Source organism: Leucopleurus acutus (genome assembly GCF_964270905.1).
Source record: "Leucopleurus acutus genome assembly, chromosome: 10".
Lineage (NCBI taxonomy): Eukaryota > Metazoa > Chordata > Mammalia > Artiodactyla > Delphinidae > Leucopleurus > Leucopleurus acutus.
In genome coordinates, this window is record NC_139153.1 from 41,661,815 (window position 1) to 41,732,658 (window position 70,844).

The 70,844-nt window shown below is 47.7% G+C and overlaps 2 protein-coding genes across 2 annotated transcripts; one reads left to right on the forward strand and one right to left on the reverse strand.

Moving 5' to 3' along the window:
• Nucleotides 1–12,783: 12,783 nt before the first annotated feature.
• Nucleotides 12,784–41,281, forward strand: LTF (lactotransferrin). The gene is made up of 17 exons (XM_082847149.1): nucleotides 12,784–12,858; nucleotides 16,502–16,665; nucleotides 18,027–18,135; nucleotides 18,435–18,617; nucleotides 18,958–19,105; nucleotides 20,050–20,105; nucleotides 23,757–23,935; nucleotides 24,391–24,565; nucleotides 25,523–25,677; nucleotides 26,794–26,884; nucleotides 29,037–29,084; nucleotides 30,020–30,175; nucleotides 31,903–32,044; nucleotides 35,898–35,965; nucleotides 37,973–38,157; nucleotides 39,273–39,462; nucleotides 41,091–41,281. The coding sequence occupies exons 1-17, from the start codon at nucleotides 12,816–12,818 to the stop codon at nucleotides 41,129–41,131; spliced, it is 2,133 nt and encodes a 710-aa protein (XP_082703275.1). The 5' UTR covers nucleotides 12,784–12,815; the 3' UTR covers nucleotides 41,132–41,281.
• A 10,509-nt stretch (nucleotides 41,282–51,790) lies between these two features.
• Nucleotides 51,791–53,527, reverse strand: CCRL2 (C-C motif chemokine receptor like 2). Its single transcript, XM_082847384.1, has 2 exons — nucleotides 53,423–53,527; nucleotides 51,791–52,866 (listed from the first exon to the last, which is right to left on the reverse strand). The coding sequence occupies exon 2, from the start codon at nucleotides 52,852–52,854 to the stop codon at nucleotides 51,808–51,810; it is 1,047 nt and encodes a 348-aa protein (XP_082703510.1). The 5' UTR covers nucleotides 52,855–52,866; nucleotides 53,423–53,527; the 3' UTR covers nucleotides 51,791–51,807.
• Nucleotides 53,528–70,844: the final 17,317 nt, after the last annotated feature.

Below are 70,844 nucleotides of genomic sequence, written 5' to 3' on the forward strand. Positions count from 1 at the left end.
CTAGATGTGGACCATACAGAGAAACACTCCAGCCCTTCTGGGTCCCTGTGCAAGGAAGGAACCGACATGCATGGAACAGTGCCGATAAGCTGAAGGCTTGAATGGGAGACTGTCTGCACTCCACTGCTGCAGGCGTGGGTAGGGCAGGGGCAGAAGGGTCAGAGTGGGACTTGAGGGGGCCATTAGGAAAGTTGTCCCAGGCTCCTAACATGTAAGAATGATCCATCAGCATGATACAGAGTGTTTCATGAGGCCCTGGAGTTGGACAGTGTTTTGGGTAATTAGACATCAGCATTATCCTGGGGAGAAAATGGATCCATGGCCCCCAAAATAATTTTAAATAAAGCTCCAGACCTCTGCCTTTGACTTCTGCAGTACCAGTGCATTCTGAGTGGTGGTGAGTCAGGGAGCTTCCTCTCTCACAATCCGTCTGGAGGTCCAGGGGTCTGTGAGTCCGATGGTGTCCAGAATGGAACTTTTGGTCCACCCCCTCCCGATCTGTTCCATCCAGAGTCTTCCAAATCTCAGTTAATGGAAGTCCATCCTTGAGCTTCTCAGGCCAAGCACCTTGGAGTCGTCTTCCACTCCTGACCTTCACACCCCGTATCCCCCGGTAATGTAAGCAAATCCCATGGTGTCCACCTATCAAGTGTGCCTAGAATTCAACCTGTCTTTCCACTTCCCCGCGGCTGCACCCCAGGCGAAGCTGTCTCGTCTCTGTCCCTGATTATTGCCGAGCCCCCGCAATTGCCTCTCTGCTCCCTCTCAGTCTATTTTTAGCCCCCACCCCGCCGTGGCTCCTACCTTCCCAGAGTAAAAGAGGGAGTTCCTCCAGTTACCCACAAGGCCCCACAATTCCTCGTGCCTATACTCTCTCTCAGTCACTTGGTTCCAGCAAGGCCACCTTGTGGAGGTTGCTGGAAGATGCCAGAGTGAGGGTGTGTGGGGACTTTCCCTGCCCCTTTCAGAGCTGCCGCAGGTGGGAGGCAGACTCCCTCTCCCATTTACAGGGCACTGAGCACAGGCATGGTCTTCCATGCCTTTTCCTGGACATTCTCATCTCCCATCATGGTAACTGCCTGCTCACTTGTTTGTTGCTGTTGGGGGCAGGGACCAGGTCTGGTTCATTTTGGTGACACAGCTCTTGACAAGTGCCTGGACCAGAATAAATGCTCAATGAGGATGTTTTCAACTGAAAGGAACCCCACTCCTCCCCTAGTGCAAGGAGTCAGGAAGCCAGATTCTACCTAGCCCTCCCTGGGCGAGTCTGGGCAGGCCACATGCCCGCCTCTGGGCTTAGAGACCCTACTTGTAAAATAGCATCAAAGGAAACATTCAACTCTGAGAGTGTCTGATTTTTTTTTGTTCAAGTTATTTCATAGGAACAACCTCAAGCCAGAATATTTCCAAATATCCTGGAAATTGCTCACTTCTCTCTTTCCTCCATTTGCAAATAGTCATCGGGCTCTGCTTCATCTAGCACGTCCCCAGGCTTTGCTACCAGTTCCTCATTCTATGAGTCCTCTTCTGCCTTTAAACCCTCGTCTTGGCCATCTGGCATCCATGTTGCATCCTGCTGCTGCTTCCTCAACAAGGTGAACCATTCCCGATGACTAGGGAATGATGGGCTCAGAACAAGCTAGTCCTGGACTCACCCCTCAGTCCGTGGCACTCTCTGCGGCCCCTGCAAAGCACATCACCTGTCCTTAGTCACCAACATAATGACCCTCAGCTCTTGAGGAAGTGGCAAGTGACCACATGGGCTCTGGGAAATCTTTCCTTGTAGCCCAGAGAATTTTGGAGGTAGGAGCAGAGGTAAGACCTAAGAGTCAGGAGGCAGCTGACTGGAAGATGGATTAGAAAATGCCAAGATGAGCCAGTGAGGCTGCTAGGAGGGGCCTTAGAATTAATAAGTGAATTTAATGAGGTTGCCAGATAATAAGGATAATATCCAAAAATAGATTGTATTTGTAATACTAGCAATTATTGGGAAACAAAATAAAAATCAGAAAATGAAAAAAAAAAAAGGATGATCTCACTAACATAATGTTCAATGAAAGGAACCAGATACAAGAAAATACATATTGTATGATTCAATTTACATAAAGTTCAAACAGAGGCAAAAGTAAACTATAGTGTTAAAAATTAGAATAGTAGTTAACTTTGGGGACAGAGAGAGGGGTGTTGGTTTGAGTGGAGGTATAAAGAGGCTTCTGAAAATTGGCAATGTTTTCTTTTTAGACCTGAGTGGTAGTTACGTAAGTGTTCTTTTTGGGATAATTTATTGAGCTGTACACTTACATTTTTACACTTTTCTGTATGACAGTCATTTTTTTAAAAGTTCAAAAAAGACTCCATGGCCAGCTTGAGTAGGTGATCCACAATTTAAGCCAGTTGGCTATAGCCAGATCAGAAGAGCCATGGGATTCAAGAATAGCCCTTTGCAGGACAGTATGGGAGGGGAAGAGGGAGATGTGGGGGAGGAGAGAGCCAGAAGAAAGTGATCTCATTTCACAGAGGGCTTCTGCAAAGAATAATGGGTTCTCATTCTCTCTCTACGTCTCTGTCTCTGTGTGTGTGTCTCCCCCATATCTGAACATTCACACCTGCGTTTCTCAAAATGTTGGCTTGGTTGCTTGTTTTAAACCTACCTAGGTTCTTATTCAAGGTTATGACTTTGTTGTCTTTTGGGAGGAACTCAAGCTCCCCATTGCTGACTCTTTGACCCATTGATTATTTAGAAGTGTGAAGCTTAGTTTCTGAGTGTTTGGAGGTGTTCCTATCTCTGTTCTTGATTTCTAGTTTGATTTAAATGTGATCAAACACATTTTGTACGATTTAAATTCTTTTAAATTTGTTGAAGTTTGTTTTATGTCCCAGGATGTGGTCTATCTTGGTAAATGTTCTGTGGACACTTGAGGACAATGTGTATTCTGCTGTTGTTGGACAGTGTTCCGTAAATGTTGATTAGATCTTCGTTGGTGGTGGTGTTGGAGTGGTCCTTACCCTTGCTGATTTGCTGTCTCCCTGTTCTATCAGTTGTTGAGAGAGGAGTTTGATGCTTCCAACTATAATTATAAATTTATCTATTTCTCCTTTTAGTTCTATCAGCTCTGTTTTTTGGTGCATACCCATTTAGGATGTTATGATCTCTTGGTGTGTTGACTCTTACCATTATGTAATATTCCAAGCTGCCCCTAATAATTTTCTTTGCTCTGAATTTGACTTTATCTGATATTAATACAGCCACTCCTACTTTCTTTTTAATTAACATTTACATGGTATATATATTTCCATTCTTTTACTTTCAATCTAGATATGTTGTTACATATTTTAGTGAGTTTCTTGTAGACAGCCAATGCAGGGTTGTTTTTTTAAAACACTCTGCTAATCCCAGTCTTTTAATTGGAATAGTTAGACTATTTATAGTTGATATAATTATTGATATATTAGGGTTAAGTCTGTCATTTTAATTTTTGTTTGTTTTCCCTATTTTTACATTTTCACTGTTTTCTTTTACCTACTGTCTTGTGGGTTACTTAAACATTTTTTAGAATTCCATTTTGATTTATCTATAGTGTTTTTTGGTTTTTTTTTTTTTTTTGATGTGGACCATTTTTAAACTCTTTATTGAATTTGTTACATCATTGCTTCTGTTTTATGTTTTGGTTTTTTGGCTGCAAGGATGCGTGATCTTAGCTCCCCAACTGGGGATCAAACCCTCATCCCCTGCATTGTAAGGCAAAGTCTTAACCACTGGGCCACCAGAGAAGGCCCTGTCTATAGTGTTTTTGAGTGTATCTCCTTGTATAATTTACGTAGTGGTTGCTCTAGGTATTACTTCGCACACACAATTTATCACAATATACTGGCCTGTTAGGTTGAATATGGACCCCAGAGGTGTACATGTCCTGATTCCTTGAACCTATAAGTATGTTACCTCACGTGGCAAAAGGGACTTTGCAGATATGATTGAATTACAGATCTTGAGATGGGGAGATTATCCTGGTGGGCCCAATGTAACCACAAGGGTTTTTATAAGAAGGAGGCAGGAGAGTCAGTGTGAGAGACTGAGATACGATGATGGAAACAGAAGTGGGAGTGAGGTGGGGCCAAGATGCAAGGAATATGGTGGGCCTCTAGACGATGGAAAAGGCCAGGAAGTGGGCTCCTCTGGAGTCTCCAGAAGGAGCACAGCCTGGTGTTCTTTAGCCCACTGAGGATAACTTGAACCTCTACCTTTACAACTTTAAGATGATTCATTCATATTGTTTACACCACAATATCTATCATCTCCAGGGTTTAAGCTGTACTTAGCAGGAGGAACAGGGAGAGATGTGTCTACTCAATCTTTGTCCAGCACTGGAAGTTGGGTGTGCTGCTTTGGGGTGCTGGTGGGATTTCAGGATGAGTTGTCTGGTTCACGGCTGAGCGCACCTCCAAGTAGGCATGAGATCTGGGTGGGCAATACAGTTCTGGGGGTTTTCGGCACAGAGTGGGTTTAATCCGAAGGGGGAAGGGGGGTGAGATTCCTTAGGGACAGGGTGTAGCGGTGGTGGCGGGGCAAGGGCAGATGACTTGGAACCACTGTTAGCTCTGTGGTTCTGAAAGATTCCCTCGGGGACGGACTGCAGTGGGGGAGCCGAGAGGCAAGGGAGTGGTCAGGAGCCCAGGCAGGAGCCCAGGGCCATCTTGTGACCATGGAAGAGAAAGGAACATGTGGACATAAGGGCAGAATGAAGAAGGACTCGGTACATTTGGGCCCTGGATCACACACAGTGGGTGAAGGAGAAAGGGAATCAGAAAGACACACAAGTATCAACCCGGAGAGACTGAGAACATGGGCCCAGCCCTACCAGACTGGAGTGAAGAGAAGACCACAAGGAAGGGCAGGGGTTCTGGGGTACAAGGAGAAAGGGCAGGAAGGAGAAAGGGCAGGAAGGACAAGCAGAGAAGTCTTGATTGCTGAGTTTCCTTTACAAATGGGGCAACATTGGGCAACACCGCTATTGGTTCAGAGCCCTTGCTCTCCTGTCCCCCAGCCCCCTCCCCTCAGATTCCTCAGAGTCCCCCACAAACACCACAGCTCCAGGGGGTCAGCTGTCTTTTCAAGAGGGACAACCAGGTGGCTGAGCTTTAAGAGTCTTTTCCTGAATGGATTTTTGGAAATTAATTCTCGCTGCAGGAAGGTTTTGCTCAGGGTCAAGATTGGCTTGGTGGATCAAGAAAAGGGGCCTCCTGCTACCCCCATACCCCTCCTCTCACTCTCAGTGTGAACACACAGGAGGTTAAGGATGAGTGGACAGGATGCCTGGAGGGAGCCCTGGGCTAGTGCCTGCTGAGCAACCTTGGGAGAGTGTCATTTCTGGGATAAGACACACTTGTAGGATAAATGCCACAGCTCACGGGCAAGCACCTCCTGAAGGGCCCTGGGTCTGTGCTATTTTCACTTCTGGTTGCAGCTGAATAGAAGATGCATAGGAACAGAAGGAGGACCGAGGAGGCTAGAGTCTAGAGCTGGGAGGGAAGGAAGGGAAGGGAATGGAAAGGGCGTGTCCCCACGGGAGACCCCCCTGGCAGGTGCTAGTGAGAGGCCCTAGGCTGCCAGGGACCCCTCTGGAGATTCCAACAAGCCTTTGACTGCAAACTAACCCACTAAGTTGAAAGCACCTCTGGCCTTGAAAGGGAGGCACAGGAGGGTTTGGGGGTGTCTGGAACCCTGCCTCCACGGTTCTCCCAGCTCATCACTGGCGTTTCCATGGTGCTCTCTTGCTGCCCTCTCATTTTGTCTTTGGAAGCTGATGTGGGGAGGAAAGAGGCCTTTTGCTAGAAGTAGGTCCTAGCTTCCCTGTAGGAGAGTGCTGGGTGCCGGGGTTGATGGAGGAATCTCCTCTTCAGCCTTTCGCATCCGCTCCCTGCTGCCATGCTCTTACCGACCCTCCTCGGGACACCAGGCAGGCAGGTGCTGCACAGCACAGGGTGGGACACTTCTCGACTCTCCTGCGCTTTTGTGCAGGGCCCCTCCTCCTCTGTTCCATCAGATAAGGCCTTGGGTTCTCTCAGCTCTGATGTTCCTGCTCCCTCCCGAGGTCCGAGGCAGGACCAGAATGTCCCCCCTGCTGGGAGGCCTCTGCAGGGCACAGGGTAGGGAGGAGGAAGGATGGGTGCAGCCACCCCCCACCACACTGTGCTGGGGCTTCTTCCCACTTCCGGGGGGATGAGAAGGGTGCCATCAATTAGAATTGTAACCAAAGGATTTGGTGCGGGGGGTTGCTTGGCTTCTCGCCCCAGCTTTCTCCACACTCACTCAGTCAACAAGCCCTCAGTGAGGCTCTTCCTGGGCCCGAGATGGGTCAGCCACAGACCCTTCCCCCTGGAGCTCAGCGCTGGGGGCTCTGGGTGCTGGAGATGGGCCAGTAATTGCAATGACTGTGGTAGAAGGAGGCTGAGTCAGGCTCAGTGCAGGCTCCCAGAGGAGGGGCACCCAGGACAACTGCAGACACATGTTTAAGAAGGAGGGAGGGAGAGACAGAGCTAGAGATGGAGAAAGAAACCAAGGAGAGAGAGACAGAAAGTGAGAAGGAGAGGGGAGGAGGCCGGGATTAGAGACAGAGATACGGAGAAGGGGCCGGAGAGCAGGACAGGGTAAGACTGAACACTTTAGAACATGGGGGCACCTGGGGCAACCATGTGTTCTGTGATAAGGAGGGGCATGTGGGGAAACTACCTCTGCCATTGTCTCCACCCCAGGTGCGCTGTTCCCTTCGCTGTCAAAGCTCCCTGCGACACCTCTGTCTGTAAATCTGCACACTGGAAGGCAGCTCTCAGCACACACAGCCCTTCCCGCTGGACCAGGTGCCTCCAGAGGCCATTTCTGCTCCCCTTGTACCCTTGTGACCAGCTGAGCCCCACACGGTGAGGACTCATGAGTGTCTGCAAATATGGACAATAGCTTGCCTGTACTGAGCCTGCGTATGCATCTCAAACATCAGGTTTGAACTCTGCCCACTTCACAAGGTGGGTATTATTTGTGTCCCTTTTTTACACCTGGGGAAACAGGCTTAGAAAGGTTGAGAGTCTGGCCCACGTCCAGGTGGCTGTTTAGGGCGGAGCAGGTTGAAACCCAGTTGTCCAAACCCACCTCCTGAGCTTCTAACCACATCTCCCCTGGGCCCTCCAGCCTGCCAGACTGTCCAGGGAAGAAGTGAATGGGGGGCTGAGGAAGGGAAGCCCACCTGGAGCAGCGGTCTGGGGGCTGAGCACTGCTGGCCCAGAGGAGCTGGAGAGACGGAGCAACGGCCTCACCCAGGGAAATGGAGGAAAACGGTGGTTCCTTGTTCCGCTAAGTACCCATCTCAAGCTCCTTCTCAGTGAAAGCCCATCCGACCTTCCCTCGTGGGGTGCAGGCAGCAGACATGGAGGCCTCCGGCCAGCTGAGCTGAGATCCTGAAGGCCACTGGGCAGGACCCTCCCTCCCAGAATGTGGCCCCAGGAGAGGGGCAGCGAAAGGGCCCCCAGGGCTCAGGTGCTTCCCGCCTGGGCATTTCCCTGGGCAAAGGGCCTCATTCCTTCTGGGAAGAAATTTGCATGGCTGGCCCTGGGCCAGCCTCCACCATCGTCCAGGCTGCCCTTCGCTGACACCTTCCTGGAAAACTCTCCCTAGGCCTGGCGTACTGCCCATTCTCATCTCAGTGGTGTGATGGTTAGGTGCTCATGGAATCCGATTTCTGCCAGGGACATGGGGTGCCACCCTGACCAGCAAGACTGAAATCTTGCAATTGGGCCAACCTGGGGTGTTTCCACTGCCCCTTCGACTGCTGGGGAGAGTGTCCCTCAGCAGGTCTGCGGGTGCTGGCCCCGGGAGGGCCCGGCCCTGGGAGGAGAGGGTCCCCGCGGGGCAAGGGTCCTGACTCTGAGGAGGGGTAGTGAGGAGGAGGAAGGGGAAGAAGTCTGTGCATGGAGATGGAAATGCTTTGTCTCTGTGGGTTCTTTGTAAATTGGGCAACAATTGGCAATAAGACCTATTAGTTCACAAAAGCACGGTTTTCCTGCCACTGTGCTTCAGCTGAGCTCCCTCGTGACGGCACCCCAAACCCCACAGGCGTGTCCGAAGACTCTCGGGGACCTTCGACTCTATGCAAGGGCCCAGCTCCAGCGAAGGCCTTGCTCCAGAAATCACGGTCATCACACTGGCTGGAAGGCAGGGAGCTCTCCATCCATCTCTTGCTCATTCTTGCTTACTTCCTGATCTCTCTCCAGGGTGGTCAGCACAGGATTGACCAAACCAATAAGAGGTCATGGGACAGGAGTCAGGGGTCAGTGACAGATTTCTAGCTGCATGATGGTGGACGAGCTACTTTGCCTGAATCCCCTTGTCTGGAATGAGGTCTAATGAGGCCATCACGGTGCTTCTGTGAAGCCATGGCTGATGTGTGAAGGGGCTGGACAGTGCCTGATCCACAGGAGGGTCCAATACTGCCGCTGAGAGCAAGAGCGGAGGCCATCCCTGGGCCCCAGTCTCTGTATCCGGCGCTCTCAGAGAGTTCTGGGCCCGGTGGAAAAGAGCGCGCCTGGCTGCGGGCCTAACGGGAGACTCGGGGTTAGTCATTTGGTCTCCGTATCTCACTCACTGCGTGACCACAGGCAATCCTCAGTTTCCCTCTTTTTAGAGCGGAAACAGTGACTTTCTTACCTCAGAGAGCTATTGTTAGAGTCACAGGAGCCAAAGTGACTGGCAGCTCTGTTTGGGGTTGAAATTGCCATCTAAACGCTGAGATTATTATCTTCTGCCTCCTGGGATGCCCCCCACCCCCTCACACACACACGGGCACTGCATGCCTCCAAATAATGACAAACAGGCAGAGGTGTGCTGTAAACTGGCTTTCTTACAGGGAAAAATGACATGATTTATAGAATTCGCTCATTTCCATGGTATAAATATTCCCACCATGACTGATTCCAAGCTACCAATGGTTTAACAAACCACCACGACTCCCTAAATATTTAACAAGTGGCTCTCTACCAAGCCAGTAACCTCACACCACTGGCAGGGGCAGGAAACAAGGCCTTCGTCTCCTGTCAGCCAGCCTGGAAGCCCCCATGGGAGTGGATGTCTTGGGAAATTTTTTTTTTTTTTTTTGCGGTACACGGGCCTCTCACTGCTGTGGCCTCTCCCGTTGCGGAGCACAGGCTCCGGATGCGCAGGCTCAGCGGCCATGGCTCATGGGCCCAGCCGCTCCGCGGCATGTGGGATCTTCCTGGCCCGGGGCACGAATCTGTGTCCCCTGCGTCGGCAGGCGGACTCTCAACCACTGTGCCACCAGGGAAGCCCATTGGGAACTCCTTTTTTCCTTTACTCCATCTGGAGCCGATTCTGCCCAGATCCCTCATTTCCTTCCAACACTTCTCTTGGGGGTTGAAGCTGGAGGACTCCAGAGAGGGCAGGGTGTGGGGTTTGCTGCCCATTTGTCGGGAGGGCTTAGCTTGGACCAGCAAAGGGTCGCTGTGTGAATCTCGGGAGTGGAGAGAGGGTGGGGTCCTCGGGGAAGAGCCTCCCTCACCTGCCTGTGAAACACCAGCTCCTGCCATTACACTCGGGTTTGTACCACATCCACCTTCTTTGTATTCCTTATATTCATGCCATGCTACCGTCTCAGCATCTAGAAACCTGTGTCCTACCTCCCTGCAGGCTTTTCAAGATCTGGCCCAGCTCCTGGCACATCAGAGGTGCCCCATAGATGGATGTTGAATTAACGGGTAAATTGATGACTCCAGGCACACAGGCTCTGGGGCGACCGGCATAGCCAGACCAGGCTCTGTCTTTCAGATTTGACACACTGCAAGCAGGATCTTTTGCCCTGCTCTGTCCTTCCTCTTCACTCATTCACCCATCCATTCAACCAATATTAATCATTAAGTGCCCGGCACACATGTAGGGCTACCTGGCCAGAGGATTTGAGGATGACTCCGAGGCTCTTTGTCTGGTGGGTTTGGTGGAAAATGGTAGGAAATATGAGAGGAGATGCAGGGCTGGAGGGAGCAGAGGAGTTCCATTTTAGATGCACTGACTGTAGTGCTTGCTGGACCTGCAGGAAGAGCTGTCCAGGGGCACAGAGACACCTGTGTGGAGCTGAGGATGGAGGAGGTGACTTTGTTAATCCTTCTTCAATAAGCATTCCAGGCCAGAAAGCCCAGAGCGGCTTTTTGTTGTTCCTCCAGGTCACCGGATCCATGCTCCAGAGACTTGACTTGGCTCTTTCCTCTACCTGGAATTCTCTTTGTAGAAACCCTACCTTTCCTTCAGGTACCCAGGTCAAATGCTCTTTTTCAAAGTCTTCTGGGACCCTCATGATGGGAACCAGTCAGTCAGGCCTCCTTTGGCTTCCACCCTCACTCTGTTTATGCTGCCTTGCCTCTTTCCAGGTGGCCTGTGCCTACCCCTGTCCCCCATTGTGCCATGAGCTCCTGAGGGCAAGGACGGACCCCTCTTCTCTGTGTCCCTCATGGCACCCACCAGTTCTGGCATGAAAGAGTGAATGAATGAACGTTGATAACAGATCAGTTGAACTTTGTCTTCTGGGCAGGCCCACCCCCTTCATCAGCTTCCCCTGCAGATGGCCTGGGGGCTGCTCTGCGGGTGTTCAGCTGAGCACAACCCTGGCCTGAGGCTGGGCCTTCCCGAAGACACAGCATGCAAACAGTCTGCCCTGTTGCCTGCCGCAGTCCTGCCTCCAGGGCGGCCCTTAAGCTCAGCCTCTCTGTTTTGGCCCCAGGTTCTCTGTGTTCCTGCCAGCAGATATAAGAGGATCTAGAGGCCTCTGACCTCCCAACACATCCCTTTTCTAATTTGCACTGGGAGATACAGACATGGGTTGTGACATTTCTTAGTTCTTTTATAATCATGGAAAGGCAAAGCCAAATTGCTAATTTACATAAAAAGATGTTTCAGTGCTCCTGAGAACTAGCCAGTTTTGTATTACTTCATTATTTTTGAAACAGCTTATTGCAATTATTGATGAAAGCAACTTTTAATGTTGCGACACTGTATTTCCAAACAATGAGAGACCCTGGATCTGTCACCCCAAAGCCTGGCTGGTGATTCTGGTGCTGAACCTTGGACCCCACTCTTGTGCCCATCAAGCAGGATCCCTGGTCAGACACCACTGTCGTGCCTTGGCAGCATCCACACCCAGACAGAAGGGCCCCACAGCCTCCCTGAGGGCCTCAAAGACTTGGGCTGGCTCTGCTTCTCCATGGCCAAGTGCTGCTCGCTACATGCCCACTCTCAACAGTGCTGTCTCCCTAGGTCTTGCCCCTCTGCTCCAAGAAATGCTTTTTGTACCAAGTAGTCTAAGCAAAGAATCAAGACCAGCTTTTCAGGACAAGCAGATTTCAGAATAACATATTGTCCAGACTAAACAGCAGAGGGAATGTTTAGATGACCTGCGATTTCCCTCATCGTTAGTACCTGACTTCTTCACTTAGCATCTCCTGGAACTAAGTTCACATCAATACATGCAGGGTGGCCTGCTCTTTCTGGGGCCTTCCGTGTGTCCCCCTGTAGGCACACAACCATGCTCTATGTCAGAGGTTCCCAACCTTTTTGGCACCAGGGACCAGTTTCGTGGAAGACAATTTTTTCATGGAACGGGGCGGGGAGGGGCTGGTAAAGGAGTGTTGTTCAGGCGGTAATGTGAGCGATGGGGAGCGGCAGGTGAAGCTTTGCTCGCGCGCTGCCGATCACCTCCTGCCATGCAGACCAGTACTTGTCTGTGGCCCGGGGGTCAGGGACCCCTGCTCTGTGTGACCCCCCCCCCCACACACACCGTGATGGACATTTAGTTTGCTTGCAATCAGTGAACGATAAGCAGGGCTGCGCTGGAGACCCCTGTATGTGAGCCATTGTGCATCAAGGGAGTGTATTTAAGAGATGTAGAAGCAGACTTCTAGTTTTAGAATTTAAAACCAGCTTCCTGAAATAGGGTCGGCTTGTGTACTGAGGACAAAATAGGACATTTATCAAAATGAGATTCCCATCTCCCATCTCATACTGCCACAAAACAAAACAAAAAGAAAACAAGTGGTAGGCTATCCTTTACATTGGTAAATGAGGGAACCGGGAGGCAGCTGTTGGCCACTGAGGCCTCTGGCTCTGTTTTCTGGGAGTCGTGTTGTGGTCTCAGGAGGGCCCCATGGGCAGCCTGGGTCAGGCAATGGGCAGCCTCTGTCACCTCCGCTAGCTGTGCCCGCCTGCTGCGGACCTCGGGCCAGGCAGCGAGTCCCCTTTCGAACGCTGGGCTGGCTGCCGTGTGCAGATGGAGGGGCATCCTTCTGTCCTAACGGGCTCCCCAGCGCTTTAGATGCCATCTGTACAGTCAAGATGATCCACAAAGGTTCACCTTAGGACCGCTTCTCTGTGTCCCACTCTCTAGGAAGCACTGAGACCAGAGGGAGGGCAAAACTTAGGGGCTGCCACTCCCCAGGGGCTGCAGACTAGTGGGAGAGGAAAACCATCCCCAATCCAGGCAGCACCAGGGCAGACTTGAGAGGTGGGTGTGGGCTGGGTATCCTCTCGGGTGTGCCAAGCCCAGCCCAGGCACCGTTCCGGCTTCCTCTGTCCTCTCCCCGCTGCTGCTTCGCTTCAAGGAACTAGTAGACCTGGGGAGGGGGAGGGGGAGGGGGAGGCGGGGGGGGGGCGCTTATTGGGCTGCAGGGCGTGGCTAACCTCGTGAGGTCACCAAGCGCTGGATAAACCGGTGCAGAGCGAGCGCAGGTGGCAGAGCCTTCGTTCCCGGAGTCGCCTCAAGAGCCCAGACATGAAGCTCTTCTTCCCCGCCCTGCTGTCCCTTGGGGCCCTTGGTGAGTGCGGGTACCTGGGGGCACGCCCCTCCGGGCGGGCGTCCGGGTCCCCTGGCCCCTCAGTGCGGGCATCCCGGTCCCGCGCACCGCCAGGTGGGCACCAGCGCCTGCAGCGGGGGAGGAGCCCGGGAGTGGGCCGGCTCCCGCCCACTCTCCTGGGGAGGGGCTCGAGCAGGGCTCCGCGAAGCAGGTTGGGTCTTTTCCCTAGAGCTGGCAGAGCTCCCCGAAGGGTCTTCCGGGTCCCTGTCCCATTTTGTCCTACCCATAGTACTGTTACATGCGTATACATGGAGGGGGACAATGAGACTCAGAGAGGGTGAGCGACTGACTTGCCCAAGATACACAGGAGACTGGAGGTGGGATCCCAGCTCCTGCAAGGACTATGTAACTTGGGCAAGAGAGAGTCTTTCTGAACCTTAGTTTCATTTAAAAATGGTCCAATTCTCTTCCCACACAGCTGTGAGGAGGGGGCAGGGTCCACCTGCTCTGTGGTAGGCAAAGGTGTACACAAGCCTCCCACTGCAGAAGGTCAGGGGTGGTGGCACAGACCCTGCTGATGGGACCCTTCTGCCAGAGGGTGTGAGAGAAGTGATTGGTTTCTGGTTTTTAATGTGCCAGGACTAGAAGGGGACTAAACAGAAGGGACTAAACAATTGTTAGTTCTGTACCCAAGTATCTGAAATAATTTCTGGGATGTTCCCAGGACACTCACCTATGATGGACATTAGTGATGTAAATGTGAGGGCAGGGCTTCCTGCAGCGGAGGGGGAGGGTCCAGGGCAGCAGCGGTAAGGGCTCGAGGGCATCAGCACCTAGGCAGTGTGTGTGCATGGGGCTCAGAGTGAAAGCCCAGGTGTCACCCCCTTCCCCCAGCGGCAGCCCAGTGCAGCCTCCTCCTGTCCTAGGGCATCTACTCTGGGCTGGGAGCTTCCTGGATGAAAAGGGGGGGCTAAAGGATAGCAATGAGCTTATGCCCCCAAACCTGTCCCTGTCTTTTCTGGTCCCCTTCTCCAAATTCCTTCCCATGGGTATTGGTTATTTCTCTCTTCTCTAAGGCAGGATTGGCCTAGCCAGGACCAACTGCTCAGGACCAACTTCCCTTCTGCTCCCTGACACGTGGCCTGCTTGGGCCCACAGCACAGGGTCAGGGCCACCTGGGAGAGGCCCGAGGGGTAGGAAGCCTTGCTTTCCTAGAGGTGGTTACGGGCGATGGTCTGGATTCTGGCTCAGAGTTGCACCACTGGGTTCCATTTTCACTTGAATCTTTGGTTGTCTTGGCCCCCACAGAGGTCTGCAGTTTAAATCCTGCAGTCCATGGGATGGTGGCCAATGTCCCAGAGTGTCACGGAATCCCTTGTCCTACCCAGTGGAAGGAGTGGCAGCTGCCCTAGGGGATTCCTGCCCTGCTTCTCATGTGTGTCCTGGCTGGCAAAGGCTGGGTGGGGTGGGAAGAGTAACTCCATCCCAGCCCCTGCCTTTGAGACAGGGGCACTACATGTCTGCACAGAAGGAATCTGAGGATTTGTACTTTCAGGAAGATTCCCTCGAGGCTCAGGTGGGCAGCATCTGAGTGACTGAGACAGATCAGGAGCAAGGCTAGGGATACAGGAGGGGCCAGGCCCAGACCTGCTTCAGGGAGCGTTTTGTCTTGAGAGGGGCACATAGCTTCAGAGCTGGCTGGTGGGAGCTGTGGAGGGGATGAGCAGAATGCTGTGTTCTGCACCCGGCCCTGGTGTTTGGGGGGGCTGGGGACTGTGGATCTCAGAAAACCTCTCAGTGACGCTTTAGTTTCTTCGTTCATCCCCTCCCAGGGGAGCAAACGAGCTCTTCCCCATGTTCCCATTCCTGCCCCTGCTCACGCCCTCCCCCCAGCTTGAGACGTGGTCTTCGTTTTGCTCTCTCCCTTCAGGTCCCATCTATTACTAAGCTAACTTTGGACACCAACTCCTTATTTGGGCCCTGTTCTCCATTCTCGATGCCTTTCCGCCTGGTTCCCAGGTTTCAGTCCACTTGTCCCTGCCCTCCCAATGAGTCACTGCTCCACTGCTTCCCGATAAGAACTTCTTGGGCCAGCATTGGAGGCTCTCCATGATCTGACCCCAAACACTTTACCAGCCCTGTCTCCATGGCAGCCCGTCTCTAACCCAGTTAGCCTAAATAGGCAGGGGGTTTGGTGTCTGACTGCCTAGGTTCAAATCCTAGATCCTAACTTAATAGTTGTGAAACCTTGGGCAAGCCACATAACTAGTTGAAGCCACAGTTTCATCACCTGGAAAATGCGGATATCAGCAAAATTCACAATAAGGAGGGGCTGGGAGGTTTGAAGGAGACAGAACACATGAAGGGCTGAGTAAGGACCTGCGTAGAATGTGCTTGCAACTGTCGTTGTGCACGTGGCCCATTGTTCCCACCTCTTGGAATGCCCCCACCCCCCCATTATTGGCTGAGGTCATGGGGACATCACTGCTGGCTTGGTATTTGTTCTCTTCTAGAGCATTCATCATACTTAGCGTCCTCTTTGGGGGCTTTTGCCTCTCCAGATGGGAGGTGAGAGCTGGTGCTGTCTGCTTGCACGTTCCTCTGCATATCACTCAGTGCTGTGTATACAGAGAGCGTCCAGGACATGCTATTGGGTCACAAACGGCTGAATCTGATAAGGCCAATTCTCACTTCGGGACAGTTCCAGGAAGGTTTCCAAGGATAGATTACACCCCCAGACATGTCCCTGGGATGACGGCTGGTGGAGGAAGGGTGTGGCAGCCACACCCTTGGCGGGTGTCTCAATACCCTGGTGGGTCTGACTGCGCAGGGGAAGGCTCATGAATAGGAGGTGGCAGAGGGCTGAATGGTCCACCCCAAAGCACATCCTAAAGGGGAGGCGGCTTTTGCAACCAAGAGTTTTTTGTTTTTGGTAACGGCTTTACTGAGGTATATTTTACATATCATAAAATTCACCTATTTAAAGTGTACAATTTAACGATTTTTAGGAACATTACCAAGTGGTGCAACCATCACGGTAAATCAGTTTTAGAACATTTCCATCCCCCCATAAGAGTCCTCTCTCTGGTACGGTGGTGAACGGTGATAACTCAGGCAAACCCACCCAAACTGACAACACCTACTGCAGCTACTGACAAGGCGTGCGGTGCATTTTCCTTTGTTCCTTTGGCATCCTCTGGGAGACGCTCGTAGCCACAACAATCTAGAGAGACCCAGATTCCAGGTGGGACGTTGCCACTGCTGAGCAGCCATCACTCAGTGTCCTCGAGAGTCAGATTCCACACCAGAAACACAGGAGTAATCATCCCTTCCCTGCCTGCCTCCCAGGTTCCAGGGGAGAAAGCAGGTGGAAGAACTCCATAAACCGATAGAAGGCAGCATCATTGTTTTTTTTCAGGGAATAGGAAGTATGTCAGTCATAGGAGGGCAACGATCCAGATCGTCTCCTCTAATTTGTTGAGAAGTACAGCCCTCTGGCCAGCATGGTGTTGTCATTAGGCTAGCAAGACACCTCCATTTGAGGAGAGTGGCCTGACTTAGCCACAGAATGGAGAGGGAAGGGGAGGACAACTCCATGAGAGGGTGAGGCCGTCTCTTCCATGGGCAGTGGTGGAGCCCTCACTCCTCGGCTTCTTTCTCCCAGGACTGTGTCTGGCTGTCCCTACGAAAAGTGTTCGATGGTGCGCCATATCACTACCAGAGTGGTTAAAATGCTACCGATGGCGATGGAGGATGAAAAGACTGGGTACTCCCTCTGTCACCTGTGTGTGGAGGACCTCTCGCTTTGAATGTATCCAGGCCATTGCAGTAAGTCCATGCCATAGGTTGGGTGGGACCAGACTGAAAGGGACAGGATCCGAGCGCAATAGAATATGTGTTCTCCCTGCTCCCTCTGTCCTTCTTCATGGAAACCTGTAAGCTGGGAGCTGTCCTCTCTCATAGGACATGATGCTATTTTGAAAGCAGAAATTAACATTCTGAAGTGGAGAACCACGTGTAGGGAAACTGGGATTGCCACAGAAATTGTGAATAAGCCAAAAATTTGAAAGCACCAGAGTGAATATGCGGCAGCTCTGACAAGTGACTGCCATTTACACTCTATAAAGAACTCTAAGTCAATTGGTAAGAAACGTAGGATCATATAAGAAAAACAACATGAGGAGATGGAGTTCATAATGAATAAAAATACTTACGAAAATGTTCCCCTTCATAATCAAGAGAAATACAAATCTAAGCAATTTGTTAGCACTCGCATTTCCTGAATAATAACCCTTAATAAAATGAAACCCTGGCCCACTGGTGAGTCTATAGTGAAATTGATCCTCATAGTGAGTGGCATTCCAGGTTAGAAACGAGTCAGCTGGAAAGCAGAATGGCAATGACAGTCAAGGCCTTGAAGATAAAATGCCTATTGTCTGGGCAATCCCACCCTCAGATGCCTATCCGAAGGCAACAGGTCATCAGAAGGAAAAACAAGCTATGAGGACAAAGCTGTCCATAAAAGTACAGTTTTAACAGCAAAGAGTTAGAAGGAACCCAAGTGGTGAACATTGGAGGGAATTTTTGAAATTTAGCTTAATAAATTACGGAACAGCCACATTTATAATGAAATATCATGAAGTCAATAAAATCAATAAAGGCACTAGAGAAGTAAGAAAATGTAGTCAGTTTTAGATGAATAAAACAGTCCGCAAAACATTATCTATACCAGGTTGCAAATATGAGAAATAGGTAAGCATATGAGGGGTAATATGCCAAAGGGAATGAACGTGGTCTATTATTATGATAAGTTTAAGATATATTAAGAGTTAAAAATTCTATTCAATAAACAAGAACTTAAAAGAAATACAGAGCAAAAACAGGGGAGAAAGCACCTAGAACAACTTTTAATATAAATGACCGCGAAGGTTGCGATCCACGGAGAGATCTAAGCCACGTGAAAAAGCGGCCACCCGCCAGCCTCAGGAGTCAAAGCAGTTCCCCTGGGGCTCATCACCCAAAAAGAGGGGCCTTGGGCTTGTGTCACCTCTCATGGCACCTGCGAGGACATGACTGAAAGCTGACCCTTTGGAAGGTCCTTCCAGCCGTGGAGGCTTCTGACCTTCTGAAGTTCACTTGCGTGGCTCAGCGTGGGTTTTCTCCTAATCCGGTCTGGTCTCTGCTTTCAGGCAAAAAAGGCAGATGCTGTGACCCTGGATGGTGGTTTGGTGTTTGAGGCAGGCCTGGACCCCTACAAACTGCGGCCGGTAGCGGCAGAGGTCTATGGGACGGAAGAGCGTGAGTTGCCCCTGGGGACCCAGAAGGTGGGGTGGCCTGGGCCCTGGGCTCCGTGGAGTCAGAGTGGATGAGCCACAGAGGTGATGTCTCGGGCAGCATCACACTTACAGGGAATGGAGTCCCTGGGCTCTTCGGGCCGGTCACTGACCCACCGGGGAAACAGAGCAGGCTCTGGGCTGCGGTGACCAGGTGAAACGGCAGCACACACTCCCCTTCCCACTGGGGGCTCGGTCAGCGTGGGCTGTTTCTCTCCCTCCGGTCCAGGCTAAGAGCTCTCGATTCTTTCTGCTCTTTTGCAGAGCCCCAAACCCAGTATTATGCCGTGGCTGTAGTGAAGAAGGGCAGCAACTTTCAACTGAACCAGCTACAAGGCCGGAAGTCCTGCCACACGGGCTTTGGCAGGTCCGCCGGGTGGAACATACCTATGGGGACACTTCGCCCGTTCTTGAACTGGACAGGGCCACCTGAGCCCCTCCAGAAAGGTAAGATGGCTGGGGGAGGGGTGTTGGGGGTGATCTCTGGCTGGGGTCTCTACTCCAGTGGCACATACACAAGCCACTTCGGGATGGCCCAGGTGGACATGTGGGATGACTCCGAGGCAGGGGTGAAGTTAACTGATGTGAAGCCTGCAGGGGCAGGGTCTACCCGCATCAGCAGCCCTGCGAGGTGGCAGCTGAGTCTGTTCTCAGCCAAAGTACATCTCTCTGAGCTGCTAGCTTTGCAAACGCTGACAGGCAGGGGTGGAGGGAGTGCACACTGGGGGGTGCCACTGGCTGTGGCCCGGTGGGCTCACACTCTGGTTCATTTCTCTCTGTTCAACAGCTGTGGCCAAATTCTTCTCTGCCAGCTGTGTTCCCTGCGTGGATGGCAAAGAGTACCCCAACCTCTGTCAGCTGTGCACCGGGACAGGGAGAAATAAATGTGCCTGCTCCTCCCAGGAACCATATTTTGGCTATTCTGGTGCCTTCAAGTGAGTGAGACTGTCCTCTTCTCCCCAGCGGCCCACATGTCCTCCGGCTAGGAAGCGCTTGTGTCTCTGGTCCCAAATAGAGCTCAGTCAGCTAGTGGGGACCATCGAGGAGGTCCAGTCCTACTGCTGTGCAGACAGAGAAACTGAGTCCGAAGAGGGTGCCCAGTGCACCTTCCCAGTGCACTTTTCCCTCTAGCCCCCCAGGCCCGACATGTGCCCTTTTACCTCTGCACCAGCCCCATGAGCAGCCATCTGGCCAGTGGCCCCTTCTGTCCCCCCAGAGAACCCTGAATCGGGCTTTGTCCCTCTGTTGTCCTGGGTTCCTCCTGCTGACTCTGTCCCCTCCATAACCACAGAGGGACTGAAGGAGTCTTGTCATGAGAAGACCAGTCCCAGGCTCCTGGCCAGGCAGGGCAGCCTGGCCTGTCCCGGAGCCAGGAGGCGGTGGGCTCCTCCTGACTGACTGGCCCCAGCGCCTCTCTGCAAACCCCCCACCCAACTGATGCTGCCCCTGTTCCCCCATCTGCCTCTCGGACTCAAGCATTTTGCGCAGGGAGGCCTCCTTGCTTCTCCGCTGGCCAGGGCACATCTGCCACTTAGTCCTGGGAGAAAAAAGCTACATGGCTAAGGACACTACTTTTACCCTCTGGTGTAGAGGCTTCGAAACTCTTTTACGTAGAAGGACAAAGTTTGGCCCTCTCAGCCCTTAAAGCAGAAAGCAGGGGTCTCCGGCCAGCACCTGAGCCCTTCTTCCTCAGAATTCACCTGGAGGTGACCCCTGAAGCCTTTCCAGTGGGGATGCCCCAAAGCCTGAGGACCCTGCCCTCCACAGATCAGGAGCCCACAGAAGACAAGCCGCAGGACCCTGTTCCACAGGGAGGCACGAGGAAGGAGTCGGGGAGGGCCGCTCTGTGCTGACCTTCTGGTGCTTTCTCATCCCACAGGTGTCTGCAGGACGGGGCTGGAGATGTGGCTTTCGTGAAAGACAGTACAGTGTTTGGTAAGAGAGGAAGAGCCACGGGTACTGCCTCCTTTCCTTTTCTTTCCTTATTTTATTTCATTTCATTTTATTGTAATTCCAAGTAGTGAGCTAATTTGACTCCTCACTTCCTGGCCCCACGATCATCAAGGTTCCCTACAGAGCATAGCTCTTATTTTATGTTATTTCATGGAATAATTCAATGGAATGTGGAATAATTCAGTGGAATGTGTTCTTATTTTATGTTATTTCTAAATGATCAGTTTTCTTGAAATCTCCCATGCCCGCTGTCTTTCTCTTCCCCCTCAAAGACGCCCATGCCAACGTATTTGACACGTGTCCTCCGAGATATGTAGGTGGTCTTGCAAAATGTGTAGTGCTGGTTTGTGTTTCTGGATTCTAAGCTCACAGAAGCTTTACTGATCATTGTCGATCATGATGTGATCAAGGTTTTCCGCTCAGCATTTTGTTTTGGAGATTTATCCGTGTTGTTGTACTTGTCTGGTTCAGTGGTTCTAACAGATGAGAAATGCTCCATGGGAAGCACACATCACTTTTTTTTTTTTTTTTTTGGCTGCATTGGGTCTTCGTTGCTGCGTGTGGGCGTTCTCTAGTTGCAGCAAGCGGGAGCTACTCTTCGTTGAGGTGCCCGGGCTTCTCATTGTGGTGGCTTCTCTTGTGGAGCACGGGCTCTTTGCACGTGGGCTTCAGTAGTTGCAGTGTGCGGGCTGAGTAGTTGTGGCTCGCGGGCTCTAGAGCGCAGGCTCAGTAGTTGTTGCATCTAAGCGCACGGGCTTAGTTGCTCCGCAGCATATGGGATCTTCCCGGACCAGGGATCAAACCCGTGTCCCCTGAACTGGTAAGCGGGTTCTTACCCACTGCGCCACCAGGGAAGTCCACACACATCACATTTTATTATCTATGGTTGTAAAGCAATAGATGTGTCATTGTTGGTTTATTTTGCATTTCTCTGACGTCTAGTGAGTTTGATCATCTCAATATATTTGCTAGTAGTTTGGGCTTCCCTTCTTTTATGATCTCTGACTATTTTCCTCTTGATTTTCATGTCTGTTTCTTCATGATTTTGATTCAAGGCTAGGCATTCCTTCTCTCTAGATATCCAGCCATTGTTGGTTCTAGACTTTAGGAACGTCTTTTCTCAGTCAAAAAATCTGTCAGTAGCACCTTTGTTGAACAGAAGCCCTTGATATTGATAAGGTCAAATTGGTCACTTTTGCCCTGCTGGTTTGTGTTTTGGGGACTTTTAAAGATGCCCTCTTCCCTCCAGATCATAAATATTTTCTACAATAAGATTTATAGACTCCCCTCCCTAACACACACTTGTTTATACGTACTCTACCTAGGAAATCAGGTATGGATTTAGCTTCAGCATTTCCCCCCTTTGGAGTGAGATCATTTTCCTTACAGTAACGACTATGAAAAATTCCACCCTTTTCCTACTGATACGTGGAGCCTCCTATACATCAAGCTTGTTTATAATCATGGATCAGTTTCTGAGCTATTTTGTTTCATTGGTCTATTTGTATTTTTCTGCCTTTATTACTCTGGCTTGTAATGGTTCTTAATAGCTTGTGGGGGTCTGGGGAGAGAGAGTGTGCACGCAAGCGCCTTCCCCCAACACTTTGCTATTTGTTTTCTAACTAAAATTTTAGAATTATTTTGTAGAATTTCTAAAAACATCATACTTTAAGTAGAATTGTATTGAATTTAAATTGATTCATGAAAAATTGACATATTTATGTCAAACTGTCCAATCCCTGACCATGATAAATCTCTCCCTTCTTTTTTTTTTTTTTAAATAAACTTATTTATTTATTTTTGGCTGCATTGGGTCTTTGTGCTGCGCACAGATTCCTCCTTGTGGTGGCTTCGCTTGTTGCGGAGCACGGGCTCTAGGCGCGTGGGCTTCAGTAGTTGTGGCTCGCTGGCTTCAGTAGTTGTGGTTCACGGGCTCTAGAGCACAGGCTCAGTAGTTATGGCATATGGGCTTAGTTGCTCTGCGGCATATGGGCTCTTCCCGGACCAGGGATCGAACCCGTGTCCCCTGCATTGGCAGGCGGATTCCCAACCACTGCGCCACCAGGGAAGCCCAATCTCTCCCTTTTGATCACACCTCTTTTTATGTCCCTTAATAGAATTTACAGAACTTAACATTTTTCTCTTGGTCTCCTGCATTGTTTGTTTTTGTTTTATTTTGGCTGCGCAGCATGGCTTGCAGGATCTCAGTTCTCCAACCAGGGATTGAACCCAGGCCACGGCAGTGAAAGCACCGAGTCCTAACCCCTAGGCCCCCGGGGAACTCCTTCCTGCATTGTTTAATGAGGCTAATTACCAGCTATTCAATGGTTTTAGTTGCTATTATAGTATCATATTCTGTATTAGTTTCTGTTTTATTATTGCTAATGAGAGTAACACTTGATTTTTGTAGTGTTGCCTTGCTGGACTCTCTTGTTAGTTTTATTAGTTTTTTCTTGGTTTCATTGGCTTTTCTATGTAGGTGAGTACCTCATCTTTAAAAAATTAGAGTTTGTCTTTTTCCCAGTGCTTACATCTCTTATTTCTTTAGTAAATTGTGAAATCCAGGTCATCTGATACTGTGTTGGCAACATGACAGCTTTGCCTTGTTCCTGATTTTGAAGTGACTGTTTAAATTTTCTTCTTTTAGAATGATTTTGCTGTAGATATTTTGATACGTGGCATTTATCAAGTTTAATACCTTTGCCAAGTTCTCTATGTTACTTGTTTTCCAAAACTAAAAAAAAAAAAAAAAAAAAGCACATATAGATGTTGAACATATAAATGCTTTTGCTGCACCTACTAGGATTAAGATGATCTCGTGGTTTTCCTTTAACCCATTCTTGTCATGAATTACTTTAGCTTCTTTGACATTCAGCCATTCTTTTGTGAATGGAATAAACTGATAAACCTTAATCCTGATCTATTAGTTTTAAAATACTCTGTTATATTGAGTTCGCCAATTATTTTAGATTTTTGTGTTTATGTTCATAAGTAAAATAGGTCTGTAATTATTCCCTCCTGTACTTCTTTCTCTGATTTTGAGATCAAGATTATACTAAGCTCATAAAACAACTTGGGTCAGTTTCCGTCACTTTATGTATTCTGAAGCAGTTTACATGTGATATAGATGAACAGTTCCAAATTGGGATGAACTCACTCATAAAAATAATCTTTTCTTTTGATACACCCAAGTGTTGAGAAGTGGCTCAACTGTATTTCTTGCTTTAAAATTTTTCTTGTTTTTATTCTTGCTGGAGATGTGGGTAAGGCAGCAGCCCCTGGCTGGCCCCCTGGGCTTGTCTCCCTCATGTGACCCTTTTCTAGGTGGAGTTGCCGTGGAAACAGGTGGGTCTGGTTCAGCCTCCTTGACTTGCCAGGCAGGAGTTGCAGCAACCCCAGGGCCTGTATGATGCAATCAGAGGAACGTGGGCTTTGCCCCTAAGGCTTTCTGGGCACTGTCTTTACCTTTCTGGACATTCTGGAGCAATCCACTGCCTTTCTGACGCCCAGTTTTGTCAACTGTGTAAGATGTCTCCTCCAGCTCAAATTCTATGGGGGAAGGGGGACTACAGCTCACGGCTACTGTCTGGGGTTGCCTCATCTGGGCTCCCCTCCACCTCCCTCTTTCCCTAGAGAACCTGCCAGCGAAGGCTGACAGGGACCAGTATGAGCTGCTCTGCCCAAACAATACTCGGAAGCCAGTGGATGCATTCAAGGAGTGCCACCTAGCCCAGATCCCTTCTCATGCTGTTGTGGCCCGAAGTGTGGATGGCAAGGAGGACTTGATCTGGAACCTTCTCCTCAAGGCACAGGTATCCCCACCCAGAGTACCCCTAACCTGCTTGGATTTGGTGGTGGTGGGGTTTCCTTCCTTCTTTCCCTAACTACCTGCCACTGTAGAAGTCCTCTGTAGCCTCACTGCACAGATGCAGTGGCTTGCCTGTCTCTAGGCCATACTCCACACAGCAGGAACAACGAAGCCCCTTCTAGCATTACGGACTGGTGGTGTCTCATGGGCTGGAGTAGAAGCAGGGGGAGGACAATGCAATATTCTCAGGACTCTAAGATGCTTGGAACCCAGCAGCTTTTTAAAGATGAAGCCGTAACTGAGCTATGTCACAGGGATGGCTTGAGTCCCTCTATGGGAGGAAGTCAACCAAGGTTCCTCCTCTCAGAGTCATCCCTAAGTTCCAGATGTTCTTTTTCAACATCGTGTTTTTGTTTCCTATTTACCACTGACATCATAATTCTCTTTTCCCTTAATTAGGAGAAGTTTGGAAAAAGCGCTCTACAGGGATTCCAGCTCTTTGGCTCTCCTCCTGGGCAGAAGGACCTGCTGTTCAAAGACTCTGCCCTTGGGTTTTTGAGGATCCCCTCAAAGATAGATTCTGGGCTGTACCTGGGCTTCCGCTACCTCACCGCAATGCGGGGCCTGAGGGAAGGTGAGTGAGGGCCAGGCAGGCCCCAAGGGCAGGCTGGTGTGGGTGGTGAGCCATGGGTGAGGCCTTCGGGGAGCACCTCACCCCCACCCCATGGGCAGCTTGGCCCTGCTCTGTAGTGGTCACTTGGCCATCTCCAAGCCACTGGAGGTCTTCACCATGGTAGGTTTGATGTGAGTGTGAGCATCTTCTGTGCACCAAGTCAGGTGAAAAGTGTCTCCAAAGGAATGTGTCGCCTCCTGATAATACTGCCACAGGTCCCTGTGTGTGTCAGGCTCCCCAGCCCTGACGAAACGGTCAGTTTGCCTCCCAGGAAGTGAGAAGTATGAACATGAACCAAGAGAGCCAGGGCCCCTCCTGGGATAAATCCAGAGGCCTGGTGGGACACGGCCCAGTGCCTGGGCCCTGAACTTGGCTGGGATACCGCATTGGGCCAGGTCAGCCATGGCTCCTTCTCCACTGGAGGCTTCAGATGGAGTCTAGGTGAACTGGGAAGCTGCGCTGTTGTCAGTGGTGGTGACTGCCTGCCTTAGGGGAAGTCAGGACAGGGCTTAAGGTCCCCTAGGCCATCTCTTGGGGCTGCCACTGTTTCTGTGTCCTGGAGCTTTTATCCAGTAGGACAGAGATATTAGGCAATATCTCGGTATCTCTTTCATTACTAAAGCTTGAAGGGTGGATTAGAAGCCGGGGAAGCCTCCAAAGGAAGAGAAATGAGACACGAGGAGGGCTATGCCTGAAGAAGGGTTTGGGGAGCTGAGAGTGGAGGGGGGAGAGGAGCACGTGGAAGGGAAGAGGCGCAGGTGTCTGATTCCACTCTTCTCTGGAGGAAGTAGCTCCCGCCCAGCGAGCATCGGGGCAGGAAGGGGGCTCTGAGTGGAGCCGGCGCTCCAGGGAGGTCGGCGGGCCTGGGTGTCCCTCGCTGGGCTCAGGGCACCTGCCGACCGCCATGTCCCCGGGCAGCTGCAGCGGAGGTGGAGGCGCGGCGCGCGCGGGTCGTGTGGTGCGCGGTGGGACAAGAGGAGGAGCGCAAGTGCCGGCAGTGGAGCCTCCAGAGCAACCAGAATGTGTCCTGCGCCTCGGCCAACACCACCGAGGACTGCATCGCCCTGGTGCTGGTAGGTGGCCGGCGGCGGGCCTGCGGGCGGTGCGGGCGGGGCAGCGCTTCTAGGAGACCGAGGTCAAGGGCATCTGGTCTGAAGTGAGGCGGACCTTAGAAGCGCTACGGCCCCGGGGGCGGGGTCTGCTCGCTCCTGCGCAGTGTGGGAACAGACACAGCTTTCCGTCTGCAATCTGTTTACTGTGGGCTTTCCAATCTGATTTTAAGAACGAGTTGCGATGAATGCAGGTAATTTGGAAAATATAGAAAGATGTGATGTAAAAACAAACAAAACACTGGGACCTCATGCAGAGATACCACAGTTAGAGTTTTGCTAACTTCCCACTCCAGGATTTCTCGGTTCATCTCAGTTTAGGCTCGGAACAGTACTGGGTCGTTCCAGTTACGTAGTTTGAGTCCTTTTCACTTAACAGTGTATCATGGCCATTTTCTCACGTGACATATTCTTTGAAAACACTTTAAAAAGTGATTTCAGGATATCTTTTATATGGTGTGGCACAGTTTAGTCGTGACCGTATTCTTCTTTGTCTCCTTATTTTGTTGTTAACAATAACCCTGTGCTGTGCAGCCTTGAATAGAAATCTTTATCCACATCTCCTATTAGCTTTAATAATGTTGTAAAAAAATTATTACTTAGTCAAAGAGGGAGTTTTACAATCTTGATGAATCCATGTTCCAATTCTGGAGCGTGGGCTCGTTCATTCTGATGGTGAGTGAATTTAATTGTTTCTGCCCACTTGTTGAATAGCTTCTGTGTAGCACTTTGAGTGTAGTGCTAATGAGCAGAGACTAGACAAGACCAGCTCTTCCCATCTGTCTCCTCAGTGAGGGAGGCTGGTCCAGGAGGGCATACCAACAGTACTCCAAGTGCAGAAAGGGATTTTGTTCAGAGGACCGGGCTACCTGTACCCGGTCTTTCCAATGGAAGCGACAGCATGAAAGGCATGTAGGTCTGGTAGAGAATTAATAGTGCACATGGTGTTTCCTTGGGGTCCTCAGTTCAACCCTTGCTGCTTTACTGGGGCACCTGACAGCCATTCTCTTAGAGCTGTAAAGGCAGGCGGGACAGGAAACAGCCTCACTGTGGTGCTGGAGATATGCTTTGTCTTGGCAGAAAGGAGAAGCTGATGCCCTGAGCTTAGATGGAGGATATATCTACACTGCGGGCAAGTGTGGTTTGGTGCCTGTCCTGGCAGAGAACCAAAGTAAGTGGAGAAGAGTCCTCTCTGGTTTATTCCCTCAGGGCTTCGGGGGTGGGGTATAGAGAGGAGTAACCCCACTCTGTGGGTCCAAGTGGAGACATTAAAATGGACAGATACGTTCAAACAGGAGAATCAGGGGAAAGAATAGATGAAAGGGGCCATGTTACCCACACAGCCTATTGTAGTGAGAACTGACAAAGCCCAGATTGGTTTCCTCTTTTTAATTTTAAAAAAGATTTTAGTAAAGTATAATATATATGCAGAAAAGTGCACACAAGTGTACAACTCAAGGACATTTCACAAAGTGGTACATCCCCAAGCGCTAGGGCCCAGAGCAGGACACAGCAGGTTCCACAAGTCTCCTTGTGTCCTCCTGTCACCAGCCCCCTTACTCCAGCAAGGGTAATGACTCCTGACTTCAAATGGCACAGATCAGTTCTGCCCGTTTTTGAACTCTATGTAAAAGGAGTTGCACAGCATATGCTTTTAAAAATGTCTTTTGCTCAGTGTTATACCTTGTTTTGTAGTGTTCTACTTTGTGACTCCACTGCAGTTATTTATTCTACTGTGGATGAGCATTTGGGTAATTTCCAGTTGGCTGCTGTGGATAGCATTGGTATGATCATCTGTGTCTGTGTCGTTTGGTGAGCACATGTATGCATTTCTGCTGCATGGAACTGCTGGGACAGTCTCTTTGGACTTGATTCTGCAAAGACAAATACCTTCTGATTTCACTCCTATGTGGAATATTAAAAAAAAAAAAGGGAACAAACCAAACCAAATCAAACAAAAACAAACACACGGATTCAGGGAATAGAGTAGTGGATACCAGAGGGAAAGGGGGAGTGGGGGGAGAGGGAAAGGGGTAAAGGGCGTCAGCTATAGGTGATGGATGGAAACTAAACTTTTGGTAGGTATATAGAAGTCAAAATATAATGCTGTATGCGTGAAACTTAAATAATGTTATAAACCAATTAAATATACTTTTCCAATAGAACAACACCTACAGATTCACATTATCCATCCCATGAAACAGGAGTGATGAGACTTTTTCCTAAGAAGAAGCCAGTTACTGAGTCTGAAAGCATGGATCTCCCCATGCTGAAGGGACATAAGAAATGCTACTTTATCCTTAGCCTCTCCAGAGGGAACTAGAGGAGGTCAGGCAGGTGAGACAAGGTGCCCCTCACCTCCAACGGGCGAGGATTAGGTAGGAGTACTTTGGTTGCAAATGACACAATCCCATTGCCAAGTGGCTTAAACAAAAAAGACAGTTGATTGGTTTATGTGGTGATTGAACTGTCCAGACGTTAGTTTCAGCAGTTCCACCCCTGGGTACATCCCCAGACGTGTATGAAGATGTCAGTGACAATATTGGAAGCAGTGAACTTAGGAGCCCTAACTCAGCTCAATAAGTTACAGAGAGTAAGGCGGTTTGAACTTAAAAACACAGTATTGGGACAAATACCATATGATATCACTTATATGTGGAATCTAAAATATGGCACAAATAAACCTACCTACAAAACAGACTCACAGACATAGAGATCAAACATGTGGTTGCCAAGGGGGAGAGGGAGAGGGAGAGGGAGGGACTGGGAGTTTGGGGTTGGTAGATGTAAACTATTATATATAGGATGGATAAACAACAAGGCCCTACTGTATAGCACAGGGAACTAGATCCAGTCTCCTGGGACAAATGATAATGGAAAAGAATATTTAAAAAAATGTGAAAAAAAAAATGTGTATGTGTATAACTGAGTCACTTCGCTGTACAGCAGAGACTGGCACAACACTGTAAATCATCTATACTTCAATTAGGGCATTCCCTGGCGGTCCAGTGGGGTTAGGACTCGGTGTTTTTACTGTCGGGGCCCAGGTTCGATCCCTGGTCAGGGAACTAAGATCCTGCAAGCCACATGGCACGGCCAAAAAAAAAAAAAAAAAAGAGCTTAAAAACACAGTATTGGGTTGAAAATAAAAAAAGGAGGAAACTTAGTGAAGTCTATAATACAATGTCATTTATTTATATTAAAAACACATATACACAAAACCATGCCAGTATATGTTCTTTGATATGTGTGTACCTTTGAAAAATATATGATCACAATAAAACATGTGTTTAATGACGTTTTGCTTGTCTTTATTCTTTCAGAATCCTCCAAAAGCAACAGCTTAGATTGTGTGCACAGACCAACGGAAGGTGAGTTGGAATCGATCACTTTCAGAGTCAAGGGTAAGTTTTTGTATCTGGAGGAGGAGGTGGTGGGAACTTAAAAAAACCTCACAGAGATGCAGCCATAGAAGCTGTAAGTTCTTTTGCAGATGCAAATCATTCACAGATGAGGAACTATAATTATGTTTTTATGGACCTTCATACATGGCAGAGAAATATAAGAGTTCCTCATTTTGTCCTGACCACGGTGAAGGTGGGGTGTCACACCCCCATCTCATATGGACGCGGAAACAGTGTCCCGGATGTCACTCACAGCCGTTGATAATACTGTGGCAGATCCTGGCCTGGAACCAGGTCTCTTGTGCTAAATCCCTTGCCCTGTGCACCAGCCCACCTGCCTGCCAGAGCTGGTGCTTCCTCAACTTCGGCAGAGCTCTGCACTTGCCGGCAGCGGAGTCTGCCCGGTGCGTGCTCTCAGGAGGAGGACTGCACCCCATTGACCCTCTCTCAGCACAGAGAGGTCCTTGGGGACACACCCCCTGCATCCACACAGCACTTATTCCGGCGGCCATCATGCTCTGGCCTGATGCAGTTGGTATATTGCATGTTGCAGTTGGCGATCTACGCACTCTTGGGGTCATGCGTCTTGGTCAGTGTTCGTGGCTTTAGTAGCCCACGTCTACAATAGAATGAACTGCCGGTTTATAACTCAGGGGCAGTATATGGCTGGTCAAGGACTTCAAGGATCAGCTTACTATTTCATTTCATAACCCAGATCAATCTCATCTTAACATAGAGCAGCAGCTTAAACTTTGTAGGTCTATCGGACAGTGGCCAGTCATCCGGGGGAATCATTGCCTGGTGATGCTTCTTGACCTTCGTTGGCTTGGGTTGCACACAGCTGCAACAGAGTCCATGGACCGGGCCCTGGGAGGCTAAGACTTGCTCTTCTCTTGTCCAAGGGTATCTTGCCGTGGCAGTTGTCAAGAAGGCAAATGCTGAGCTCACATGGAATTCTCTGAGAGGCAAGAAGTCCTGCCACACTGCCGTGGACAGGACCGCAGGCTGGAACATCCCCATGGGCCTGATCGCCAACCGGACAGGCTCCTGCAAATTTGGTAGGAGTCCCGAGGGAGTCGTGGGTCGGCCATCCTGAGGGGCAGGCTGGGGTCCTCTGTAGAACTCAGGGAGGGGAGGTGTGGGGACTTGCAGGCTGACCGTGGCTTACAGGCCTTTTCTGGTGTAAGCAAGATCCCCCTGCGGCTTCCTTCTGCAGCTTCTCCACACAGCACTTCCCACACCCCCTCCACCCCACACGAAGGCGCAAAACTGGAGGATCGGTCTGTTTCTCTGCACCCTAAGAATGGATGCAGGTCCTGAGAAGTACAAAAGTCACTTTTTGCTTCCTGGAGCTCCGGATCTAAATTCCTCCCAGGCACTGGCTTCTCAATTTGGGAAAAGCCATCTGCCTTCCTCATGAAAGATGACTTCTGTTACTAAACAGAACTGACGTCTTACTCCATGCTGTAGAGGAAACTGAGTAAGACCTCCAGGCTTTTGGCTCAGCCTCGCCTCCTGGCTGCGCGCCGTGCTCACACCCCACACGTGAGCCATGCCCTACCTGCCGTGGGCCTGGTGACGTGGAGCTGTGTGCCACATTCTTGTCACGGCTCACCTCCCGGGCAGGCGTCTGCTCAAGTGGGGCCCTGCTGCATTTTGAATGGGTTTGTGATCCTGGCTTGGCGGGCTCTCGTGTGGCTCTGTTCCTCTCTAGCAGTGCACACTGGTGTCGCCCTCTATGACCCCACGGCAGCCTCCAGGTTGTGGGCAAGCTGCCGGGACCACAGTGGGACACTCCCAGCCCTAGGCCGAGCTTGGCACGTGGCATGGCTCTTCCAGTGGCAGGGGCTGCACGAGTTGGGTAATGGGTGCTACTTGCTTGTCGGGGCAGGGCTTTCTTGTCACCTTTATTTCCTCTCTTTTTAATCTGTATTAATCCATGTTAACTCCTTAATGTGGGTTAAATCACATGGTGGGTTGGTTTGTATTAGGTTCAGCTGCAAGGACAGAAAACCCCCAGTAGAAGTGAATAGAAGTTTATTTCTCTCCCACGTGAGTGGAGTCCAGCAGTGGATTGTCCAGAGCTGGCAGGACGACTACATGGTGTCAAGGGCCCAGGTTTCAAACATCTGGCTATTCTGAAACATATGTGGCTTCCGTGCTCAAGGTCGCTCATGGCCCATGTCACATCTGGGGGTCCAGTCCCCACTTCTGCATTCCATGTGCAGAATGAAGGAAGGGAAGGAGAAGGGGCAAAACACATGTGCCAACTGTCTTTTAAGGATGTCAGGACACTGGCACCCAACACTCCTGCTCATATTTCACTGGCGATACTTAGCCATGTGGCTTACTAGCCACAGAGTAAGGCTTGTCTCTGTTCTAAGGGACCAGGTGCCCAGGTAAAAAGCAGGGTTCCTATTACTGAGGAAAAGGGGAAATCAGATCCTGGAGTGGACGTTTTGCAGCTTCTGCTGAGATGGCCATCAGGTTCATCAAGTTGAGTCCCCAGCTCGAGGCTGTGATGATGGGACCCTTTGTACAATTACACACTCTCTTCCCCAGCCCCAGTCAGGTTTCCTGTCTCAAGTACCTACAGTCTCAAGTTTTTCTGAACCTTGGTGGGGCCCGGGTTGGTGGTAACATGTTACTGTGTGTTATAATGACTGTGTTCTATCTGCCTTGGTCAATATGATGAATGGAAACCAAGCCACATCACCTGTTAGGTAAAGACCGCTTATCTTGACTCAGGTAGGAAGAGCTGACTCCCCGTGCTTCTTCTCTGCAGATGAATTCTTTGATCAAAGCTGTGCCCCTGGGGCTGACCCGAAATCCAGGCTCTGTGCACTGTGTGTTGGCGATGACCGGAACATGGACAAGTGTGTGCCCAACAGTAAGGAGAGGTACTATGGCTACACCGGGGCTTTCAGGTGAGTGCTGTGGGCAGGCTTCACCAGGACGGGGCCTTGTTTCTCATCCTCCAGCATCTTGGCACTGCATTTCTAAGGGGCCCAATGTGGCCCATCACAGCAGAGCCAAGGGGCAGCCTGGGGATCAGCTGATGGGCGGGCTGGGGAGTGCTCCTCCCATCGCACCCACCACCCCAAGAGTGGGGACTGGCCCCGGGGCTGTCTGACCTCAGCTCTGCTGGTCTCCCCCTTGTGGCCTGGAGCCAAGGTCAACCTCAGTGGGCCTCGATGTCCTCATCCTCAGCATCAAATGGGGAGAGGTTGTGGTATCAGTCCTTTCTGCAATTCAGTTTATGGGGAAGAATTCTCTTTCTCACAGGCACTACCCTCTACTTTTCTCTTTGATTTTGGCCTTAGAAATGGCAAAATAGCGCAGTGTTATTCTCCACTAGTGAAAAATAAACCAAAAAATAAGTTTTTAGAATTCACCAATTATAAACACTTAATAAATCACAGTATCTTTCCACAGTCTTCATTTTATAATCCAGATGTTACTTCTCAGTGGTACAATTAGGGGTTTGAAGGGCAGGGTTCTCCCCCATCCGTTTTTCTGTATTCTCCAAGAATATATTTCACCACCAGGTGGCATCATGTATCTGAGAATGACTGCCCAAACTGGTCTTTGAATTTTTTACTGTAAATTCTGTAGCCTTCTCTCCAGTGATGGCATGATATAAAAGTAGCTTTTGCTACACTCTGAGTGACTTATAAAAAAAAATTTCATGAATGTACAAAAATATCTTTAAGGGGCTAAAGTTTTGCAAATGGAAGAGTTGTGATGTGATTCTACTCAGAAATATTGAATAGACAACATGTCTGATAAAAAACCATGTGGTTTTGTTTTTCAAACCTATGGTAAGGTATTATTTCACTGGAAACACCTACACTTTAGTATTCCTATTTATACTACAAGGAAATGCTTTGTCTTTTGCTCAAATCGAAAGTAGAACCAGAGCCATATTTATCTCTGTGTTTCTAACTAACATCCTTATATATTGCTGGTTCTTGATTTTTAAATGTCAGCTATTTTCTGCTGACTTTCCATTATGAAAGGAGATCTAGCCTCTCATACTGCTCCTGTGTTTCTTCCACCCGTAACCACAAACTTCACCTCCTTTTAGTATCCAACAAGAGTATGACATATTTAGTGCTTACTTTATTATGAATATGTAAATATTAGTCTCATATTAAATATATGACATAATAAAATTATATTTCCCTTATTGAACAGAGTTTTTGTTTACTCTGGAGTTGATAGGTGTCTTTTTAAAATTTGCTTAATTTTCTGTACTTCTTTTAAAAAATCACTCATTCATCCCCATACCTTCTACTAGTAGCATAAATCTAGCAATTCATGCACAAACAGACTGGATGCTGTCCCAGATTCATCATTTACCTGCGAATGTTGCACCTGAAGATCTCCACCCTCCTCCCCAGTCTGGATTGGTCCTCTCGAGGCCCCCTACATATCTGTGGTCTGGGGATTCCCCTTAAGCATCATTCTGGGATTTTTCATTGTCTTACTTCCTCTTAAATGACCTGTTTCCTGGATCCCACATCTTTAGTTTTCTTGGTTTTGTTGCAACAGAACACATGTTCCTGAGAAAGGGTGAATAGGAGTTCTGTTTTTTGAGTATTTACGTGTCTAAAAACATCTTTAGTCTACTCTTGAAGTGATTTATAGTTTGGCTGGATAACTAAGTACAGGCTGGAAAACAATTTCCCTAGGAATTTTGACAGGATTTCCATATCTGGGAAATGGGAGCATTAACTGTTTTGACCAACTGTCCCACTACAAACAAGCAAAAATGTTGGGTTAAGTACACACACACACACACACACACACACACACACACACACCTGTGTTCTTAAGAGCATTGAATAACTGACAAAGTAACAAGGGATTATTAGACTAAAATCTAAGGGGAATAGGAATTCAGAGACCTAGGTGGAGACACTTTGTCCTGACAGTAGCTATTCTGACAAACTTGAACTCAGAGGTTACATACACCTTTAAGGTAGGAGTGAACCAGAAGTAACTTCCACCCCACTCCTAGGAGGCTTCAGGTTGCCTGGATGCTGAGGAAAACAGGGAGGAAAATACATGCCGTCCCTGAAAAATTGAAACCATGGGCCAGCTCTTGCATGGATTTGTAGCTCCAACTTGTGTCGCCTAGGATGGTCCGGAAATTCTCAACTCATAATTTTTTAAAAAGTGGTCCCAGACTAGCAGTCCCTTTAAGAATCTGTCTGGAAGACAGCATCTTCAGTTTAAGGCTCAAAGACTGCTCAGAAATACTCTATCAGTAACAATGAGCAGGACACAGGAAAAAGTAATTATAGCAATGTGAAACAAACACACGGGGATAGTTGCCAGAAGCAAAAAACAGAATAAACAGGTTAGTAGTTTTAAAAAGGAATAAATAGAACTTCTAGAAAGGAAAAAAATGACAGCAATTGAAGTTTGCTATATAATTGACCAGTTTAACAGATTAAACATAGCTAAAAAGAGAAGTAGCAATGTGGAAAATATGTGAAAAAATTATGCAGAATGTAACATAGACAGAAAATCGAGCAAATACAGAAATTTAAAAGCATTAATCCATTGTCTTCTAAAGCTAGAGTTTCTGTTGAGAAATCTGGTACCATTTTTCGATCCCTGATTCTTTGTATATGACATTTTTTCTTCTTGAAAAGAATTTTTTTTTTTGAGTTTTCAACAATTTATTTTTGGCTTCCTAATTCTGAGAGAGAAGCTTTAGAAGGCTCGTGAAGTGTCTTAGACAAACAGGTCTACACAAAGAATATTTTGTGAAGAGTGAATAAATCAGACACATATGTTTTATATTTCTCTCTAAATTTACAGAGATTTAACTATGAATGAAAAATACTCTTTAGGAAAAAATGAGTTTTGTGTTTCATCCAATGTAAAATGCTTTGAAAACTATTTTTGTGAAAAGTTTTTGATTTAAAAAAATAAAATAGTTCTAAAGATTATTTTTAAATCTCCCTCCAGTGTTCTGAAACTTCACAATGATATTTCTTTAGTGGGTCTTCTTTTAATTCATCGGATTGGGCATATATATATTTACACTTCATGTATATAGGCTCTATCTAGTGCTGCTGTTCTCAGCTACTTTCAGTGGTGCCTAGTACTTCTAACTGTTGAGTCTTTCTGGAGTTCTGCCATGCACATCAGCTTTCTCCTGGGCGCCCCCCACTTCCAACTTATGTCACAGCTTTCTTTGCTCTTTTGGGTCAATTACTGCTCACCCATTTGTTCTCTACCTCCAAACGTTGTCATTATTATCTTCTCTCTTTCCCTCTTGCCTTCCTCTGGCTCATAGACTTATGGCTTAAAAAAAAATCTCATTCATGTCATTTTATTGGAATTTTAGAAGGAGGGAAGGTACCCATATATCTTCAACCTACCATTTTAAACTCTAAGTTCCTGGAAATATTTGTCTCTATGTTTTCTATGTTTAGTTCCATGTTTCAGTTTTTGGAATGTGTATTATGAATATTTATGAAAACTCTAATAGCTTTTCTTCTCTGGCAATGTTTTTTTTTGGCTGTGCTGGGTCTTTGTTGCGGTGCGCGGGCTTCTCATTGCGGTGGCTTCTCTTGCTGCAGAGCACGGGCTTTAGGCGCGCAGGCTCAGTAGTTGTGGCTCACAGGCTTAGTTGCTCCGCGGCACTTGGGATCTTCCCAGACCAGGGCTCGAACCCGTGTCCCCTGCATTGGCAGGCAGATTCTCAATCACTGCACCACCAGGGAAGCCCTGGCAATGTTTTTATTCTCTGAAACATTTTAGGTGCCTGGCTGAGGACGCTGGGGATGTCGCATTTGTGAAAGATGCCACTGTCTTGGAGAATACTAACGGTAGGTAAAGATGTTTCCCTTTCCCCTTCAAAGAAGAATCTTTGCCATCACGACACAGGTTACTATTCAAATTTGCAATTGGGAAATATTATAACCTTTTCCAGACTTGGATCAAATTAATTCTAAAATACTTTACCTCAGTATGCAACATAGTAACATCTATAGGTGTCACATTGATTTTGAAACCAAATTTCCTCTCTCTCTCTCTCTCTCTCTCTCTCTCTCTCACACACACACACACACACACACACACACACACACACACACACATACCAGCCATACTCAGGGGCAACTATCTCCCTGGCTTTGTCTAGTCAGCCACAGAAGCACACCATCTTCCTGTCTCAGCCTATCGGAAACTGAACGTGGATGATACATGAAAAAAAAATTGGGACATATGCAGGTTAAATTTCCGCTTTTAAACAAGGAAGTAGGAGCTTTCATTCAGCCCATGTGAGCCCTCAGTGTGGAAACTCCTTGGGGAGTTAATGAGGACAAAATCATAGGCAGATGCAGACGATAGAAGGTAAAATCCCTCAGCCAATAGAGGAATAAGTCACTCTCTCTTCTGACCTCTGGTGAAAATACTAATTACCAAGTTTCAGACTCCCAGCAGTGTGCTGCTTTCCAGACTGCACCTCTCTCCCTACCCACTGCACTTAGCCCTCCACCCCGCCGCAGAGGACTTGCCACTTCCCCCCTCAAAGGGGCTGCTTCCACTTTCTGCCTCTTCCGTTCAGTGACAGCCACAGCCAGAGCCACTCCTCCAAGTCCCTGGGGAGAGCAATCGAGGCCAGACATGTAAATCTGGGGTGATCTCAGTATTGAATGGACAAAGCTAAGAGAATGCAGGAAGTCTTTTCTCGAGGGGACAGGGCGAAAGGAGAGAAGCAGCCACCTGACCACGAAAGCTACATTTGCACACACACAGGCATAACTGTGTACAGTTACATTTCGAATTCATTTCGAATTCAGGAACCGTGAATCTAAGTGATCTTCAGGGATCAGATGGGTGTCAAATTTAGTTTTAAGCTTCTCTGGGATTTCACAACTGTATTTTATCGGAATTGACTGAAAGCATATTTGATAAACCCATAGATGTTCCTGTCCTTCCTCTGGTTACACTAAGAGCATTGGAATACGAAAGGAAACAATTTCTTCTTCTTCTTCTTTTTATTTAAAAAATACTTATTTATTTATTTGGCTGAGCCAGTTCTTAGTCGCGGCACACGGGATCTTCATTGCAGCATGCAGGATCTAGCTCCCCGACCAGGGATCGAACCCGGACCCCCTGTCTTGGGAGCTGGTAGTCTTACCCACTGGACCACCAGGGAAGTCCCAACAATTTCTTCTTGAACACAAACCAACACTTCTTTTTCTGGAACTCACTGGAAAATCTGGCATACATGGAGGGTTTTCTTTTAAAGAAATGTAACGGCTTTGTGGAGATGCAATTTACATACTTCAAAACCCACCCATTCAGGGTGTAGATTCAATGGGATTCAGTGATCTCCAGCACATTCAAAGTTGTGCAGCTGCCAACAGAATCCAATTCTAGAACTTTCACAAACCCCCTTGAAGAAACCCCACACCTATTACCAGTCCCTTCCCCACTCCCCCAGAGCTGGCAACCACCAATTCACTTTCTGTCTCCATAGATTTGCGTATTCAGGACATTTCACATAAATGGAATCCTACGATATGTGATCTTTTGTGACTGGCGTCTTTTACTTAGCGTAATGTTTTCAAGGTTCATCCACGTCGTAGCGTGTGTCAGAACTTGACTCCTTTTTATTGCTGAGTAATACTCCATCGTGAGGATACAGCACTGATGCTTGATATGTTTGAAGTTTGTGTATCTTGTGGAGCTTTATTTGCTCTCCTTCACATCACTGCGACCCCAGTGTGTGCGTTTCAAGAGGCCGGTGGATGGTCACAGCCACCCGGAAAGGATGCTTTGCCTCAGAGTGGCAGCCGTGGCTGATGCTGCCTTCTTTATATCTCCAGGAGGGAACACTGCGGCCTCGGCTAGGAAATTGAATCGGGAGGACTTTGAGTTGCTGTGTCTCGATGGCACCAGGAAGCCTGTGACACAGGCTGAGAGCTGCTACCTGGCTGTGGCCCCAAATCATGCCGTGGTGTCTCGGAGCGATAAGGCAGCACACGTGGAAGAGGTGCTGCTCCTCCAACAGGTATGGGTCACCAGGGCCTCCTGCAGGGGCTCCTGTTAGGTGGGGCAATCACAGAGCTCAGGGAATCCACCCATCCCCAGCCTTTCTGTCCCATCCCTCTGCTTGAAGCTGGTGATGAGAGTATTTGCTCCACGCCGGGGGGCTGCCCTGAGTCTCATGGCCCTGGACGTGCGCTCACGGTCTGGCTGGGAGATGCTTTCTCTCCTTGAGTCTCCTGTTGTTCTTCAGGCAAATGAGGGAGGCGACTGAGCCTTCCTCCCATAGCCAGGTAGAGAGTGATTTACTCTGCTGATGTTTCCAGAGCCCGGGCCGACTGGGGATGTTCTAGACAGGGCCCCTGCATTTGTAATCTCTAAAAACAACAAACCCAGAACTTGTATAGGTTTAAGGCTATCTACGTGAAGTGGTTTGAAGGAAATCCTATAATTTCCTTGAAGTCTGGGATTCTCTATTAGGACATCTAGCTCTGTATTAAAATGGCATGTTTCTAGATGTGCGTTAAAGAAATTGGCCCTAGAATGTAAAAATTGGCACAATAACTAGCATTTATGGAGCCCCCACTGTGCACACTCACGGGTGCCGGTAAGAGGTCTGCTGCCATGCAGGTGGTTGGTTCTTGCAGCTCACCTCCATGGGAGGCCTGGGCATGGAGGAGGAACCAGGCCCAAGGGAGGCTAAGTGACCTGCCCAAGGCAATGACTGGGTCCGTGGCGGAGAGGATTTCCAATGCAGTCTGCCTCTCTGGGAGAGCTGGCCTATTAGAATGCTAGAGGTGATTACTTTGGGGGTGGATCTCAAAATCCTCAGCTGTCACGCAGTCACACAGAAGAAGTTCTAAGGGGAGAGGCCACAGATTAAGAAGAAAGGCAAGATGGCGGGAGGTGAGATCAGAAGTGGTGAGGGGCCTGGGCACTGGGCTGGGGTGTGGAGCAGGGGGCCATGGGGCAGGGGAAGACTTAGCCAGGACAGTGGAGTGATTCCAGAAGTTAGCTCCTTTTGCCCCATGGTTTTCCTGTGGCTGATCCTGTGCAGAAGAAATGCCCTTGGCCTCCCCGAATCCATAACCTCTCCTGTTTTCCTCCGCTGCTCTCTTACTGTCTGCCCTTTTGACACAGGCTCAGTTTGGGAAAAATGGAAAACACTGCCCGGACAGGTTTTGCTTATTCCAGTCTGAGGCCAAAAACCTTCTGTTCAATGACAACACTGAGTGTCTGGCCAAACTTGGAGGCAAAACAACATATGAAAAATATTTGGGACCAGAGTATGTCACAGCCATTGCTAACCTGAAAAAATGCTCGACCTCCCGTAAGTGGAACATAGGTAGCATCACTGGGAAACCACCGCGGGTGAAGGTCAAGGTTGGAGGGCCAAACATTCTAGGGATGAAGCGGGTATAAAAACGTTAAGGCAGGGCTTCCCTGGTGGCGCAGTGGTTGAGAGTCCACCTGCCAATGCAGGGGATACGGGTTCGTGCCCCGGTCCGGGAGGATCCCACGTGCCGCGGAGCGGCTGGGCCCGTGAGCCGTGGCCGTGGGCCTGCGCGTCCGGAGCCTGTGCTCCACAACGGTAGAGGCCTCAACGGCGAGAGGCCCACGTACCACAAAAAAACAAACAAACAAAAAAAACGTTAAGGCAATACAATGTCTCTATACTTTGGGAAATTACACTCTCATTGATGAGGTGAAAGAGCTAGAGAATAAAATAAACCCTTAGTAATAGGCTAACTTTTTATAATGCTGATAGCGATTGTAAATATATGTATGTATGTATATACATACACACAAAGGTATACATATATTTACATATATATCGACAAATGACAAATTCTGCTTTCTAGGCAGTTACCGTAAGTACTAACCATAGAGAAAACAAATTCTCAAAAAACATTTTAGCCAGGAAAATGTATTGACAATAATTTAACCCTTTAAAAGCATTTAGAAGACATAGCAGAGTGTTGTGAACCTCCAGGCAATGATTCTCGAGTTTCAGCAAGTTTTGCCTCCTCTGTGCACTGATGTCGTCTGGGTTCCTATTCCCGGTCCCTCACCAGGGGAGTTGGAGGCATCGGTGGGTGTTGTGTGGTGGTCCAGGGGTTGGGGAAGGGCTGAGAATCTCTGTATCAGTGGTTCTCAACCGGGGATCATTTTGCCCCTGAGGCATTTGGCAATGCCAGGAGGTATTTTTAATTCTCATGATATAGGGGGTGCTGCTGGCATCTGTGGGTAGAAGCACGGATGCTACTAAACAGAGCACACACAGAACAGCCTTCACAACAAAGAATTCCCCAGCCCCAAATGTCAAGAGTGCCAAGGAAACCCTGCTATTTCCACGGACATCTCAGGGAATTGTGATGCAGGTGGCTCTAGGGCTACGCTTAGAAATTGCGCTGCAGGTCTACTCTTGTGAGCAGCCTGCTCAGGATTGCACAGATGGTACACCCCTTGAGGGCAGGGCTTATCTGTCTGTGTTGAATCCTCAGCACTTAACACAGAGGCTCACACAAAGCCTGTGCTCAGGAGGGATTCATGGATGAATGAGTGAATGAGTAGGTGGATATCACTGCAAGCAGATTTGCATGAAGATGATCAGTTGCTCACATTCCAGAACAAATTCGAGGACCATCAATACCTTGTGAGCTTGAGAGTGTGACCGCTGATTTACCTGGAGACAAGTGGGTGGCAGCTGTGTCACTCAGGCCAGAGCAGCGAATCTCGCAGCTTGATAAGGACCAGAGCTTTTGTGTGCTCCCTTGGGTCCTGTAGCTCTTCGCAGGACGGACAGTGGGGAAATGTGGGGATGGCAAGCCTTGACCTACAGTGGTGGGAGGGCTGAGGAAAGTCTGTTTTAGTGTCCTCTTTGATTGATGTATTGATTCAAAAAAAAAAAAAAAAAGGAATCAGTTTCTGAATCTCCTGCTTTGCTGTGTCCCACAGCGTTTCTGGAAGCCTGTGCCTTCCTGAGAGGTCAAACCTGAAGAGAAGCTGCCCCGCCTCCCCGGGGGCCCCTCCCTGCTTCCAGCCCTGATCCTTCTTCTCCCTTCCTCTCCCTTCCTGAGGGCGGATTTTGTCAAGCCCATCAGTTTTCACAGATCCCTGCTACCATCTTAACAAGAAATAAAATTAGAAATGCTGTTGATTTTCATTCCCTATAAAGTGCCATTCATCTTTTCTAGAATTTCATACTGAAATCATGTGTCTGACCAAACACCTGCCCAGTGGAACCTTTCCTTCCCTGTATTCCCACTTCCCACTCCCACTCTTTCCGGCAGTTTCGGGCTTAGTGCCTGATGGTCTGGAGTCTAAGGTCAGGCCAAGCAACTCTTTTCCTCAAGGGCACCTGTTGGTCCCTCATATAGTTGTATGTGTGTGTGTGTGTGTGTGTGTGTGTGTGTGTGTGTGTGTGTGTGTGTTTGAGTGTGTATGTGCGTGTGTGTGTGTGTTTCTAAGGCGCGGGAAGGAATAGAGAGTAGGAATCAAGGGATTAGTGGAAGAAGCCGGGTATCAAGAAGATTTATGAGTATTTGCTATTTTAAGTAAATAGCATCAGGTATAGTAAATGTACAAATATAGACATAAGAAAATGTGGAACACAGTGGGCCCTCCATGTCCATGGGTTACACATCCTTGAATTCAACCAACTGAGGATTGAAGCTATTTGAAAACAAATTACAGAACGTTCCAGACAGCAAAACTTGAATTTGCAATTTACATTGTATTAGGTATTATAAGTAGTCCAGAGATGATTTAAAATATATGGGAGGACATGCATAGGTTATATGCAAATACTACACCATTTTATATAAGGGACTTGAGCATCCTTGGATTTTGGCATCCACGGGGTGTCCTGGAACCAATCCCTGCAAATACCGAGGTACAGGGGACAACTGTACATCTATCCCTTGGCCTTATTGGCCCTCAACCTCCGGTTAACCTCTGGTCACCAGTTTATTCCCACTTTTCTCAGCCAAGCTCTTTAAAGCGTGGTCAGAGAGGGCTGCCCTCACTTCAGCAAGTCAGGTGGGTGTTTGGGTCATTGTCTCTTCACCCCACTGTAGTTTGATTCTAACCTGTTCACTCCCTTGAAGCAGTTCTGGAATAGGACAGCCCCAGCTTCCCAAATGGCCAAGCTTAGTAGGGTTCACATCTCTTTTCCCTGAGCCCCTTACTATGTCTGATCCTGTGGACATGTGCTCCTTGAAGTTCTGTTTCCTCAGGTTCCATGCTGCTGCTCCTTCCTTTTTCTGCCTTTTTGAAGGTCCATGCTTTGTCCTTTAAGTGTTCCCCATAGTTTTCTTCTCCAGAGTTTCAATTCTGACCCACTATCTTGATGCCAGGGAAGGGAATTAAGAGAGAACCAAATGGCTGGGTTTTAGCTGCTAATGCACAGACTCTCCCCACCAGTAAACAGGGCCCATTGGGGTCCTACCTTAGATTAGTAACTCTTCCCTGAGAAAGGATCATTTTCCTGTTTTTAGTATTTCCAATGGCTCATTGGACTCAACAGGCAAACCTGCGTCAACCAGGGTGAATCTTCCCTTTCAAAGGCAGAGAGCAGACAAGAATGGCCAGCATTGACCAGTATCAATGAGATAGGCAGGCATAGCACAGGGAGATCACCTCAGTGCTCTGTGACCACCTAGAGGATGCAAGAGGGAGGGGTTATGGGGATATATGTATACGTATAGCTGATTAACTTTGTTATACAGCAGAAACTAACACAACACTGTAAAGCAGTTATACTCCAATAAAGATGTTAAAAAAAAAATGAGATAGGCAGTTCTGCTGCTGCCTGCAGAAGCCTCTGAAATCTGTCAGGAAGGACATTAATTACGGTCCCATAATCCTAGAATGAAAACTCCCTTTTTTGCTACTTTGAATTATGGCCCAGATATGTAGTCCAGCCTCACTAGTAAACTAGAAGTTTACTGTGGGAGCAACATTTGATGGTGTAGCCATATTAGTCATAATACCAGCAAGATAAAACATCATAGTTGAACCGTATAAACCTTCTTGTATAAATAAGATACTTAGGTGAAATTAAAGGCCCATGAAATCCCCTGTTCTGGCTGAAATAAAAATTTCAAAATCTAACATCGCTGTATCCATTAACTCATGCTAAGTTATGTCAATGTCTTACACAACAAAGGTTTGTTTCTGTCTCACGTTCATACCTGTCATGAGTCATCAGTGGCTCTGTTGTTCATCTCTTCATTCTGAGACCCAGGCTGAACCAGCAGCCCCTGCCTGGGGCACACTGGCCTGTAGACAGAGCGGGAAATAAAAGAGAGATGGAGGCAACACAAAAAAACTCTTAAAGCTTCCTTCTAGGAGAGGCCGTATCATTTCCATCATTTCATCGCCCAAAGCAAGTCAGGCGGCCGTAGCATCAATGAGGGGGGTCTTTGGTCCCGCATTCTTTCACCCTGACACTGAATTGAGTGTGGGGCTGTGTTTGGTGTCCCTGCTTTTACTTCCTCAGACCTCAAGTTCCTTACAGTCTTCAAGGAAAGCTTGTATTCTGCGCGGTCCCCACTCTAAACTTTTTTTCTGCCCAACACAGATTTTAACAACCATCAGTTGTAATACATTTCAGCAGATTCCACTTCAGATTGTACTAAATTAGTGTTTCCTCAATTTTCTGGATAATATTCTTGCCTGTAGTTATCCCATGTGGACTATTCCTGGAGGCTAATTCTTTACTCACTTCAAACTCACCACTGATTCCTCAAATAGACAATAGTTAACAGCATCTGCAACACCTGTTTATTCATCAAAAGCCAAGGAAAGCCACTCAAATCATTTGTCTTATTTCTTGTTCCCAATGTTTTCAGCTCTTTAAGCAGGAGTTGTCAGTGAAAGGCTAAAGTCTTAAGTCAGTTTTCTCTGGGCACATTTGTTTACAGCTGCAATCAAACATGATTTCATTAACTCAACATAGGTAAATGGCTTTTCTTGCTTGGCTAACAAATGAGCTATTTAGAAAGTTACTTTGCTTGCAGCCTCATTTCTTTTTTTATTTTGAAGATTTTTTTTTTTTTTTTTTTTTTGCCGTGCCGCACAACTTGTGGGATCTCAGTTCCCCCACCAAAGATTGAACCCTGGCCCACGGCAGTGAAAGTGCCAAGTCCTAACCACCGGACCTCCAGGGAAGTCCCTTGAAGAAATTCTGTTGTGATGAGATATTTCACTTTAAAATTTGTAATTTTCCTGACCATTTTTCCCCTATGAGTTTGGAATAGTGCAATGAATGCTTTGTCTGGAAATGTCAACACATGTTGTATTCTTTTAGCACAACTATAGTTTCATTGCATAATAAATACAGTGCTTTGGCATCTAATTTGATAACAAAATAATCCACAATCCATAGTGTCTTATTAGTGTGACATTCAAAATTCACTTTTCTCTTCTTTGCTTGTTTTAACATGATGAATATGCACTGGTAATAAAAATTTTAAAAAAGGTGGTTTGGCTCTATGTGTATAAAGATAAACTGTTCTCTCTACTTACAACACTTATATTTTTTATATTGAAGTAGCATTGATTTACAATGTTGTGTTAATTTCTGCTGTACGGCAAAGTGATTCAGTTATTTAGATATTCTTTTTCATATTCTTTTCCATTATGGTTTATCACAGGATACTGAATATAGTTCCCTGTGCTATACAGTAGGACCTTGTTGTTTATCCATTCCATAGATAATAGTTTGTATCTGCTAATCCCAAACTCCCAATTCATCCCTCTCCCATTCCCCTCCGCCTTGGCAACCACAGATCTGTTCTCTATGTCTATCTACTCACAACACTTATGACACCAAATATGTGTGGGTTTTCTACACCAAACAATTCTCTAATTCTCTGTGGACACCAACTGGGTTTCCTGCAAGTCAGTTCAATTCTGACACTAACCACTTGGAGTTAACACAGACCCACAAGGTTACGGGCTCAGGCCCACAAGACTGCCCTCTTTCTTCAGACACTAATCACACCTAGTGGGTTCCCAGGTTACCTGTACTTTTGTCCAACTTGGCTGTAAACTGGGGAATCCCACGACCCCCTCCTCAGGTTTGATAATTTGCTATAATGGCTCACAGAACCCAGGGAAACACTTTACTTATTGTTACCTATTTATATTAAAGGATTGTATAAAAGACAGAAGAAGAATAGCCGGATGAAGAGGTACATAGGCTAAGGGTCTGGAAGGGTCTAGAGCGTAGGAGCTTCTGTCCCCGTGGAGTCAGGGTGTGCAACTCTTCCAGTACATGAATGTGTTCACTAACCAAGAAGCTCTCTGAATCCTGTAGTTTAGGGTTTGTATGGAAGTTTCGTAACGTAGACACAATTGACTAAGTCATTGACCATTGGTGATTATCCAGCCACTCTCCCATCTCTGGAAGTCAGGAAGCAGAGCTGAAAGTTCCAATCCTCTCATCACAAGGTTGGTTCTGGGAACCAGCTCCCATCCTGAAGCTATCCAGGGAAGCACCAAGAGTCACCTCATCAGCATACACTCAGGTCTGACTGAAACGCGCAGGTAGAGGGTTTATTATGAATAACAAAGGACACTCCTATCACCCCATCAGTCAGGGCTGAAGACCGGAGGTATATGTCTTATTGTATCACAACAACACAGTCTGGTACTTGAAATGCTATTGAATTATAACTGGCTGTAATTTACAATGCACCAAGCAGCAGTGGGAAGCCATGAGAATGCCACAGGCCACCTCTGTCAAAACCACTGGACTCGGCCATTGCAGTGCAAAAGCAACCACTGGCAATACATATATAAATGAGTGTGGTCGTGTTCCAAAAAAACTTTATTTTATTGAAAATAAAGTTTCTGAAATTCGACACTGAAGTTCGAATTTCATATAATTTTCACAGGTCATGAAATATTCTTTTGAGTTTTTCCAACTATTAAAAAAAAAGTAAACGCTACTCTTTGCGCATGCGCCCATCCTTTGGCTGCTGCTCTTTGTCCTGGCGTAGGAACATCCCTCGCTCCTTTCATCCATTCTTGCAAGGTGGGCTCTGCCTCTGTCGGATGTGCAGGACCAGTTCCTGGAAGTGCTCTAGAAGTACAACGGGGACGACTCTTCCTTCCAACGTACCAGGTGTTGTGAGGCCTGGTGCTGCTCCGGGGCAGCGATACATCCGCCGCGGTACCTCGGCACTGCGCCCTCGGTGCCGGGACTATCGGTGCCGCGGAGGAGTCCAAGCTCCTGTCTGCGCCTGCGCGGTGCTTTCCCGGAGCGTGGCGTTGCACGAAGCCTGGAAGGTACGCCTGCAGGCCGCTTCCCTAGCGGTGCGCGTTTAGTTTTGAGGGAAAAGCCAGTATCTTGTGGTGCTGGGAGCTTCCCTATCACATCACGTCAGGAGGAACGTCGTGTGTACTTAGGTCGTTGGGAAACGGACTGAGTCTGCATACTTTTTTCTCAGCTGTTAGCCTTAGCGTATTCGGAATCATTTGGCCCGCCATTGTCTCCAGAAATAATAACAGGTCAGTCCTGAGTGGGAAAGAAGTGGCATGTGCTGCAGGACGTCTAGAGCAAAGTCGCAGCTCTGCTGCTGTGTGGCTGTATGACCTCGGGTAAGTCCTTTACCTTCTCTGGGCTCAGCTTTGTAAGTAAAATGAGGGGTTGGGGCTTGTTCTCTCTACGACTCTCCTACAGATTGAGTCTGACCCCAGTCATGAGGGACCAGAAGGGAGGAGACTTTTAAAATTTGTACTTGGGGTCAATCTGTCTTCTTTGTTTTTATCCAGACAAAATCAAAGTCAGTTTTGCCCTTCAACTTGGTCTTATGAATATTTCCGTTTGTGCAGTGGGGGTCAGAGAGGGCTCAGTGGACATTCATATACCTTCCATGTAGAGTTGACAGGTGTTAACATTTTGATGTGTTTTCCCTCTTGCTGCTTTTATATGCACCTGGTGTGTGTATGTGTGTGATTAAATTATTTGAATGTGAGCTGTGACTACGACATTTCACTCCTAAATTCTGGAGCATGCATCCTCTAAGAATAGGGACATTCTCCCACATAATTGCAATTTTATTGTCACCCTTGAAAATGATAAGTATGTCATCTGACATTTTGTTTATAGTCCTATTTTTCTGATTTTCTCTGGAATGCCTTTAAGCCTCTTTCTTAAGGAAGTGCTCCCACTACCCATTGGCAGTCAGCTCCTCCTGCCTTCCCTCACAGGCATGAGTGTCACCTCTCTGGGGGAATAACAGCACCTGTGTTGGCTGGAGTCTCTCTCTTGGCCGCCTCCTCATCCATCACCACGTCGCAGCTCCTCTAGTCCGTTTGGAGATGAATCCCACAGACTCTGCCTTGGAGTCCTTCAGAGACAAAAGAGTGGAGACAGTGAGTATGCATGCAGATAGCCATCCGCTGGAAGCGGCGTGAGCTTGGGGACATGGGTTGTGTGCTTTGCCGAGGAGGGAGCGTCTGCACGGGGCAGCTGGGGATGGTCCTGAGCCATGGTGAGCAAGCTGCGTGCCCCCCCAGGAAGTGTGTGGCAGGTGTTCTGCAAAGATGGACGCCTGAAAGAGCATGTGGGCAGGGGCTCTGGTGGGATGGCTGTCCACAGACTCATAGCAGGACTGTTGAGCTGATATATGTATACGTATAGATGATTCACTTTGTTATAAAGCAGAAACTAACACACCATTGTAAAGCAGTTATACTCCAATAGAGATGTTAAAAAAAAATTGTTGAGCTGACCACGTGGTTGAGGGCAGAGGAAAACACATTTTGTCATAGGTGATATAAGCGAGACGGTCTGAACCTCCCCACCACTCCTTCAAACAAAGAAGCTGGGGCTGAGCCACATGTCCCCAGATCCTTTTGTCAACATAGTCATTTACCTGGAGCAGCAGCAGGAGGCTGACGTGGGGACGAGGAGGCCCATCAGAACTGAAATTCAAGCACCATTAGGGTGCAGGCAGCATCTGTGGAGGGTGTGAGGAAAAGTGGGATGTGGGCAGCAGCCTGTGGGCCAGTCACTGTGCTGCTCATTAAGCCCTCATCCTGGCCAGCAGCCCTGTGTGTGTGTGGGGGTGTCTTATTCCCAGTTGTCTGAGGCACAGGGAGGCTAGATGGCCTGTGCTGGGTCCCACAGGAAGAGAGAGACACCCTTTCCTACCTTCTCCCAGAGCAGGCATGGTAGGGGACTCCAGGGAGGTGACTCATGGCCCCGCTCATAGCTAAAGGCCACACCACAAGGAAAAATCAAAGGATTCAGAGTCTGAAATTTAGATCAAAGATTTTCTTCTGTTAGACGTGCCAGAGATGGTTCTTTGGCGAATTTTGCTTTTCACAGGGTCTGTAAATGGGTGGCTGAGGGGAGCAGCAGTCCTTGGATGTGCCTTCCCCCAGTCCTTTGGACTGTTGTGAAAAATCCGGAGCAATAATATACAGGAACTCACTCTATAAACCAAGTGCTGTAGACAAGCCAGGAAGTACTGGGTGGAGGAGAGGAAAGAGTGTGGGGTTTGATATCAGAAAATGTCAAGCCCAGATTCTGACCCCTGAGAGCTGTGAGATTTAAGCCTCAGTTTCCACACTTGTAAAATGAGGCTGATGATAGTCAGTTTTCTTTGAAGGACTGTTATGTGGTGCAAATACGTCTGTGAAGGCAGTTGGTAAAGGATAAAGTCCTGTTGAAATTCAGGCTTGGTGTGGGAGCCTAAGACCAGGGAATGGTGAGCAGCTCTTAGGAGGGAGGACAACTTGGGCTGATGTGGCCACAGCACATTTGTAAAAACCAAAAAGAACAAGATTATTTGTTGCTTAACTGAAATTCAAAATTAACTGGGCATCCTGTATTTTTTTTTTCAATTTCAGGTTTTATTGCTTTCTCATTCTCTAAATCAGTCACGTTTACCATTTTAAAATTTGTTCCATTTGTACCCACAAACACATAAATTAAGATGAATCAGAGATTTCTCATGAGATTTCAGTCTTTGTCTAAAATGTCCCAAATCAGAATTATCTTGACCAGATAGGAAAATTTTTTTTGCATTAGAAAATAATTTACAGGCAAAAACAGAAACACTGTCAAATTTTCTTAAATATGCTAGCTACCTTCTCTTTGGCTTTTTACTGTTTGTTAGTTTTCTAATGCAATAGTTTGTAGAAAAGTGGAAAACGTGTTATTTTTTAAATTGAAGTATCGTTGATTCATATTATTAGTTTCAAGTGTATAGCATAGTGATTCAGTATTTTTTTTTATAAATTTATTTTATCTGTTTTTGGCTGCGCTGGGTCTTTGTTGCTGTGCGTGGGCTTTCTCTAGTTCTGGTGAGCGGGGGCTACTCTTCGTTGCGGTGCGCGGGCTTCTCATTGCGGTGGCTTCTCTTGTCGCAGAACATGGGTTCTAGGCACGCAGACTTCAGTAGTTGTGGCTCGTGGGCTCTAGAATGCAGGCTCAGTAGTTGCAGCACACGGGCTTTGTTGCTCTGCAGCATGTGGGATCTTCCCAGACCCTGGAATGAACCCATGTCCCCTGCATTGGTAGGCGGATTTTTAACCACTGTGCCACCAGGGAAACCCACACAAGTTTATTTTCTATATCCGTGAGTCTTTTTCTATTTTGCATGTACATTCATTTGTGTTATTTTCTAGATTCCACATATATGTGATACCATACAGTATGTCTTTCTTTGACTTATTTCATGTAGCATAATATTCTGTAGTCCATCCACACTTCTGCACATGTCAGCATTTCATTCTTCTTTATGGCTGAGTATTATTCCATTGTGTGTGTGTATCCATTCATCCGACTTGCACTTGATAGGCACTTGGGCTGCTTTTATTGTAAATAGTGCAAGCATGAATCATTTTTATCTTTAGGACAACTGTCTTCTTCTGACAGGGGAAGAAGACCTTGCTGGATATACTACTTACGTGTGTGGGCTATTGTAGCTGGATCAGCCATCACAAACTTTTGATTTTCAGTAACTATTTCACTCTCAGTCACTGTAAGAGTTTATTCTCTATATGCTCCATGTTTTCATTCTGAAAATTCTGAAAGGGTTTGTTCTGTGAATTCATCACTGTGTCTATAAACATCCAAAAACGATGTCATTTTGCCTGAGATTTCTGTCCCATATGTGGTAGAAGTGAATGGAGAGTCCAGACCTACTCATATCTGGTGAGTATGAGTGTGAAGAAGATATCTCTGTCCCTTCTCCTTCTCCTCTTTTCATATCTGCTGGGGTACTTTCAGCTGAGGTCTTGCTCTTGACTTGTCATGGTGTTTTTATTGGCTATTTAATGTCATTCAGGGTGAGCCCTGTCTTACTCAGCTAAGGCTGTCACAACAAAATACCACAGACTGGGTGGCTTAAATAGCAGAAATTTATTTCTCACAGTACTCGCGGCTGGGAAGTCCAAGATTGAGGTGCCGGCATGGTGGGGTTTCTGGTGCAGGCTCTCTTCCTGGCTTGCAGATGGCTGCCTTCTTGCTGTGTCCTCACATGGTGCAGAGAGCACGCAAGTTCTCTGGTGTCTCTTCTTATAAGGCACTAATCCCATCCTGAGGACTCCGCCTCATCTAAACCTAATTACCTCCCAAAGGTCCCGTTTCCAAATACCATCTCACTGGGGCTTGGGCTTCAACGTATGAATGTTTTGTGGGACACAGTTCATCCATAGCACCCGGTGAGGACACGGAAGAGCCAGTGACTGGTATAGACTGTGCTCCCTACAGGGTCTCCCCCAGGTGCCACCTCCTCCTCCTCCCGCCTCAGTGATGGAGGTGAGAGATTGTGGTCCACAGGCATCCTGTATTCATCTGTCACCTCTCCTTGGGATATGTAACAGAAAATGGGCACTGGATCGCCCCAGGCAAACTCTTCTTGTGATGTTTTGTAGTCACAGGCGGTGAGGCCTGAGGTGTACGTTACACTGAAAAGGACAAAACATGCCTTGTGTTAAACATTTCTAGACATAATCGTACGTTTGCTATTGTTAGATAGCAGAAAGTGCTAGAAACCTTGGGAGGCTCAGAGGTTGGGGGTATCTGGGGGCCTCAGGGGTATCTGGGGGCTTCGGGGGGTGTGGTGAATAGCCAAGAAAACCCAGAGAACTTTCCACAGAGCAAGTCCCTTTTCCTCTTTTTATTCAGAGCCTCCAGCTAGCCATCTCTTTCAATTACCTGAAAGAAACTGTGCCTGATAAATTACTTTTGTGTGAATGGGTTGTTCTAATTTGGAATGTGGTCCGGTTGGTTTTAAAAGTGCATATTTGCTTTATGTGTCTTCTTGCCTGAATTTTAGAAGTTCGGCATATGCTGGACAAGGCATAGGTTCTGGAGTGAATGGCACCGGGTTTGTGTCCCAGCCTTGCCATGCTCTAGCTGTGTGATCTTAGACAAATTTCTGAGCCTCAGTTTCCTCCCCCAGAGAAATGGGACTAATTCCACCTACACCACGAGCAGTCAGTGAGGCACGGAGGAGCTCACGTTTGTCAAGAACCTAGCACAGCGCCTGAGACAAATTCAGCGCTTGGTGAATGTTTGTTCACCTCCCCCTTTTCTTCCTGGAGCCTTTTTTTATGTACAAATGTGTAAAAACTATTGCACAAAACAATGCAATGAGGGAAAAATTATTGTTTATTTATCCCGCCTTTGGTAGGAGCTAGTTTACATTTAAGTGGAAAGGTGATATTCTTCCCTTGATGTGCCTTGGGCAGGTTCCTCAGTGGGTGGAGGTGCGGTGTCACTGCACAGATGGCAGAGTTGGCAGAGGTGTTTCCTAAATGCCTTGTTGAGAAACACGTAGAGGAGAGGGTTGACGCAGCAGTGGGTGGTGGCGATGATTTTCATGATCTGGACACTTCTGTTCAGGTTGTAACTACTCTCACAGCCATGCAGGGAGAAGTGTTCGTTGAAAGCAGACAGGAAAAGTGCAATATTGTAGGGTCCCCACATCAGAAGGAAAACAACCATTATGGTGAAAACAAGCTTGAAAAGGTCACAGTTCCTTGCCCCACACTTTAGTGTTTTCCTCATTCGCACGTAGCAAAATACGAAAAAAAACAGTGGCAAAAGAAATCCCAAAATGTTCATTTTTAAGGTCAGAAAATGCTTCCAGAATGTCTCATCAGCTGGTAGGAAGTGAGGTCTGGTAAAGAAGCACTTGTATTTCTGGCTTTCCATCTGAGGTTTGTAAAAAGCAAGTTCAGGCAAAGTGACCAGAATGGCTGTGACCCACGCCAGAGCACTTGTGAAGATGTTGCCAGCCACCATCCTGCAGGCCGAGAAAAGCCTTCTCATGCGGAAAAACTCCTGGTACCTTTGCGCAGTCAGAAGGACATTGAAAAATGCCTCACTGTACAGGCCTATGGAGTAGAGTGCCACGACAATTTTACACGGGGGGTCACCAAGAACCCCCTCACGTGAGGCCGTGTAAGCCCAGAACGGCAGGGTGGGCAAGAAACACAAGTTAGAAATTGCCAAGTTGAGGAAATAGATATTTTCCACTTGCTTGAGTCGTTTGTATTTTACCAGGATAAGCACAACCAAGATATTGTCCAGGAGGCCAGCCATGAACACCATGGTGTAGAGGTAAGGCACCAGCTGGGCTGAGAGAATCTTGGGCTCATATGGGGTGCATGGTTCTATTTCGTTGTTACTCAGATTGTCTTCTATGAGGACATCATAATCATCCTCTGGTGCTGACGTGTAATTAGCCATCTTCAGGCTGCCCTGTGGAGAAATGAAAGATGATTTTCCCTTCATACAGCTGTGTGGTCCTAGAGGAAACGGCACACAGGACTAGAGGATAAATAAAATACTTGCCCTTTTCTGGTGTCTGATTTTAGCCAGAGCAGGTCTACAACTCAGAAGACTGAAAATAAACATTTCTTTAACACGCCCTATATCCTGAGAGCGGCTGCTACGATTCATCCCTTCATTAAGCATTTAGGTGTTTAGTAGTATGCGAGCTACCACAGACAGACAAAAGTAAGCATTACCCTTCTTCATATAACTTCGTTCTCTTGGTAGAAACAAGACTTGCCTACCTGAAGCCATGTAGGAAAAAACACAAAGAGAACCAAGTACCGGGGTTTAGCTTCACAAAATTGGTGTCAGTCGCAATTTCTGTGCATTTAAAAAGTTTGCTCACCCCCCGTAACAGCTTCCTGTGACAGGCGGAGAGGTCTGAGTTCTTCTCTTGAAGGATATAAATAAATGTTTGCAAAAGCGGAACCACCCTAAGCATCAACGTGGACATAACTGGTTAAATACATTGAAGACTTACCACTGACCGAGTTCCTAGGCGGGGAGGATATGGCCTCCTGACCTACCATCCGAGTTGCTGTGGGAACCGTCTGGGCCAGTTAAAAGCTGGCTTCCTTCACAACAGCTGGCCCCTGACCCTTAGGGCCAAGAGAAACCACTGTTTATCCCCCTGGTGGCTGTGTTCCGCCAGTCACACATCTCAGGGACTAACCAAAATAAAGCAACTTGAAAGCTCCCCCAGGCCCCCAGAGAGTTTCTTAAGCTGCAAAGAGAAACTGGGAAGTTGTTTTCTCCTGCTGCTTCCACCCCCACCCCGTACCCCGCCTTTGATTTCCCTGTGGCCATCCTGCTGGCTGCCCTAGATAAGGGAACTAAGTTACTGCTGCTTCTCAGTGATACTGAGGGAGGGATAGCAAAGCGCTCTGACGTGTAACTCTGAGCAGGTGGTGGCTTGCAGCAGAGGAGAGAAGTGTCACATACGATGACTGTGCGTCCAGGCCCAGGGGCCTGAGGCTCCCATGTAGCATTTCATCAGCATTAGCATATGGGGCTTCAAGAACTTGCAGTGAGAACCACTGCTTTGGTTTTCATTATCCCTTTTGAGAGACACTGTGTGCTTTGGCTGAGGAATGGGGCCCCAGTAGGGTCTGCTCTGGGGACAGTGGAAGCTACAGAGTGATGTCAGTTGGGAAGGGGGTGGTGCAGAGACAGAGCCTCAGTACCAGTGCCTGGGGGAAATTGATGTGAGGGAACCAAGGAGTTAGGCAAGATGTTAGGAGCTGACCCTGCTCCTAGAAGGAGGGCCCAGCACAGGAAAATTCCATGGTGAGGATGCAGAGGCTCTGTCAAGTCACGTGCAGAGAATGTGAGGGGAACAAGTTCAACCCCTGTTTGAGGCTGGGGTGGGGTGACGTTTAAGGCCAGAGAGAAAGGAAGCTGAGAGTCCAGATTTAGAGTGGTGGGAGGAGGGTGTAGGGAGGAGGAAGGGGATGGGGGCGGTTTGGAAGAAAGATGAACTGAGAAAAAGAACTTGAAATAACTGGAAAATCTGTATGAACTTCTCCTGGATCAACTCTTTGTATCTGTGATGGACCTAATTTGAGGACCAGTCTTGCATGTTGGCTTAGCGTGCATTTTGCTGGTTAAACGACATCTGTTAATGCCAAAGATATGTTTGAGGTGGTAGTCGGTGCAGAATGTGGATCTGCCAAAATAGAAATAGAACTGAGGAAACTATTAAGGGAAAGGAAAAATAAACATTAAAAGGGCCTGGACAAATATGTGATCGAGCATTAAATTTAACTCAGAGGGAAACTCATGATGTTCCTCCGTATGGAGGGGTTGGGAGGGGTTGGGAGGGGTTGGTGCTGGTGGGAACCTGGCTGTGAATGTTTCCCAGCAAGTCTTCCCCCACCGCCGGGCAGTACAGCTTCTGTGAGTGAGTGAGGGCCACCGTGCCCTGCTCCTTCCTCCTGGGGCTCAGCCCCCTGCGGCTGGGCTATCTGTAGCCACACTAGTACCCCCAGAACTTTGACGGAGTAAGTGATGGTGGCTCGTGGTGCTTTATTGCCTGATACTCACTGGTCAGTCCCAGGCAGGGGACTGAGGGTCAAGTCAAACTTTGAAACTTGAAAACCCCTGTGAACATACACACTGCATTATACGGTCAAGTGGAGGAAAATGGCAGCAAGCAGGCGCCTCATCCGTGTCACAGAACCATGTGAAATTTGAAGTTTCCTAAGGAAGGCACTGTTTGGTAACTTCAGGATCACCCTAACTTCCTGATATTTGTATGGCCTTCACTTTCTGAATTATTTTATTTTGGCTTGATTCCCAGCATTCTGCTTATCCACACCCAGACCATGGGATTCTTTTTTTTTTTCATTGAGATATAATTGACAAATAACATTGTGTAAGTTTAAGGTGTACTGTATTGATTTGATACATTTATATTGCAATATGATTGCCATGATAGTGTTAGCTAACAAAATTATCAACTTTTCTGGTGGTGGGAAAAATTAAGGTCTATTCTCTTAGCAATTTTAATGTTTATAATACAGTTTTGTTGTCTATAATCCCAGTACTGTGTATTAGATCTCTAAGACTGTGAGATTCTTGGAAATTCTAAATTGGTAGGTAGGAATGGTTTAAAGGTCTGAAGTTGAGGCAAGAGGAAAGTTTTATTTACCATTCTAATATCTGGAACTGTAATAGGGTCATCATTATTGGTGAAACTTCACCACATGCTGTGGCTTTGGCATGTAGCTCACAAACCTTACCTTTGAGGCTCTGAGTTCCTCTTTATTACTATAATTAAATCCCAGTTTTTAAAAAATTAAAGTATAGTTGATTTGCAATATTATATTAGTTTCAGGAATATAACATAGTGATTCAGTATTTTTATAGATTACACTCCATTTAAAGTTATTACAAAATAATGGCTATATTTCCCTGTGCTGTACAATATATCCTTGTTGCTTGTTTATTTTATATATAATAGTTTGTATCTTTTAATCCTTTACCCCTATCTTGCCCTTTCTCCCCTTTCCTCTCCCCACTGGTAACCACTAGTTTGTTCTCTACATCCGTGAGTACCTTTCTATTTTGTTATATTCATTAGTTTGTTTTATTTTTTAGATTCCACATATAAGTGATACAGTATTTGTGATAGGATATAATATTTGTCTTTCTCTGACTTATTTCACTAAGCATAGTACTCTCTGGGTCTATCCATCTTGTTGCAAATTGCAAAATTTCATTTATTTTTATGGCTAATACTCCATTGTATGTGTACACACCACATCTTCTTTATCCATTCATCTGTTTATGGACACTTAGGTTGCTTCCATAGCTTAGCTAATGTAAATAATGCTGCTATGAACATTGGAGGGCATATATCTTTTCATGTTAGTGGTTTCATTTTGTTCTGATATATACCTAGGAGTGTAATTGCTGGGTCATATGAGGTTTTATTTTTTTGAAGAACCTCCATACTCTTTTCCACAGTGGTTGTACCAATTTACATTCCCACCAACAGTGTAGGAGGGTTCCCTTTTCTCCACAGCCTCACCAACTTTAGTTTTTTGTGGTCTTTTTGATGATAGCCATTCTGACAGGTGTGAGGTGATGATAATTTTATTGTGGTTTTGATTTGCATTTCTCTGATGACTAATGATGTTGAGCAGTGTTTCATGTGCCTGTTGGCCATCTGTATGTCTTCTTTGGAAAAATGTCTATTCAAGTTCAATTCCAGTTTCAGTCTAGGAAACTGTCATGTTACAACTCTCATTCCCCCATACATGTAGATCACGCATTTATTCAATTCATTTATTCAACAAATGTTTGTAAAGTGCCTAGCATGTGCCCAGCACTGTTCCAGGTGCTGGGGACACATCAGTAGGCAAACATCCTGACCTTCATGGGACTTACATTACAGACAAAAAGAAAATAAGGAAGTAAATTGTAGGGTAGTAGGAGAGAAGTTCTGTGGAGAAAAGCAAAGCAGGGAAGGAGACTAGGAAGGACCAGGGTGGTTTGGGGGTTCACATTTTACGTAGGATAGTCAGAGAAAGCTGTGCTGACAAGATGAGCTCTGACAAGATGAAGCAGCAGATGATTAGGTCCAATAATTTATACTCATTATCTCATTTTTTTCTTGTTTCTAAGTTCTTATATTAGGGAGGTTGGAAAACACACTGGGTGATGACTTTATTAATAATTTTACAGGAGATGCAGAAATATTCTTCATGTTACATTGGCCCTCAGTAAAAAAAACAAGCAAAGGATGCGGTGCACCTGTTAGTAATTTATTGCCTTTCAGCTCCTAACCCATCCTTCCTTGCCTTGCTTTGTAATCCTTGAGCTGAACCCTATAAGCATTTCTCCTTTGCCAGCTGATATAGAAGGCTCTGAGAATCACAGGAAGAGGCAGGGGCTTCTCATTCTGTTACAGAATTTTGTTATTGTTTGTTTGTTTTTGCTCCTTGGGATGACCTGACAGTGCTGTGTGGAGACCGAGTGGTGCCCACTCTCTTGTGGGTCTCACTGGTACCCCTGCAGGCAGTTTCCTGCTCACCAGCCCCCGAGGGCCTCACCTTGACAAACTTCCTGACCATCCAGTGGGTTGCAGTCACCCTCTGTAACAGGTCTGAATCTCAGCCTTGGGAGGGAGGGCCTCTTCCATGTGTGTTCCTTCTCGGGTGCTCTGCCTCAGTCGAGGGGCCTCTTCCTACCTCTGCTTCCTACTCCCTTAGACAGTTAATCCCCTTTGACTAATTAATAATTCTTTGTAGTAAATGCTCTTTGGTCAAATTACTGGTATGATTCCTGTCTTTTGACTGGATGCTGACTGATAGATACAACATTAAATCAGTTGAGCGAAGGGATGGGAGGGTGCTAGGATGCTGAATGCTAGCGTGATGACATTTTCAGAGGTCTAACTTGTTATTGAGAAATGGGTATTCAGAACTTTAGAATTACAGTAATTTATCTATCCCTTAAAATGGCTTCATCAAATATCAGTGTTCTCAGATTATCTATCTAACTAATTTTTATTAGCAAATATTACAGAAAATCAGGTAAGTATAGGGAAAAAAATCTATGATAATCCCAAATAGCAGCTATTATAATTTTTAAATAGCACTACTTTTTTTTTAACATCTTTATTGAAGTATAATTGCTTTACAATGGTGTGTTAGTTTCTGCTGTGTAACAAAGTGAATCAGCTATACGTATACATATATCTCCATATCTCCTCCCTCTTGCATCTCCCTCCTACCCTCCCTATCCCCCCCCCCCCCCACCCGCCACGATGTGGTCACAAAGCACCGAGCTGATCTCCCTGAATAGCACTGCTTCTTAACGGAAAGTGTGTAAAACCTACTCTTGGAAAACAATTTTCCTCTGGATTCGTTGTTTGGTACTGAGCAGTAGATTGAAGGGGCCTATACCTACATGTTATAATTTTAGGGATTCTGAGAATGTCTCATCCTGCCCCCACATTTTCTCCCACATCTTGGCTAAGCCTAAAATGTCACCTTAGTGCTTAGTCCTCTCAGTACCTGGGCTACCTGGGAGGGCAGCGAGGGGGAAATGATACTTCCAAAAAACAATTGTATTGATGACCAACCCTGAAATATAGATTTTATATGTACTTGCTGGAAGAAAAATAGTTAACTATATCCTTAAAAACCCTTTCTCATTTCATGTCCGGTTTATTCTGCTTTGTGCTGAAAGGTGTAAAAAAAAGTGGGGGTGGACTTCACTCAAGTAGGTTTGAGAAATAGGTGGACTGGAAATATAAAGCAAGTTTCTTTACTACAGTGCTTCTCAGAACTCTTCAAGTGCTAATAAGCATTAGGATCCTGGAGAAAGTATGCAGCATTTCCTAAAATTATTTGATCATGGAATCCCCTTTTAATTCTTATGCAGTTACTTGTGGACCAAGGACTCTGCAGGCTGTATTTCGAGAAATGTTGCCTCAGACATACAAATATTGCTGTGTTGTGTGGCGGCCATGGGAATAAGCATAACTGACTGAGGATCCCAGCTTCCTCACTCAGAAATGCATCCTTGCATCCGTGCTGAGGCCATGCCGGCCACGGGCTGCTCCCAGTCAGTGGCCCTGTTAGGGGCACTGGGACAGGCCCATTCCTGGGAGATGGACTGGTGCTTCTCCCTAACCTCACTTCCTCCTTCTCTCCTTCTCTTGTGGTCAGACCTGCATTGTGATCTGGCAGCTTTCCCAGCTTCTCCCACCTCCCTTTGCAAGCTCTCTCAGAGACGTTTCCTCTAATACATTTCTTTTATGCCACGTCCCATCTTAGCGTCTATATTTTGAAGAACTTGTGCTAACACAGCCTTTGAAGGGAGACATCAGTCTCTAGAGAGTCTTGAGTCCTTTGCTTACTGGAGAATGATACGTTCAGCAGCATCTTAATACTTCTCTCATCTTCTTAACCACCGTCTACCTGTGGTCTGCTGGGGTCAGTCTTTTTGGAACACGTAAGACCACTTGATGTCATCGTGCCCCCATCCCCACCATCTTCAGTCAGTGCCAGGTCAGGTACCTTCTCACATTTCTCATTGCCATTCTCCTTTGTGCCTCCTCTGCCCTCACCTCACCTCACCTCCTAATGTTCCTACCATCTGTTGTCCCTTGAGGATGCTCCTTCTCTCTCTCACCCGCCTCACCCTTGGGGATCAGAAGGTGACGTCCCTGGCCCCAGGTGACCACTTGGTGACCATTACTCCTATAAGATCTAATAGGTACGTATATAAGAGACTACTGTGGTCTCCAGCCACTACCCTCTACTCCACCTCATCATTACCACTGTCTGCCTGATTGCCCCCTTCTTTTATTAAGACTAGTGTACGTGGATAAGGAGCTTCTCTTCACCCCAGTTTTCTCCATCATCCTGGTGACTTAATTGCCCATGTTGACCCCCATGCAGGGCCCAGGGCTTTCAGCTCATTTACTCAGCCTCACTGGCCTTCAGTTTCACTCCACTATCGTCCACACTCATGGTCAGATTTCAGGTGTGTTAAGTTGATCCACCACTGGACTTTCACAATAAAATCGATCACTCTTCTGATCACAACGTCTACCCCTTTGGTCTCCCTCACTCCATTCGCTCCTTCTGTAACTGTCGTCATTCTTCATCAAGCCCTCCAGCCTCTGCCTCTCAGCGCCACCTGTGGTTGCATCCCCCTAGTCTAGCTGAGATCTAATAGTCTATCACGTAGTCATTCTCTGGTCAGTACCCTGAGCTCCCTTGACCACCAGCCTTAGATCAATCCATCAATCTGCTACTCCCTGCCATTCTTTCTTTGAGAATGTATTTCTGAGAATAGCTGGTTAAAACCACTTAGCCATGAAGACAAGATCCATCACTCATTTATGGTCTCCCATCTCAGCTGGCTTCCAGAGATTTTTCTAGTTTCCCTCGTAACTCTTCGGAATATCTCAAATTGTCACTTTCTCTCATTTTCCATTGGCTACTTTGAGCAATTTAAAACTCCTCCCATCTCTTCAAATGCCCATTCCCATCACCTACATTTATGCTCAGGAGAGAAGCTCACCTTCTACAGTTTTCAAACTCTCTCACCTCCCTGGTCCCCAGCTTCAAATTCTCCATTCTTCCTCTTCCACGGACAGAGTTACCCCTCTTATACTGAAGGCTGGCGTCTCCTCCTGCACTCTGGATCTCATTCTGTCTAACCTCCGTTAGTTGTTTCCATGTTTTGCTTTAGCTACAGCCTCTCTCTCTCTATTGGATTCTCCAAAATTTTAAAATGCTCAGGTATCTCCCTTAAATAAAGACTGTAAATCCACCCTTAACCTCACGCATTGCTCTAACTACTCTACCTCTTCCCAGGCAGCCTTCATTAGTTGTCCAGCTGCTTCACATTGTTTACTCCCTACTGAGTCGCCTCCGGCCTGGCTTCTGTCCCCACCGTTCCCCTGAGATTGGTCTCCCGGGGTCACCAGCAACATCGTGTGGTGAAATGTAATCAGTTGCTCTGCTGAGTTGGGGCAAATGCCCCATAAACGAGGTGTCCAGTATCTCCCTGCCGCCCAACTGTAAACACCAACCCCACCAACAAAATTCTGAAGTCAGCATACAAGCACAGCTACATCTAGGGCTGCCCAAGTTGAAGCAGTGCTTACCCTTATAGAATCTCAAGAACATTAGTGTGGGGCTTTCTAGTAAAGATGGCGGAGTGAAGTAGGGTCAAGGACTCTTCCTTCTCCACTGCCTTGTAAAATGACTGAAAAATAGTTTCAACAAAAATTCTAAAAATTTGCCAGTAGCGACTGAACAAGAAATAGGGTCCAATCTTGTACCACAACTTTGAAATGTGGTACATTTGAATTGTACCTAAACCTAATCCTACTACAGATATGGTACTGAAGAAAGAAGGGAAATCGTTAAGTCCTGAGAATTATTTCAGTATTCTTCAATTAGGGGACAGGGGGACTCAGAGGGTGAGTATGTATCCCTAGGAAAAGAGAGGGGAAACACCTGCTGAGTAAAAGCCCCCATATTCCGGAAGGGTTTCTAGGACCTTTCATCCTCTAAGACAGTGTGCTGAGTTAGGGCAATAAGACAGATTCTGTTAGAGTGGAGTATACCTTTGTGTACACTGAGTGGGTTCTGGTAATAATATTTTGTTCCTTTTTTAGGATTTTGATTCCTTATAAAAATACTTTTAATCAAATCATGATTTAATCAACCCTTTCAGAGTTCTAATCCTGCAGTTGTTAGGCCTGCCAGCTGTCACTCATGGTGGTCCATTTACTTGTGTGTTTTGTAGTCTCAATGTGAGTTCATCTTTATCGGGGATTATTTTCTCTGCAGCAGCTTTTTCGTGACCTGAAGTGGGAACACTCCCTTCCGGAGGAGTTTTGCATTTGTTTCAGCCAGGAGCACTAAGATATCAATGGCCTGAGATGAGGTTTCCTGGCCTGTTTTGGGGTCTCCCATTTTGAGGGTATTGTAAAATTGAACCTCAGATTTTCATGAGGTGCAGGTTTTGGATTCTCAGAGATTTTCCCCCTACCACGTAGAGCCTAGGCAAAAACAGGTAAGCTTACTTACTGTCATCTGCCTCTGGGCAAATTTCTTCTGGTCCACCTTTTCCCAAGCGCTTGCTTTTTGTCAGGACTTCTCAGTTCCAGATGCCCATCTCACGTAGCCTAAGGCCTTATTGTCTGCCCACAGGTTGGAGTTACACCTAGTGGCCTTTTTATGTGTGCGGCCTTTGATTTGTCTCCATGAAGACAGTGATCAGAATGATAAGTATCCACTGAGTAGTGTTTCAGTGCGTATTTGTTGAAAAACATCATTCATTTATTCATTTCCCATGTATTTAGTGTCGACTGTCTCATAAATCTTCCTTTTGCTCTTCGGTATCTACTCTCTACTTTCCTCCACCTTGATTTACGTCCAGGGAGCCTTATCTTGTAATAGCAGACTCCTCTGTCCTCTGAGTTTCAGTTGCGTTTGGCCAATGGGGAGTTTTAGGCAGGAGATTGGAAAGTGAGGTCAAGGGATTTAGCTCCCTGGATCCTTCCTGGTGGGTCTCAGGGGTCACCTTCCCGGGGGGCTGATGTGCCTCTTGACCTGTGAGCAGCTTTTGTCAGACAGAAGCCCCTGCCCCCTCCTTTGCCCTGTGCTCCTTGCTCTTAGCAGCAGGAATGGCGGCCTGCTCTCACTAGCATCAGGTACTGCACTATGTCCTGTGGTTTCCCCATGCCCTGTCTAAATCTTTGTAAAGAGTCCTTTTACCAGACTTTCCTCAGCTGCCCTATTTGCGTGTGCCATTTGTTTGCTGCCAGGACCCCGCAGGACACATCTCCCAAGTGCCAGGAACTTTGCCAGGTCCCAGGAGAAAATGGCGAGCAAAGTAGACCCCTTTTCTGCCCTCGTGGCATTGACTTTCCGGAGGGAGATGGTCAGGTGCATACCTGTTTATAATTCAGGGAGTCATGTGCTGTACTGGGGGAGAACACAGGAGCTTTGGAAGCTGTCAGCAGGGGCACCTGGCCCAGCCGGAGGGACCAGGCAGGGTTTCCTGGGGTGGGAGTCTTCTAAGCCCAAATTCTGAATGGGAGTTAGCCAGATGAGGAGTGCATAGGCCTCTTCCCCTCTCCTCCCTTTTCCTCCTAGTGTCTTTTTTTTCAGGTCCTTGAGGGACCATCTACTTGGATGTCAGAGATGGAGCAAGGGAAGGGAAAGTAACACAATTCAGGGTAGAGACATTTTATTACTTACTGGCATCTGTGATTGAGTTTCTGTGGAAGAGAAAGTTGAAACCAAGAATCAGACTACCTTAGATTGCGTTCCTGGTAATCCAGAGCCCTCAGGGGCGGAGGTCTTGTTGGGGCAGCTTCCAGGAGGCACGCGTGTAAGGGAGTGAGCGAGGCAGGACCAGGCAGAGGGAGGAGCCACCACGATGTGAGTACAGCACACACCTCAGCACAGTGTGAGGTCTCACCCGATCCTGTGTGGAACTCCGGGGTGGTCTTTGAGCGCCATCCCACAGTGAGAGAAGGGCCCCGGCCTCTGCAGTCCCACTTCAGCCAGTCATCGGCCTCAGCCACCCCATGGGCAGGTAGGTCCTGGTGGCTGAGGGTGGTTCCCAGTGAGGGGGGCAGCAGCCCTGTCCCCAGGACTGAAGTGGGCATCTGGGCAGAGCGCTGCACAGGCTGAGGGTTCTGGTTTCCCGCACATTTCATTCACCCTGAATGACAAGAAATGGAAACTGAAATTTTCAACACCACCATGTGTCGTAAGACCGTGAAACCCATGTGTACGATGTACGGAGGAGGAGTCATGGGCACAGCGAGGCCGCACTGCCCGCTCACTCCACTTGACTGTTCCCTTGGCTACTCACCTTTGTCATCAGGGTGTGAACAGAAGAGTGGAAGAGGAAGTGGCTCGTCCCTCCTGCCCGCCCCCCGCAACATTCCCTTCTCCGCCTCTCCCCCACCTCACTGGCCACACTCCAGCTTTCGTAGGGTCGGTCGTGTTGGACAGTCACTGATTGGATACTAACCGTATCTTAATTAGATAAGAATTTTTTTCTTATAAACAGTGGTAAAAGGTAATAAACTAAGTAGCATCTCACTTTAAAAATAGTTCCTTTAACAGAATTAAATCATGGTAGATTTTAATTGCAGGACGGGGTTTGCCTTGGTCCTCAGCCTGGCTGGTTGCTCTGGGCCCCTCCAAGGGCCAAGGCCCATGTGAGCCTCACGTTTTGGAGACTGCAGGCTGTGCTCCCTCCTGCCCAGTGCTCCCCCAGGCTGGTCCTTGAGTCTCCTCAGAGGCTCTGCAGCCATTTCCTTCCAGGCCCTGGGGCCTCCGAGGACTCTATTTGAGGTGGCTCCTATCTCTGCCTCAGAGTCCATGGTCCCATCCCTTCCTGTCCCATAGGATTCAGCCACACTCTCTGGAAAGATCATTGGAAAGGGCACTTCCCTCTACCAGTAAACCAGGACCTTCAGACTACAAAGGCCAGTCCTGTCCCCTCGGGAGAGCCCAAAACTTGGGGACAAAAATCATGTTTTTCTGGGGGAAGGAGGAAATATGATTCTACGCTCCTTTGCCATGAGTTGGTCCAGGAAGAGACAAGGCAGGAACTACTAAGTTATTGCGCCTTTCTGATTGCATCACGGCGTCAGGAGATGTTTTTTTCCGTTCTTATCTTGCTTGGCAGCATTAGACATCACTGACACTTCCTGTTCCTCCCAGAGCTCTCTTCTCTGCAGTTGGCTTTGCCCTGCCCACTTTCTCCTTCTCCTCCTCTCGGTCTCCTTTGCTGCCTGTGTTCCTCTGGGTTCTGTCTAGAGCCACTTGTCCACCCCTCGCGGTGTTCACTTCCTATGACCCCAAATGTGGATCTCCACCCATTTGCTCCTCTGGGTTCAAGGCCAGCACATCCAGCGTCTCTCGACACTGCCACCTGAATGTCCTCCAGGATTTCTCACTCAACCTGTCCTAAAAATTGAACCCATCATCCCACATCCTGGAGCCAGTGCTCTCCATCCCTTTGGGCTGGGGCCCAAGCCTTGACCTCTGCCACTCACTCACTCCCTAAATCCAAATCTTAATGAGTGGTTCTCCCTCATAGCTTTCAAATACATTAATTTCTCTCCACACAGAGCTCTTTATCTTGGTAGAGGCCCCCATTGTGTCCCAGAAAGAGCACTGCCAAAACCTCCGCCTAGGGTCCCTGCCTCCCTTCTCGTCTTCTTCCAGCACATCTGCCACTCGCCGGGGCCATTCAGGGTCCAAAGTATGCGCTTACTCCCTGGCTCCCCCACTGGTCTACACTCCTTTAGCAGGGTGTGCGCGGCCCACACTCATTTGTCCTCTACTCGCCAGCCTCCAGTCCCAATTTTTTCCACTCCCTTCTCACTTTCCCCTGTCATGAAACCACTCACCATCTGTTCCCTGAAGCCACCTCTTCTCTGTGCCTCTGTGTTTTCTCATACACTGTTTCCATTGAAATTCTTCCATTCATCCCACATACATACACTTTTCCTTGTAATTTCTCCTCATATAATAGCCCCCTCCCCCCCAGCCCCATATGCACACAAACTGGATCACTGAGAAAAATATCTGGAACTGCTGTGTTCTAAGGTCACCTGGCCAAGGGGGCTTGGTGGGGGACAGGGAACACACACTCACTAGGTCTGCACATGCTGTAGGGAAGCTGAGAGCATCTTTGGTGGGACCACTGTGGGCTTGTCCTGCATCATCAGGTGTGGAAAGGCTGTGGAAGTGGTGGAGTGACAGGAATGGGTGCCTGTGGATAGCCTGAGTCTCCTGTGGCCATGCAGAGTGTCCAGAATGTTCCATGAGTCTGGAGTCAGCTGCAGCAGTCTGTGCGGGGCCTGATCCAGGGTCCTCCTTGCTGAGGCTGGAGGAGGGTTCTCAGCCGTGGCACTGCTGACAGCTGGGGTGGATACAGTTTTGTTGTGGGGGATTGTAGGATGCTGAGCAGCACCCCTAGTCTCTTCCCAAGCTGTAACAGCCAGAATGTCTCCAGACATGACTGGATGGCCCCTGGGGGAAAGCCATCCCCTGGTTGAGATTCACTACACTAGAAGAGTCAACCATGGGAGTCAGGGGAAAGGGGAAAACTTTTGGCAACAGAGCACCGAGCAGAAAATGAATTGTATGCATCCTGAATTTAGCTGAAAAATCACGGAGTTGGATTGAACATGCTAGGAAGGATGGACTGGAACTTTGTGTTCTGAAACAAATGCAGCTTAGACTGAGGAAAAGTATGTCTGGTTATAAAATAGTTTCATTCATGCTTCTGAGCATGGGACCTGGTTTAACCCTGATTTGTCAGAAGGCCCTCCTTGGTTTTCAGGCTTTCGCTGAGCCATCATCACTGCCAGGAAGCCAACTCTTGACAGCCCAGCACTGGGCTGGGAAGCCCTCCTCGGTGCTGGAGCATGCCTCACTCTACACTGTACAATTGTCTGTTTACTTCTCTGGATCCTGTCTCTAGACTCTTGTATCATTCCGTGAACACAGGAACTCGCGCCCCATTGTGACCCTAGCACCAGCACACTAGCTTCTCTGTAAGTATTTTTGGGTATATAAATGATTAACTTAAAATGCAAATCCCCCGAATTAGTGACACTTTTCCACTGTAATCTGTTAGTTACCCTGTGCTGGGTGAAAAATGGGAGAGGAGGTTTTGATAGAGGAGGAAAACTATGCGGTGGGGGACAGCACTTTAAGAGGGGCAGAAGGGTTCACTTTCCAAAAATGGTATTATTTTGTAATTAATATAGATCCCTTAAAAAAGCAGTTTCCAAAAGGACAGAGAAACACTTTGGGATCTTCCCTGGTGGTCCAGTGGGTAAGGCTCCACACTCCTAATGCAGGGGGCCCGGGTTCGATCCCTGGTTGGGGAAGTAGATCCCGCATGCATGCTGCAGCTAAGAGTTCACATGCTGCAACCAAGGAGTCTGCGTGCTGCAACTAAGAGTCTGCGTGCCACAACTAAGAGCCCGCATGCTGCAACTAAGACCTGGCACAGCCAAAATAGATAGATAGATAGATAGATAGATAGAAAGAAAGAAACACATTGTAGCAAAATGCCAGGTGTCTTGGTCACCTTGGGTTGGCTGTAACCAGTCACTGTAGACGGGGTGGCTTAAACAACAGGCATTTATTTCTCACACTTCTGGAGGCTGGGAAGTCCAAGATCAAGATGCCAGCAGGTCTGGTGTCTGGTGAAAGCCTCCAGATGTCCATCTTCTCCTTGTATTCTCAAAGGGGAAGAGCAGAGAAAGAGCAAGCTCTCCTGTCTCTTTTATAAGGGCACTAATGCCAGTCATGAGGGCTCCACCTTCATGACCTAATTACCTCCCAAAGGCCTCACCTCCAAATACATTGGAGTTAGGATTTCACATTGGGGCTACATTGGGGTTAGGATTTCAACAAATGAATGGGAGGCGGGTGGTGGTGGTCACATTCAGTTCACAATAGCTGGTGAACAAATATCTGTGCATCTGTGGATGAAACCTTCCACTCAACTGGAAAAAGAAGGGAGCCGCTGGAAAGTGTGGTGTGGAGAAGTGCTTCTGCTGCACGTGTAGGGGAAGCAGGAACTTCTATGACTGTATTGTCTGTATTCCTGAAGGCACCCTATGTGCAAACAGAGAGCCACTCAGGCTTACCCAGCAATGAAGGGAAGTGCTGGCAGATTCCTGGGGTTGATCACAGGAGAGGAGGAATCGCCAAGCATCTGGCCCTGGGAAAGATGTGACCTGGGGCAGTTCTGTGTTGGGACAGCCTCCCCCCGCACCCCCCACCAGGCAGTTATTGGTACTCTCTCCAGGTCACTGCCTGCTGCTCTGGGGCCCAGTCATGGTCATCATCTCTGGGAGCAGGATCTGACTGGCTCACCTGGGTATCATACACCCAGACTTCAGCGTAGGCAAGTCGCTTCTCTGATTTGTGTCCACTGCAGTGCCCTTGAAAGACCACCAAAGGCTGGCAGGGGGGCTCTCTAACTGATATGACTGCCCCGAGCCCAGTGCTCAACACTGACATCACAGTAATGGTGACAGTGCACCCCCTGTGTGGAGCGATGGAAGACCTTGCCGCATTCATGAGGTGTCTCCCCAGGGAATCACACCTGCAGCTCAAGAGGCCTCCAGATGTAACAACCAATTTGAATAAAATACAGGGTACAGAGAAACGTGTTAAATGGCACCCCAGGATGCAGTCATTTAACTGAAAGTACAGAAGTAGAGCCAGACATTGAGGGGCATTTAAAATATTAGAGAGATGGCATTTTAAGTTAGTAGGAAAATTATTTAACAAATGGTCTTGGGATGATTGTGTGCCCCCTGGGGGGGGGGAATGTCTTAGATCCCCTCATCACTCCATACTCCAAGATAAATCCCAGAGAGAGCAGTAAAAATTATATTAAAAAAAATGAAGGCAAGAAAACACGGAGTCTTTTGCAATCTCAGTGGGAAAGGCTTTTCTGAACATGCCACAAAACCCAGAATCCAAAGAAAAAGTAAGTTGACTTGCATACAAATAAAATTTTTCTGAATGGCAAACAACAACAATAGCTAAAATTCTCTGAGTGGCTGTCATGGGACAGTTAGTACATGTCACATATTGCCATATGCCAGTTAATGTATTTATTTACTCCTTAGAACAATCTGTGGGATTGGTATTATCCCTATTTCACAGACGGAGAAAGTGAGGCACAGAGAGCTTAAGTAAGTTGCCCAAGATCATAAAGTGAAAAGAACCAAGGTGTAGTATATTGTACTAGCATTTGTGTAAAAGTAGGAGATAGGGATGCAGAATTTGCTTATATATGCAGGAAATATCTCCTGAATGATAAGAATCTGGTAACTTCATTGCCTCTAGGATAGGAAACTGGGGAACTGGAGATAGGAGTGGGAAGGAGACTTTTAAATTATTCCCTTTGGTACCTGCAAACTAGAGCAAGAGGAGAGACAGGGAAGTTACAAAACCAGATCCAAGAATTCAGAGAGCCTGGGGCCTTGTTTGCAGGTGCAGACATGTCCCCACGCCTCCACAACCTGCGCTCAGGACAGTGATGCTGGACAGTAAGGAATAAGTACATACTGTTCAGCGTAATCTACTTAAGGAGGCATAGATACAAGCAGAGGTGGTAGACAGGCTCTCCTTATAAGATGGCCATGATAAAAACACTGGCACTAAAAGCAGAGAGCTTTAGATGTCTGGAAATAACTCTGCTTCCATGGAAACCTCATTCCCTGGGGCCCATGTGATCCTTGGCTTTTCTCACCCTACCGCCTCTGGTTTGTGATGCCTGCTCCTTCCCTGAGTCTCTCCTTTTGTCCTACAGACAGACTTTTTCTGAAAAGCAAAGCTGATGGGGTCTAATGGTGTCAGGGGTTTCCTGTGGCCAGCAGAAAGGAATCCACACCTGAGAGCTGGACACAGACATTTCACACAGTAGGCACTCAGTAAATGTTGAATTAATGAGTAATTGGGGAATGTGGAATCATAAATAGCTAATGCACTTGGGTAGTATTTTGGGGAGACTCCTGGCTCCCCATCACCTTGTGTTTTGCTTCTGCTCAAAGGCAGGGCAGAGGGTTTGCCCAGGGGAAGCCTGGTGGGGACACTTCCTGGTCCTGCCCTCTCTGTACTGGCCACCACTCCTGACCTCCCTTGGGAGGAATGCCCACTCCCCCCACACTCGCATAGTCTGTATATCTGTCTATCCATCTATACCTATCTCATTGACTGTGCCACTTGAGGCCCCTGGCCTGTGCCTTGCTCTCGGTCACCTCTGCACACTTGTTCCCTCTCCCATGACCACCTAAGGAGCTTCTCAGCAGCCCTTGCTCAAGTACCCATTGCCTCCTTCAGGCTCCCTTCCTCAGGCCCTTGTACTCGGGCTGGGAGAGCTCACTCTCCTCCCTGTACCTCATTCACAGGGCGCTCTTCAAACACCAGGTCACTTTGTTTATTTGCCTGCCTTTCTCTCTTAACAGTGAATCTCGTGAGGACAGACTCCCGTTCGTGGAATGGTTGTTGTCTCGCACGTAGTAGGCCCTCCACAAGTGTTTGTTGAATGAATGAATGTTGAGCTGCAGACGGTTAATGCACAGCTGAATGGTACTAGAGAGACCTCCCTCACTTACCATTTCCCCAGGTTTCTGCTTCTGCTCCACGAGGGCAGAGCCTCTGCCCAAGTCCCCTCTCCCTCTCAGGGGAGGGCTGACAGGGACACTTGCCATCCCTCTCCCACCCCTGACTGTCCCAGCTTCCGTGGGAGGAGAGTGGGCCAAGGGTCTTTTGATTGCTCCCCTTTCCCCGGGCTCACCTGGGGGTGAGGTCCCAGATCTCGATGGAGGACAGTGGTGAGAAACCCCATTGCCTTCCTGCCTAAGCCACATCTGCCCATGTTACTTTGCCAGAGCTCATTGTACATTCAGTACTTACCGAGTTCTTGATTCACCTTGTGTGTAAGCTTCTGTCAGAATCCCAGAGGCAGGGGAGGGGAGTTGGCCTGCCACCCACACCTCCATCTCCCATTTTGCTTTGAGCTACAGGGTCTGCATCCAGCCAGAATTACATTATCAGGTTAATTACCCTTGAAAGGCTTTTCAAAGGAGATCCATAAGGTCGAATGGATTGAACACAATGCCATAAAGTTGGGAGGCCCTCTCCATCTATTACTGTAAATCCATGGTGTTTGATTTCACACCCAAAGAGCCCTCTCAGGTCTGCAGTGCTTCTATTCCACTACAGAAAGTGACCTGGATCGCCCACCATGTTGAAGAGCATTCTTCGCGGGGGGGCCCTAGTGTAAAGAGCAAACAGCCATTATTAGGAAAGCAGCCGACAGTTACAAGAGGGTCTTTCTGTGCGCCAGGTACTGTGCTAAGC

Excerpts from the sequence above, each read along its gene's own strand:
- LTF (XM_082847149.1), top strand. The coding sequence starts at position 12,816 with ATGAAGCTCTTCTTCCCCGCCCTGCTGTCCCTTGGGGCCCTTG. Across the intron at positions 26,885-29,036 it reads TGTCCTGGCAGAGAACCAAA|AATCCTCCAAAAGCAACAGC; the intron begins GTAAGTGGAGAA and ends TTATTCTTTCAG. Across the intron at positions 32,045-35,897 it reads GGCTACACCGGGGCTTTCAG|GTGCCTGGCTGAGGACGCTG; the intron begins GTGAGTGCTGTG and ends GAAACATTTTAG.
- CCRL2 (XM_082847384.1), bottom strand. The coding sequence starts at position 52,854 with ATGGCTAATTACACGTCAGCACCAGAGGATGATTATGATGTCCTCATA.